General features: G+C 39.6%; 1 protein-coding gene across 5 annotated transcripts; it reads right to left on the reverse strand.

The window, feature by feature from the left end:
• Positions 1 to 8126: 8126 nt before the first annotated feature.
• Positions 8127 to 60119, reverse strand: LOC114352397 (transmembrane and coiled-coil domains protein 2-like). Of its 5 annotated transcripts, none has more exons than XM_028303989.1 (16): positions 59913 to 60119; positions 37778 to 38074; positions 31446 to 31564; positions 30825 to 30958; positions 30458 to 30484; positions 30203 to 30322; positions 29424 to 29584; positions 28051 to 28121; positions 25978 to 26111; positions 24187 to 24201; positions 21204 to 21354; positions 18990 to 19116; positions 18017 to 18127; positions 17377 to 17484; positions 15297 to 15496; positions 11125 to 12451 (listed from the first exon to the last, which is right to left on the reverse strand). In XM_028303989.1, exons 2-16 carry the CDS (start codon positions 37934 to 37936, stop codon positions 12313 to 12315), a joined length of 1776 nt encoding a protein of 591 aa, XP_028159790.1. In that variant the 5' UTR covers positions 37937 to 38074; positions 59913 to 60119; the 3' UTR covers positions 11125 to 12312. The 5 variants fall into 5 exon arrangements, with proteins under 5 accessions (XP_028159794.1, XP_028159790.1, XP_028159791.1 ...); XM_028303990.1 differs by having other exon boundaries at positions 59909 to 60119; XM_028303993.1 differs by lacking the exons at positions 11125 to 12451; positions 15297 to 15496; positions 17377 to 17484 and adding exons at positions 8127 to 8345; positions 9342 to 9449.
• Positions 60120 to 60948: the final 829 nt, after the last annotated feature.

A 60948-nucleotide genomic window follows, 5' to 3' on the forward strand; every position in this document is an offset into this window, starting at 1 on the left:
AAGGTGGTTTATGGACCATACGAATATCACTAAAATAAATATTGAGCATTATACAATTACACCTAATAATGAAGTTGTGATTTCGCTGGCTAATTGCCTACTTTTTATTGCGATTTTAGCCTCGATTGAAAATAATTTACAGAATTTGTAACTGAAATATTTTTAACATGTCATATGATTTAACTTCAACCTCAAGAGTAAATAGAGTTTCAAAATGTATTATTTTACGTCGGTACAGTCAGAAACAAAAGATGGTTACACTTACAGATTAACACTACAAATATTAAGACGTACAGAGTTATAAACACGCTTTTGTGTCTGCCGATACCGTGTATTAAAGCATATTTTATTGTATACTTTATAAAAATCTTAACTTATTCTTAGTTAAAATATAATAATCGATAGCTAACTACTCGTAAGTAAAAAATAATGGTCATGTGATCCACAAACCGCCTCTCTATCTAGCTTGGTTCATTAGCTAATAATAAAGTTTAGAATTTGTATACGACTCGTTTTAAAATTACAAATTGACAACATCGGTGATGCTGAACTCAACACGAGTCAAATTTAAAATTGAATAAATAAGTTTTTAATAATAACGATCCCGTTCCGAACCGACAACATCACCAGTTCAATAAAGCTATAGAATAATAAAAATACTCGATTATTAGAAGGTCTGTCTGTCACTTGACAGTTGCCTTGACCAACACTAAAAATATTTGACTGTTCGCTGGCATGCTTGCGAGTTGTGACATTGAGGGAAAAATTTTCAACTATCAGACAAATTCATTCGACATTGGGATACATTTTTCATCCACAATCTGGCATCTTACTAATTGGATTTATCTGGCAGTTGAAACTTCTGCCCTAGTAATTTTCCACCAACATGAACTGTAGGTAAAAAATCACTTCAATACAAAAAAAAAAAAAAATCGAATGAAAAATAGTCGAACGGCAACAACTCCCCAAAAGAAAATTCAATAGAAAGAAAATGACAACAAAACAAAAATATAAACCAACCACCGGCATCGCAAGCAGTACGCACGAACACAAATCAACAACGTGCTAGAAATACATACTCTCTGATAAACTATACTATATACATGTGCATATACCAACGCAACATCAACATTTCAAATTCAGGACTATTCACATAGCTACGTGGCGACTTTTGTAAAAGACATAACTGGACTGGTGCAAAAGAAGACTTGGTTAAACTGAACTCGCTAACAGTTTAAATATTTATCTGACAGATAAGTTCCTAATAGCCATAGGAAACAGGCCTTGTGTCTCTAACAAATGACGCTCGTTCGTAACAGTGTGAACATAGCCTTTACAACATAACTCCGTCACCAAATGAAATAATACAACAATAAAACGTTATCGACCTCCATCTGTCGGCGATTCGAGATATTTAGACATTTTTGTTGAATTTCAACTAACTCAGCCTTTTCTTTAAAGATATACAAAAATGAACTCTCGTATTAACTAAATCGCTAATAATAAATAGTTTTCCAAAACGATATCGTGTGAATTTTTCTAAGAGAAGCATTTAAAGATGCTTTCGATACATGTGATGTCGCTTATTCCATAGATAAAGTTACGAATCAATCTTTCTTATTGCTTTTATTTCTTGAATAAACCTAGATATTTCTGTAAAGAGCATACAACATACTTGAACATATAATTCAACGGCCATTTCATATAAATCATTTTGCAATTCAATACTATTATACAGTTAAAAGTTCAGGGTGCCAGCCCGATTATAATCACATTCATTGTTCATGTAAGTAATAAAAAATAATTAAAATAGGCAGTCCGAACTCTGATACACATATCAACGATCAATATTCTCTATCAATGAGTATGAAATTAAATCGATACTAGTCCATGTCTGCGAATAAACATGTCATTGTATATGTATACTACATTTATGACGTATAGTATATTATGTTGTTTGATACGTGTATCAGAGTGTTTACTCCAATTTATAATCAAGTCAGAAAAATGTCATTTGAACTGTCACTTTTTTTGATATCGATTGATGATTGATTAATGACATTGACAGGTTCAAATGTCACTTTACTGACACGAAATGTACAGAAGAGTTTACTTACAGCTTCTGCCTTAAATTAAATAGGAATATCACTGTAGCGCCGTTTCTGCGGCGTTTCGGAGAAGGACAAAATTGCAATATTAATTCCTCTAAAACGCCCGAAAATCAACCACATAACGACCTGCACTCATACCTGAAGGGAAAAAAATAAAAATTAAAACAAAATAAACAAAAAATAATAAAACAAAACAATAACCTATTGCAATTGCGTCCAGCGGCATTCGTATGACAATAGATATTCTATCAACTCTTAAGCATTTATATTTAAATATATAAAATTATTATTTGCTCCAACAGCTTATTTATAACATACATACAATATTTGTGATATGATTCACCCTCGCTATACATACATATACAATATTATACATAACGAAGCGCCAGTTTATACATAATTGGATACTATAACTTACATTGTGGCCATGAGTGAATGTAACAAAAATATGAGACGAACTAATAGATATGGCTGACATTCAAAACCCTTGGCCAGCATTTCAACAAATCAAGTTGTTTCAAAACACATATTTAAATTATAATATTTAAACCAAAGAAATACTTTATCCTCCAGGAAACTTTTTATTGCATTTTTTATATCCAAAATCTCAATACTCAATAAGTTTATTGCTTCCAAATCTGTATTAATAATGCAAGGACCCCAAAACATATTGATAGTTTCATTAATAAGACCAATCACATACATCTGAATCTTTTTAACCGACTTCATTTTGACAGTAAATTATAAGCATGTCCCAACGCGTGTATTGTGTTATAATTTTAGATCGTAACCGTCCAAGGCTCCTGAATGTCACCTATTACATTCCCAACACCGTTATTATTCATATATTTCTAGCTTATTCTGAAATCAACTGTTAGTTTTCTACCTGGACCTGTAACGCTACATCTGAGTGGGCGGGGCTTATGCTGTACGTCATAGAGTGCGAACGGACGGAAATGATTATAAAGGACAGATGTTACACTACGATCTAAGTTTCACGGAATAAACGTCATATTTTATTTTTGACAGCAATTTGACAAGACTGTATGTCGAAACGAAATTTTAGGAAAAGAGACATTCGGCTGTGTTAAAAAAAAGTTTAAAAGTAAAGCTTCAACCACATCAACGCGTGCAAATCGCCATCGCCGGAGCGATCATAGGCCAATGACAGGTCGCGTGAACTGTCATGGGGCGTCGTTGGCCTATGATTGCGCCAACGATGGCGCTTTGGTGTGGTTGAAGCTTAAATGTATAAGCTGTTGTCAGACATAGCCCGCCAAAGACGTTTTCCTTGACAGAGCGCGACCACTCTTGAAATCATTGACATTTTTTGACGTCCTCAAGTATTTTTTTATTTAAAAAAATATTATTGCTATAGACCATAGAAAATTACAGGATGTAACGATCGTTTCAACATATAATGATATACAACATAATCCCGCCACACCACCCCACTCTTGTCACATAAGGCAAACGTGAATAGTCGGACAGTAACCGCTGAGTAACGAGTTAATGCTGAGGAAATGGCAGGGACACTTGCGCGAGATTGCCTACTCCCTCATTCCTCCCTGTCACGTATCATTCACCCTGACACGTGACAATGCAGGTTACATTCATCCTGACACGTGGCAATGCACGTGTCATTCCTTCCTGTCGCGTGACAATGCACGTGTCATTCCTCCCTGTCACGTGACAGTGCATGTGTCATTCACCCTGTCACGTGACATGCACTTGTCATTCACCCTGTCGCGTGACAATGCACGTGTCATTCCTCCCTGTCGCGTGACAAGAGTACGTGTCATTCACCCCGTCACGTGACAATACACGTGTCATTCATCCTGTCTCGTGGCATGCACGTATCTTTCCTCTCTTGCCACGTGACAAGAGTACGTGTCATTCCCCCTGTCACGTGACAGTGCATGTGTCGTTCACCCTGTCACGTGACATGCACTTGTCATTCACCCTGTCGCGTGACAATGCACGTGTCATTCCTCCCTGTCGCGTGACAAGAGTACGTGTCATTCCCCCTGTCGCGTGTCAGCACGTGTCATTCCCCCTGTCACGTGACAGAGCACGTGTCATTCTCCCTGTCACGTGACAGCACGTGTCATTCATTCCCTGTCACGTGGAAATACTCTTGTCATTCCCCCTGTCACGTGACAGAGCACGTGCCATTCCCTCTCCCCTCAGCAGTTACAACCCTCCCCCCGTCCGCCCATTACCTGTCGTGGCGCGAGTCGAGGATGTACTCCTTGAGGCGGCGCACCAGCGCTTCCGACAGCTGCGTGACCTCCGGCCATTGCTTCAGCACCATAACACCCACCATTACTGCCAGGCTTGTGGTTAGCACGCGCACTCTGGGGAGTTAAGGCATTCGTTTAGTAACGGGGTATAGTAGAAAATGTAGGGGAAAATAGGGAGTCTCGATTACTAGACAGAGAAAGAGAGATCTCAGACTAGCTGTCAATCTGTAATAGAATGTAATTTTATTTAAAATCTATTTAAGATAGAATAAATCATTTTAATTTCAACATTTTCTTGATTCTAACACTGAGATTATCTGTAGAAGTGTTGAGATTGAAGTCCTTTAAGGGACAAAAGGCTCAATCAAGGTCAAGACATGATGAGTATCATCTGTTAGCTCCTATGAGCATCATATGGTCTTTATATCCTATAATTCCTTTAAACACGACCTCACGGCCGTATAAACACTAATAAATGGTCTCAAAAAACACTATCATAAATAAAGGTATTACAAAAAAAAGGAAACGAAAACCAATAACTGGCCTTAACGAGCATCATGAACCATGGCCTCTGGAGCGTTAGCCCACTTCATGGCCCCTATGAGCACTCTTTCACGTTGCATATTGGAGCGGTCCTTATAAAGCGCCATCTCACCTATGTATGCACTCACCTGGTGCGCAGGAAAGGTATGGCCAGCTCGACGACGGTGCCTACCAGCAGCAAGGCCAGAAGCAGCAATGTAAGCGCCATGTTAAGCAGCTTGACTCACCCTACACCCATAGCTATGCCACTTTCTTTTTAGTCCCTAGCTACCACTCACCTGATGCGTATGAAAGGCATGACAATAGCAAGGTCGTGGCAGCAGCGTGAGCGCTAATCGAGCAGATTTAGTGGCCTAACCCCACAGTCTATCTTCTATCAGCCTCTAGCCACTCACCTGGTGCGCAGGAAGGGCATGGCCACCCGGGCCACAGTGGCCACCAGCAGTAGGGCCAGCTGCAGCAGCGTGAGCGCCACGTTGAGCAGCTTGACGAGCAGCAGGCGCGGCGGCAGCGCGGCCGCCTGGACAGATGCCGACCGTTAGCCACTCACCTGGTGCGCAGGAAGGGCATGGCCACCCCAGCGACAGTGGCCACCAGCAGTAGGGCCAGCTGCAGCAGCGTCAGCGCCACGTTGAGCAGCTTAACGACTCACTCTAGTGGCTCTTTACAGCAATGTCACCTATTAGTATCAAGCTACTCAATTCCTCATCATCATGTCAGTCACAGGACGTCAACTGCTGAATGCATGCCTCTCCTAAGGATTTTAAGATTGGCTGGTCAGCCGTGGCCTTCATTGTTGCCCTATCGGACGTCAATCCTGCATGGTATTTTAGAAGAAAAGATGTTGTGTAGCCACTCACCTAGTGCACAGGACAGACATGGCTAATCCAGCCGCGGTGGCTACCAGCAACAAAGTCTCTGTGGCCCTCACTATGGCCACTATAAGCACCACCATACTTTACCATCCTCGAGTCACTCACCTGGTGCGCAGGAAGGGCATGGCCACCCCAGCCACAGTGGCCACCAGCAGTAGAGACAGCTGCAGCAATGTAAGCGCCATTTTGAGCAGCTTGATGACTCACTCTTGTGGGCCCATTCTACCATATAACCTGTCCAGCCTCTAGCCACTCACCTGGTGCGCAGGAAGGGCATAGCCAGCCCGACCACGGTGCCTACCAGTAGCAAGGCCAGAAGCAGTAATATAAGCGCCACGTTGAGCAGCTTGACTCACCCTACACCCATAGCTATGCCACCTTTTTAGTCCCTAGCTACCACTCACCTGGTGCGTATGAAAGGCATGACAATAGCAAGGTCAGTGGCAAGCAGCGTAAGCGCTAATCGAGCAGCTTATTCACTCTTGTGGCTTTACCCCATGGTCTATTTACCCTCTCAACGCTGGTTGGTGCACAGGAAACACTGCCACTTTCTTTTTAGTCCCTAGTTCGTCCCTAGTTAGTCGTGGCAGCAGCGTGAGCGCTAATGAGAAGCTTGACTCACTCTTGTGGCCTAAACCCATAGTGTGTCTTCTATCAGCTTCTAGCCACTCACCTGGTGCGCAGGAAGGGCATGGCCACCCCAGCCACAGTGGCCACCAGCAGTAGAGACAGCTGCAGCAATGTAAGCGCCATTTTGAGCAGCTTGATGACTCACTCTTGTGGGCCCATTCTACCATATAACCTGTCCATCCTCTAGCCACTCACCTGGTCCGCAGGAAGGGCATGGCCACCCCGGCCACGGTGGCTATCAGCAGTAGGGCTAGCTGCAGCAGCGTGAGCGCCACGTTGAGCAGCTTGACGAGCAGCAGGCGCGGCGGCAGCGCGGCCGCCTGGACAGACGCCGGCCGCATGGCCACGCCAGCCAAGGCTACCAATAGTAAGACTACTTGCAGCAGTATGAGCGCCACGTGGAGCAGCTTAACGACTCACTCTAGTGGCTCTTTACAGCAATGCCACCTAATAGTATCAAGCTACTCAATTCTTCTTAATCATGTCAGTCACAGGACGTCAACTGCTGAATGCATGCCTCTCCCAAGGATTTTATTTTTTTGATTGGCTGGTCAGCCGTGGCCTTCATTGTTGCCCTATCGGACGTCAATCTTGCATTGTATTTTAGAGGAAAAGATGTTGTGTAGTCACTCACCTAGTGCACAGGACAGGCATGGTTAATCCAGCCACGGTGGCTACCAGCAACAAAGCCACTGTGGCCTTTACTATGGCCACTATAAGCGCCACCATACTTTACTATCCTCTAGCCAGCTAAGGTTGAAACCTTTGTCACCTGTCATCCGCTTTGCAATGGAGGGAAGTCGAACCTTAATTTCCAACTCCTCCTATGTTCTTCTGATTAATTTCGTTGCGGGTCCAATGACAGTTTAACTTTTCCCCGGGACAAACTTGACCTTCATTGGTTGGGTTTTTGTGGCGGTCAAGCTGTAGATCCTGGCTACACAGGAGTTGCAGTGGTGGGAACGAGAGGTGGGAATAGTCCCGTATCCTCGAGCCACTCACCGGGTGCGCAGGAAGGGCATGGCCACCCCGGCCACAGTAGCCACCAGCAGTAGAGCCAGCTGGAGCAATGTAAGCGTCACGTTACGCAGCTTGACTCACCCTACACCCATAGCTATGCCACTTTTTTAGTCCCTAGCTACCACTCACCTGATGCGTATGAAAGGCATGACAATAGCAAGGTCGTGGCAGCAGCGTGAGCGCTAATGAGAAGCTTGACTCACTCTTGTGGCCTAACCCCATAGTGTGTCTTCTATCAGCTTCTAGCCACTCACCTGGTGCGCAGGAAGGGCATGGCCACCCCGGCCACGGTGGCCACCAGCAGTAGAGCCAGCTGCAGCAGCGTCAGCGCCACGTTGAGCAGGTTGACGCACCATACCTATGCCACTATCTTTTAACTTCCTAGCACCTGGTGCGTATGAAAGGCATCGGCACTATTATGAAAGGCATGACAATAGCAAGGCCAGTGGCAGCAGCGTGAGCGCTAATTGAGCAGCTTGACTCATTCTTGTGACCTTACCCCATGGTCTACTCTCTCAACCCTGGTGCCAGGAAAAACATGGCCTTGGCCTTGCTTCAAGCATTCGTCTGCGTTAAGTATCCAGACGCTAGCCAGTCACCTGGTGCGCAGGAAGGGCATAGCCACCAGCAGTAGAGCCAGCTGGAGCAATGTGAGCGCCACGATGAGCAGCTTGACTCACCATAGCTATGCCACTTTCTTTTTAGTCCCTAGCTACCACTCACCGGGTGCGCAGGAAGGGCATGGCCACCCCGGCCACGGTGGCCACCAGCAGTAGAGCCAGCTGCAGCAGCGTCAGCGCCACGTTGAGCAGCTTGACGAGCAGCAGGCGCGGCGGGAGTGCGGCGGCGCCGCCGGTGTCGCCGCCGCCGCCCGCCACGCCGCCGCCGCCGCCGCCCGCCATCCATTGCTCTAGTTTGCTAATCTGGAGTTGGGAAGATATTTTTGCAATCACTGAAGAACTGACGCACATTTGACGAGCTGTCTAAATTCTTCATCATCACTATCAGAGTAAATACAAATGAGTAGGTCATCTTCATAGAAACGCACGGGCGCGGTTTGTATGTGAGCGCGCCAACACGTATGCGGCGCGCACGCAACCACTGACAAAATTTAGCGGGGATTAGCGAGGAGCCAGTCGTGGTTGCGCTGAAGATGACCTACTCATTTGTATTTACTCTGCATTTAACGAGCTTTCTAAACTCTTCATTATCACTATCCAATGTTGAACTGTTGACCAATGTTGTATGCCCGCCCCAATGATTTCCACAATGGCCGGTTGGTAGCGGCCTGCGCCTTCCTGCTACCTTTATGAGGTCGTCGATCTTTCTGCTACGCAGCGCTATCCGGTACATGGCCTCAACTTCAGAGCCTTGCTGCCCCATCGGCCGTCAGTTCTGCGTACTATGTGCCCTCCCCATTGCCACTTCAGCCTGTCTAAACACTGTAGCTAAAGTACACACGGCCACAGTGTTAACTATCCATTTTCGTTTTTGGTCTCGCTGTCATCAAATGGTGATTCTTTGCGATAGAGCGAGACGACATGACCGGCAATGAGTAGTTAATACTGTTGCCGATATCATGATCTATGAAGTTACTTTTTCCCCGACTCAATTGATTTTTTATAGGTACGCTTAACCAAACCAGCTGCAGCGCTTGAGTGCCTGAGGGTGTTTTTATCCCGTGCTACTCCAATACTTCAAGTACTAACTGACTCAGTTATGCGCTAAATTTATAACAATACTGTTACATAAGTAAATAGGTAGTTATTAATTAGATTACATCTAAAACGAAAGAATGCCTACTGAAAAGGCAATGGGGCAACAAGATCATAATTTGGCGCTCAAGTATTTCACAACTACATTAGGTACCTACAAACGAAGAATGAGGATATTACATTTACAGTCAAGAAAACACTCACTTTAGTCTGGCAGAGGTCGAGCGCTTCGTGGATGTCTCGTATCCGCTCCTCGCTCTGGTATTGCACTTTCTCTTCTACGTCAGTCAACGCTTGCTTTAAATTTTCCACCTAAAAACAAAACGTGGCTACTATTATAATTTTTTGTACACATGACTAATTAAGGGTGGATTGGACCAAACGAGTAAATATTAATCTCAGAATAAATCGTCAGTTTTGACTGTTAAAATGGCAGTTTAACTTTCCTCCGGTACAAACTTCACCGCAGTGGCGGATTTACCAATAGGCCAAGTAGGCCAGTGCCTAGGGCGGCAGATTTAGAGGGGCGGCAAATTTGGCTAATTTTTTTTACAGGAAAAAAATATATAATTATACGTATACCTACACAATCCATATATAAATAAACGATTAATAAACGCACTGTAATATATACTTAGGTACTTATATGATCATGAATTTTAAAATATTCCAATAGCGTTTCAATAAAAATAAAATAAAAAACTCGTAACACAGGATCTTCGGAGCCTAGCACGAGCACCATCTCTCCACAACTTCGTGTATATTGTTTTACAGGGTGGCCCAGAAGAAAATTCACTTTTGAAAATTCAAGGAAACGAAAACTGTACACTTAAGCTATTGCAATTTAAAGGAAATTTAGTGCAATTTATATTAAAATTTACTATGTTTTATAAATTTTATCGTACATGTGATTCCCTTGACGTTTACAACATTCGGTCAACATACCTACATCAACATTTTGGAAAACTTTTGTAAGCGCTCCTGCACACGATGCCGCTACCGCGCCGCCGCCGCGCCGTCGCCGCGCCTTTGCACTGTTTATACGCGCCGCGTGAACACCGCTGCCGCGCAACCGCCGCGCTGCCACCGCGCCGCGCGCGACATTATGCTTTGATGGCGCGGTGGCGGCGCGGCGGCGGTTTTACTCGGTGCGTATGAACAGTGTAGCGGCGCGGCGACGGCGCGGTGGCGGCGTCGTGTGCAGGAGCCCTTAGGCCTCAGCCTCGAGTTTAGCGGGCAGCGGGGCGGGAGCGGCGGCGGGGCGGGCAACGCAGACCCGTTCTCGAAACAAGCGGGCAGCTCGCGCGGCGCTTTAGCGGCGAAGTGTTGTGTTCGGGGTTGTGTTGTCGAGATATTTGTTTTTATTCGCAAACGAAATGTCTGAACAACGGCGACCATTTTATTTCGATTCAAATTTATTCCTAACGCTCGATTTATTGTGGGCAAAAAAAGGAGTCCGCTGCCCGCTCCCTCGCCGCTGCCCGCTCGTTGCCCGCTCCGGCGCCGCTGNAGATACTGTAACTTACATTGTGGCCATGAGTGAATGTAACAAAAATATGAGACGAACTAATAGATGGCTGACATTCAAAACCCTTGGCCAGCATTTCAACAAATCAAGTTGTTTAAAAACACATATTATAATATTTAAACCAAAGAAATACTTTATCCTCCAGGAAACTTTTTATTGCATTTTTTATATCCAAAATCTCAATACTCAATAAGTTTATTGCTTCCAAATCTGTATTAATAATGCAAGGACCCCAAAACATATTGATAGTTTCATTAATAAGACCAATCACATACATCTGAATCTTTTTAACCGACTTCATTTTGACAGTAAATTATAAGCATGTCCCAACGCGTGTATTGTGTTATAATTTTAGATCGTAACCGTCCAAGGCTCCTGAATGTCACCCATTACATTCCCAACACCGTTATTATTCATATATTTCTAGCTTATTCTGAAATCAACTGTTAGTTTTCTACCTGGACCTGTAACGCTACATCTGAGTGGGCGGGGCTTATGCTGTACGTCATAGAGTGCGAACGGACGGAAATGATTATAAAGGACAGATGTTACACTACGATCTAAGTTTCACGGAATAAACGTCATATTTTATTTTTTGACAGCGATTTGACAGACTGTCGAAACAAAAATTTTAGGCAAAGAGACATTTGACTGTATTAAAAAAAGGTTTAAGGCAATTTGTTAAGTAAAGATTTGCAGATCGCCATCGCTGGCGCGATCATAGGCCAACGACGACCCATGACAGTTCACGCGATCTGTCATTGGCCTATGCTGCTGTCAGAAATAGCCCGCCAAAGGCGTTTGCCTTGACAGGGCGCGACCACTCTTGAAATCGATGACATTTTTTGACGTCCTCAAGTAATTTTTTATTTAAAAAAATATTATTGCTATAGACCATAGAAAATTACATAATGTAACGATCGTTTTGACATATGATATACAACATAATCCCGCCACACCACCCCTCTTGTCACATAAGGCAAACGTGAATAGTCGGGCAGTAACCGCTGAGTAACGAGTTAATGCTGAGGAAATGGCAGGGCACTTGCGCAATATTACCTACTCCCTCATTTCTCCCTGTCACTTATCATTCACCCTGACACGTGACAATGCAGGTGTCATTCACCCTGTCACGTGGCAATGCACGTGTCATGCCTCTTGCCACGTGACAACAGTACGTGTCATTCCTCCCTGTCACGTGTCATTCACCCTGTCGCGTGACATGCAGGTATCATTCCCCCTGTCACGTGACAATGCAGGTGTCATTCGTCCTGTCACGTGACAATGCACGTGTCATTCACCCGTCACGTGACAACACACGTGTCTATCCTCTGTCACGTAACAGAGCACGTGTCATTCTCCCTGTCACGTGACAATGCACGTGTCATTCACCCGTCACGTGACAACACACGTGTCACTCCCCTGTCTCGTAACAGAGCACGTGTCATTCTCCCTGTCACGTGATAATGCATGAATCATTCGTCCCCTGTCACGTGACGATGCACGTGTCATACACCCTGTCACGTGACAATGCGCTTGCTATTCCTCTCTGTCATGTGACAACACACGTGTCATCCCCTGTCACGTGACAGAGCACGTGTCATTCCCTCTCCCCTCAGCAGGTACCGCCCTCCCCCCGTCCGCCCATTACCTGTCGTGGCGCGAGTCGAGGATGTACTCCTTGAGGCGGCGCACCAGCGCTTCCGACAGCTGCGTGACCTCCGGCCATTGCTTCAGCACCATAACACCCACCATTACTGCCAGGCTTGTGGTTAGCACGCGCACTCTGGGAAGTTAAGGCATTCGTTTAGTAACGGGGTATAGTAGAAAATGTAGGGGAAAATAGGGAGTCTCGATTACTAGACAGAGAAAGAGAGATCTCAGACTAGCTGTCAATCTGTAATAGAATGTCATTTTATTTAGAATCTATTTAAGATAGAATAAATTATTTTAATTTCAACATTTTCTTGATTCTAACACTGAGATTATCTGTAGAAGTGTTGAGATTGAAGTTCTTTAAGGGACAAAAGGCTCAATCAAGGTCAAGACATGATGAGTATCATCTGTTAGCTCCTATGAGCATCATTACATGGTCTTTATATCCCATAATTCCTTTAAACACGATCTCACGGCCGTATAAGCTCTAATAAATGGTCTCAAAAAACACTTTCTGATGTTCCTAAGAACAACAATTTATGAAAGGCATCACGAAAAAACGAAAGCCAATAACTGGCCCTAACGAGTATCATGAACCATGGCCTCTGGAGCGTTAGCCCACCTCATGGCCCCTATGAGCACTCTTTCACGTTGCATATTGGAGCGGTTCTTATAAAGCGCCATCTCACCTATCTATGCACTCAGCCCGACGACGGTGCCTACCAGCAGCAAGGCCAGAAGCAGTAATATAAGCGCCACGTTGAGCAGCTTGACTCACCCTACATCCATAGCTATGCCACTTTCTTTTTAGTCCCTAGCTACCACTCACCTGATGCGTATGAAAGGCATGACAATAGCAAGGTCGTGGCAGCAGCGTGAGCGCTAATGAGAAGCTTGACTCACTCTTGTGGCCTAACCAGATAGTGTATCTTCTATCTTACCTCTAGCCCAGTGGTTCTTAACCTCTAAGTCATGAGGGACCATTTTACCAATTTCTGTTTTGTCAGGGACCAATTTGTTTTTTTTTTTTAAATCCTATTATAGGGAAGATTGATTTCTCGCCCACTGTGCGCCGTTTGCGTTATGTTTACTCGACTCATCACGTCACATCACTTGTTTATTACGATGTCTTCGTGGACCACTTGGAATGCCTCCAGGGACCACCAGTGGTCCGCGGACCACCGGTTAAGAACCACTGCTCGAGCCACTCACCTGGTGCGCAGGAAGGGCATGGCCACCCCAGCCACAGTGGCCACCAGCAGTAGGGCCAGCTGGAGCAATGTGAGCGCCACGTTGAGCAGCTTGACGAGCAGCAGGCGCGGCGGGAGCGCGGCCGCCTGGACAGATGCCGGACGCGAGCCACTCACCTGGTGCGCAGGAAGGGCATGGCCACCCCAGCCACGGTGGCCACCAGCAGTAGGGCCAGCTGGAGCAATGTGAGCGCCACGTTGAGCAGCTTGACGAGCAGCAGGCGCGGCGGGAGCGCGGCCGCCTGGACAGATGCCGGACGCCAGCCACTCACCTGGTGCGCGGGAAGGGCATGGCCACGCCAACCAAGACTATCAATAGCAAGTCCACTTGCAGCAGTGTGAGCGCCACGTTGAGCAGTTTGACAACTCACTCTAGTAGCCCTAAAGCACAATATCACCTATAGCTAGTCTCTAGCTATTCACTTGATCACTTCATCATCATCATCATGTCAGTCACAGGACGTCTACAGCTGAACATAGGCCTCTCCTAATAATTTTCCGTTAGCATCCAGCGACCGGAAACTTTTATGGGATTATCTGTATACTTTGCGGTACGTAGCCTTCATTGCTTTTTGCGTGGAATAGGACGAAAAGATGTTGTGTTAAGCAGGACAGGCATGGCCACTCCAGTCACGGTCGTTACCAGTAATAAAACCACTTGTGGCCCTTCCTATGGCCACTATAAGCGCCATCATACTTTACCATCCTCGAGCCACTCACCGGGTGCGCAGGAAGGGCATGGCCACCCCGGCGACAGTAGCCACCAGCAGTAGGGCCAGCTGCAGCAATGTAAGCGCCATTTTGAGCAGCTTGATGACTCACTCTTGTGGGCCCATTCTACCATATAACCTGTACATCCTCTAGCCCAGTGGTTTTTAACCGGTGGTCCGCGGACCACTGGTGGTCCCTGGAGGCATTTCAAGTGGTCCACGAAGTGCACTTGCACACCTTGGTCAAAACCACTTTCAACTGATTTTTGTAGTCAAACTGGTTTACTTTTAACTGATTATGATTATGAGGTGTTCCCTGACAAGACAGAAATTTAGTAAAATGGTCCCATTATGATTTAAAGGTTAAGAACAACTGCTGTAGTCACTCACCTGGTGCGCAGGAAGGGCATGGCCACCCCGGCCACAGTGGCCACCAGCAGTAGAGCCAGCTGCAGCAGCGTCAGCGCCACGTTGAGCAGCTTGACGCACCATACCTATGCCACTATCTTTTAACTTCCTAGCACCTGGTGCGTATGAAAGGCATCGGCACTATTATGAAAGGCATGACAATAGCAAGGCCAGTGGCAGCAGCGTGAGCGCTAATTGAGCAGCTTGACTCATTCTTGTGACCTTACCCCATGGTCTACTCTCTCAACCCTGGTGTACAGGAAAAACATGGCCTTGGCCTTGCTTCAAGCATTCGTCTGCGTTAAGTATCCAGACGCTAGCCACTCACCTGGTGCGCAGGAAGGGCATGGCCACCAGCAGTAGAGCCAGCTGGAGCAATGTGAGCGCCACGATGAGCAGCTTGACTCACCATAGCTATGCCACTTTCTTTTTAGTCCCTAGCTACCACTCACCGGGTGCGCAGGAAGGGCATGGCCACCCCGGCCACCGTGGCCACCAGCAGTAGGGCCAGCTGCAGCAATGTGAGCGCCACGTTGAGCAGCTTGACGAGCAGCAGGCGCGGCGGGAGCGCGGCCGCCTGGACAGATGCCGGACGCGAGCCACTCACCTGGTGCGCAGGAAGGGCATGGCCACCCCAGCCACGGTGGCCACCAGCAGTAGGGCCAGCTGGAGCAATGTGAGCGCCACGTTGAGCAGCTTGACGAGCAGCAGGCGCGGCGGGAGCGCGGCGGCGCCGCCGGTGTCGCCGCCGCCGCCCGCCACGCCGCCGCCGCCGCCGCCTGCCATCCATTGCTCTAGTTTGCTAATCTGGAGTTTGAAAGATATTTTATTTTATTTGTTTAACAATGTTTCAACAGCATTAAATCTATATATATAAAAATGAAACCCGTTTCGCGTTGTCACGGCATCACGTGTGAACGGCTGAACCGATTTCGATAATTCTTTTTTTTAAATGTTTGTGGAAGTCCAAGGATGGTTCTTACGGAAAAAAATATTAAGAAAATCTCTACGCTAGCTCTAAGGCGGTACGAAGTTCGCCGGGTCAGCTAGTTGTACATAAATGTGCAGGAAGATACAACTTGAACATAAGCCAATTAAAGAAACACATTCTATTACTAAAACCAGGCCTGTTCATCTCCGCGAGTTTACATCGAAAACAAAACACGCACAATGGCCCACCTACAGGATACTATTCGACAAGGCCTCACATACGAGCGAACATTGACTCACGCACGCGTATTCTTGTGTATGATGGAAGAAAATAAAGAAAATGGTGTACTAAATACTGTGCAGTATTTAACTGCCTAAATAATAATAAAAACACAGAATGTATTTTTATAAGTTGCCTCAAGATACTGAGAGGTAAATAAGTAGTTAATATTATTCATGATAATTTGTATTTCTTCCGCCATTTTCCGCAGTTTAGCACCTCACGTCACATCATTTTACCGAAGTCAGCCCTATAGCTTCGGCGCAGTGCCGATCACTGACGTTTGTCAACAAAATGGTGCTTGACTCTAGAGACAGGCTAAATTACACCATATTGTTAATGACATTGAGCATACATTTTTTTAAATACCTTCGCGAAGTAAAACTTCTGTACGTACTACTTATTATTATTCTGTGCTAAAACATTTATTTATTATTGAAATCACTGTAGAACGTACAAAAAATTGTTTTATGCCCATTTTTCACCATCAATCCCTAATTTTTAAGTGACCCCTATGACCACAAAACTCTTGTTAATTGTTACCATAGGGGTCACTGAAATATTAGGGATTGATGGTGAAAACGGGCATTAAACTTTCATGGTCACTAACGTAATTATTGTTACTGACGGGACGCAATTTTCCTGTTACACCGTGACCATGGTGCTTGCAACAGTGCCGGAATATCGGAAACTGAAAATTAAGGTACATGGTAGCAATCCCGTCAGTAATAATAATTGACGTGCATTTAACGAGCTGTCTAAGCTCTTCATCGTCACTATCCAATGTTGAACATATGCCCGCCCTAATGATTTTCATAGTGGCCGGTTGGTAGGGGCCTGCATCCAGCGCCTTCCTGCTACCTTTATGAGTTCGTCGATCTTCTTGCTACGCTGCGCCCTCCGGTACGTGGCCTCCACTCCAGAGCCTTGCTGCCCCATCGGCCGTCAGTTCTGCGTACTATGTGCCCTCCCCATTGCCACTTCAGCCTGTCTAAACACTGTAGCTAAAGTACACACGGCCACAGTGTTAACTATCCATTTTCGTTTTTGGTCTCGCTGTCATCAAATGGTGATTCTTTGCGATAGAGCGAGACGACATGACCGGCAATGAGTAGTTAATATTGTTGCCGATATCATGATCTATGAAGTTACTTTTTCCCCGACTCAATTGATTTTTTATAGGTACGCTTAACCAAACCAGCTGCAGCGCTTGAGTGCCTGAGGGTGTTTTTATCCCGTGCTACTCCAATACTTCAAGTACTATCTGACTCAGTTATGCGCTAAATTTATAACAATACGAGTATATAAGTAGTTAGGTAGTTATTAATTAAATAGATTACATATATCGAAAACGAAAGAATGCCTACTGAAAAGGCAATGGGGCAACAAGATCATAATTTGGCGCTCAAGTATTTCACAACTACATTAGGTACCTACAAACGAAGAATGAGGATATTACAGTCAAGAAAACACTCACTTTAGTCTGGCAGAGGTCGAGCGCTTCGTGGATATCTCGTATCCGCTCCTCGCTCTGGTATTGCACTTTCTCTTCTACGTCAGTCAACGCTTGTTTTAAATTTTCCACCTGAAGACAAAACAAGGCTAAGAATGTAGGGTATGGTGATCTATTCTCGAGAAGCAGGATTTTTGTACACATGGTTAATTTAGTCACTTTGCCTAACTGTAAGCTGCGCTTACGCATCGTACAAATACGGTCCACAGACTCCGAAGTCTGTAAGGATATGTAGTGGCGTATCATCCACCTTAGGCCCGGCCTCAACCAAGGCGGAGCGGAGCGGAGATGTGTTTTGAATAACCAATCAGATTTAATTATTTCCACCGCCACCGCTGACAAAATTTTGTTCGCCCGACACATCTCTCCGCTCCACCTTGGTGGAAAGCCGTTCTTGATTCGGACAGTCGCAATGTTCAGTAAGGGCTCGAACTAGGACGCGCATTTTGGTTCTACTCAGTCATTGAGATCTGCTATATTACCACCTTATTTTAACCGTGACTATAATAATAACCAGTGTTTTTATATGAAGTTTGACTTAGACTTTTGACCTTTGTTAAAGTAAAATAACCAGCCTAAAAATAGAAGATAATATTATACCTACCTCGTTTTGGTGTAGTTCAGTGAGATCATTGATTTGCTCCTCTAGCCGCTCCGTCTTGAAGCGTTCTTCCTGAAGCGCGGCCGATAGGAATGACACCTCTTGTGACAAGTTCTGTAAGGAGAGCAATAGGTAAATTGACATTTGAATCATAATAAAATCAACTGCTTCTATCGTAAACCGTATGAACCAATATGGACATTTGACACGACTCTGTAAAAACCATCGCAGCACTAGATTCATTTATGGTAGGGCATTTACCCCTAAGGGGTGTGGAGAAGGGATCGCAGATGTCGTTCTGAGCTTTTGGGTACTCAAGGTTATACACGACTTTTAGGTATACTTTGGATGGCTTTATTAATATTAGTAAGGCAAAAGAATTCCTACCGGAAGGTGAAAGAAGCATAAAGTGGCACATTAAATACAAGCGTCAAACCACATGTGCATGGAGTTACAGTGGTGGGAATAGTCCCGTCAAAAACCACATGTGCTGGTAGGGTCCCATTGCAATGGGCATCGCGATTTCGACAAGGTGGCGAACTGCTTCTATTTCTATATTCATGTTTTTTTGCGTTGCTGTTGTGTTTTTATGAGCCTATTTGTGTTTGTAGGACGGCCGAATGTGATATAGGTACGTTGTTTTCTTTCTTTCTTCCAATGGGGATGTTGCCTGGGTCAAAAAGCAAGAGTTTTAATTAGTCCGTCATTTAACTTATCAAAAAATACTCTACACGTATTTTTCACTTTTTCAAACTAATGAAAATTTAAAGAGATAAAGCGCCCCAAAGTTCATAAGAAGAGGCCCGTGACGTCAACGCTTGCTTAAAAATGCCGCACGTTGTGACGTCGTGCGCAACTTCAACGCACCATAACTATGTAATTATTTGTTAGATTGACAAATAAAAATATATGTGTCCAATATTTTTTGATATTAAACATTACGGACTAAAAAAATTTTTTTAGGCAACTAGCTTACCTTGAGCGCGTCAATCTTCTCGGCCAGTCGCTCGTAGTCCTCGCGGCGCTCGCGCAGTTCGTTGAGTATCGGCTTGATCGTGAACGTTGCTTCAGAGATGTTGTTGGAACCGCTTTGCGTCGGGTATCTGGTAAAGAAGGATTATTATCTTCATGTCATTTAGTCTACATTGAAGGATCTAACTAACCACAGGCGATGGGAGTGTGTGATTCCAACGGGTTGGGGACGCAAAGTAAAGATAAAATTATCATTTGAATATCAATGACAATTAGCGTTTTCGCTTTTCGCTAGATGAAAGTTCACTGGTAAGCGGAAGATTGGATTAAAATGAATCAGTGACCGTTTGATTGAGGCATATCAGACTATAATGTCATCTTTTATCTCTAATACCAGACCTGAAACGGGCGATACGTGTACCTCGTTTTGGTGACGTGCTGCTTGAAGGATCAGCCAGAGCTTTATGATATAGCGCTCTAGTCAGCAACAGATCATCTTCTTTTCGTGTCGACAGCAAACCTACACAGTGTCAGCCCAAAACTCCGCCACAAAAGTGGCGTTGTCAGCAGCACTCATCAAATCCTCCTGAGTGCAGTTGCTTGGGCACTCAGGACACAACATCAGGTGCTTCATCGACTGGGGAACAAAACCGCACCTGCACTCCATGTTTAAGCCATCCAAGAATCCCCACCTGACCAGACTGTCCTTACTACGGCCAACCTGCGTCCGAAGTCTATTTAAAGACTTCCAGGTGAGCCAGTGGAGCAACAGATGATGCCTCTGTTACTATTGATGTACTTACGGCGCTCTCTCGCTGGTACCGGACGAGCTGGGCGAGGCGTCGGGCGAGTACTTGGGTGCGCGGCATTCCACCACCACCCATGGCCATTCCAACCTTCCGGTTATAACTGGCCGAATCGCGGGAGATGCGTGCGTAACTGCGTCTGCCGTGGCAGGTTGCACTCTCCTGCGCGCAATGCTTGATTCCCTACAAGTTCTTTGATCTAGTCCTTGTCCCTATGGAGCGACTCTCCCCGTTATGTCAAAGTCAAAGTCAAAATTTCTTTATTTGTTTAGACTAATAAATAGTTCTTACAAATCGTCATTTTGCTCTTAAGGAGCCTCTACATGTCTCATAATCTTTTTACCCTACCAGCGCTTCGAGACCAACATTTGGCAAGTGCTGAGAAGAAGCGCCGCAACAATATAGGGACAAGGACTGCCTCTATGGGGCTGCTACTCCTCGTTTCGTGTTAGTATCAGCCCCAGAACTATGGCGCCGAACTGTTCGGGGCTGTTCGTCACTCATGCCACTTGTACGCAAACGCCTTGAGCCGGTCGATAGGGGTACGTTTCCAGCACGATTCCCTGCAGCAGCTCCCCACGAATATCCCTATAAAGGGGACAGTACCACAATATGTGGTGACGGTCCTCCTCGAGCTCCCCATATCCACACACACATCATCCCTTAACTCCATGTTGCACAGCCGCTTATTAAAGCAGCTATGCCCTCTAAGTACCTGGGAAGTTACATAATCTGGTGCGACCCAGCGCATGCTGAGTCTCCCAGACGTCGGGGAAGAACTGGCTGAGCTCACGACCCTTCATCTCTCCCTCCCACCTGGTCTGCCAAGTATGCACAGCCGACTCCAAAATTTCTGCGCGGTACCACAGAATAATAATAAGTACTACGTACAGAAGTTTTACTTCGCGAAGGTATTTAAAAAAATGTATGCTCAATGTCATTAACAATATGGTGTAATTTTGCCTGTCTCAAGAGTCAAGCACCATTTTGTTGACAAAAGTCAATGATCGGCATTGCGCCGAAGCTATAGGGCTGACTTCGGTAAAATTATGTGACGTGAGGTGCCAAACTGCGGAAAATGGCGGAGGAAATACATGATTTAGCATGAATTATCATGAATAATATTGACTACTTATTTCTCTCAGTATCTTGAGGTAACTTAAAAAAGTACATTCTGTGTTTTTATTATTATTTAGGCAGTTAAATGCTGCACAATATTTAGTACACCATTTTCTTTATTTTCTTCCATCATACACAAGAATACGCGTGCGTGAGTCAATGTTCGCTCGTATGTGAGGTCTTGTCGAATAGTATCCTGTAGGTGGGCCATCGTGGGTGTTTTGTTTTCGATGTAAACTCGCGGAGATGAACAGGCCTGGTAGTAGTTATTATTATTCTGTGGCGGTACTTACGGCGCTCCCTCGCTGGTGACGGAGGAGCTGGGCGAGGCGTCGGGCGAGTACTTGGGCGCGGGGGAGGTGGCCGCGCGGGGCAGGGTGGAGCCGCGCGGAGCGTTGGCCTCGCCGGCCTCGGACGCGCGCGAGCCTTCCGACGACGCGTTCGCTGCCGTTGTAGGAACACTCAATACGAGGATATGGTAGTGGGAGAGCAACAATAAACTGAGTAATTGACACCACCAATCGATTAACGTTTGCCCCTCCCCCTTGATTAATAAACAAAAGGAATCTATGACGTTAGGGCTACAAAGATGTGCTTTTTTTTAGAAAGTAGTGTCAACTACTCAATGTAGTCAGTAGAATTAATAAATGTCGTTGCTCTTGAATGAAAACAATTTATTTAGGTTCTTTATCAAACCAAGATGTTTTTTTTTAAGTTCGCTATATGATTCAATTCTGTAAGTGAAATTTTGTGAAAATTTAACATTTTACTTAAAATGCGTTTGCGCAGGTCAGAACTAAGATTGAAAAAGTATTTGATCAAATTTTGATAAATATCGATTTACTCGTTTTAAATAAATTTTAATATTTGACAAAGGCAATCCAAATCATGTAAAAAAAAGCTTAGCGTGTAACAAGCACACATAATAATTTATGTCAATCTCACAGAAGACATATAAAACTCTCATTGTGTATTACAATAGTGATGCAGCAACTATTTACCTCTCAGTTCCGCGTGTTGTGGGGCTAGCGTGCAAGAAGGAGACAGCATGATAAGCAACAATTCACATATTGCATTTACAAAGTATTGCATGTGACATTCACAAGGTTCAAGTTCGTAATGGTTTTAATAAAAGTAGGTATTTTAGATTTTTTCAAACAAGCATTTTTAACAGATAAATTGCAGCATAACTAACTCTTTTTAATGCATTTCTTCTGATAAACAATGCTTATTTTATACTATGTAAAGAGTATTTTAAAACAGTTGTAACTACTCGTATAAGCGAAGGTGATGTAAAGGTGTAAATATACATGTTTACTAACTAACTTTTACGTCACATTATGTACACGGGCACTGCAGAAGTAGTCTTTATTTTGTGAGTAATGAGCGGTCTGAAGTACAATGTGTTAGAGATGATGTGAATATTGTTTCTATCAAAAAAAAAATAGAAAAAGATAGAATACTATTATAAAGCTTATTCTCGCGAAATAACGAAGTCTATGAAATCTATACTAATAAGATAGGTAAATGCGAAAGTTTCTGTGAATGGATTGATGTTTGTTTTCACGAAAAACTACTGCACTGATTTTGATGAAACTTACAATGTAGCTATAAAAACAGGCTAAATTATCCATATCTACTTAGAGTAAGTCGTAAACACTAAACCGATACACCAAATGATCATATAACATTTAACAATAAATATTTACACTTTTTCCTGCATTTTCTGCACTTTCTAAACAACATTATCTATTATCCACACACATTATTGCACGACAAATCGCTCGCAACTAGAAATATGAAGTAAATATTCTGACACTTTGAAAGAATTACGTAAATATGTACTTGGGTTATTCTGAATAGATAAGATAGTGTCGATAGAAGTCGACATACGAAATAACCTTAGTTTGATATTAATTCGGTGTCTGTCAAACCTATTAATTTTAATATTAATATGAGTAATTAAATAGCATATTTATACGTGAGTATAACGAACACGCTAACTGACATCATTTTGATCAATTAATTTTGTGTTGTATCACACAATTTAATTCACTTTAAAAATATTTTTGTGCAATAATAATGATGAAATGTTTTTTCGTATAACGATACGAATAATGAAAAAATGTTGTCAATGAGCATACTTATTGTAGCTGTACTTTAAAAGTTATAAAACTTAAAAGTGAAGTAGGAATTCATTACTTTGCTATTATTATGTAACTCTGTATTTTTAAATTTGAAAACTACAAGTCAAAATAGAAGTTTAAACCTGATAAATTATTCTCTCATCAAAGACGAAAAACTTAGTAAAAAATCTCCTACATGTAAGCGGATGTAATTTTCTGACTTAGCATGAGAATGGCCCAAGCAAAACAAATGACTAACGCGACATTGAGTGACACTATCTCGCGTGTTGCGACGGTAATCTTCAAACTAATCGCCGTTTTTTACACTACAAGTTTATTGTGGAAACACAAACTCTGTATTTTTAGCGCACTTGCGTGATTAACGTGCATAAGTCAAATAATGTGATCGCAATTTTAATGTTCATCATTAATTAGCTAATAAATCGTCTTTGCATAATTTAAAACAGGTAAATACTTTTTGTGTGAACTTAAACATGAGCGACTTAATGCTTCTAAATAAATATCTAAGAATTTGTAAGGTGCTTTTCTGCTGGGTTAAAAGTTTAGATAATAGATATAAATAAATGTTATTGAGATATAATATTAATATTACATATTTGTACAAAAACTTCATGGGGCGTGTGTTAGAGGACAGTAGTGTTTATTTATTAGAAAAGTAGTGTATATTTAGTAATATCGTGTTTTGTTATTTTGCAAAATAAAACATATTTATCATAAGTACTAAGAGTGCTATTATAAGTTTAAATTGTGAGAAGAATAGTTATAAAAATTCCATCACCATTCAACAAATGTTCGTACTTAAAACAGTGAAATTGATCAATAGTGAGTATTTAAATAAATTTTAGTAGTGTTAAAAGTGCTTTAAAATTTAACTAACAGTGACAGTCGACCGGAAGATAACTATTATTTCTAAAAACAGTCCGACTAAAAACTAAAATATGGCTCTACGAAACCTCATACCCTATTTCTATGGAAGTATAATAATATGTACTTTCTTAGTAACTAATAATCACTAACTTTCAAACTCTAAACTAATGTAGGATTATTTAGCGTTAACTAATGTTTCCGGCCGATGAAAAGTAACTGTTATAAATATTAGTGATATAGCCACTCTAAAACGAATACTCACAAGGGCCCGTGTTCTCTGTGACAAAATAAATACATACATTTATAAAATAGAAAATATATCTATGGCTAATTAAAATATAAATAATATAATATGAGAGCTATAATATATTTTAATGTATATTATCGTAATTTATATCTTTTTTTAGCACATATTTTAAATTAATAGACATCTGAAAGATAATAATGCAAAAAGCCCTTAAGCTGCTTAGCACATAGACTAAAATAATATATTTGTTGGCAAAATTACACAAAAAAGCCGTCTGAATTGAGTATGTATTTTTTGCAGTACACAATACGAATACATAAATATAAAAGTAGGTATAAATAAATGTAGTTAAGCAATTACTGAAGTGTGTATTGTATTGGTTATGTAATAATTTTGGAGTAGTGGTGGTAGGGCAAGTTATATTTGAGACGTGTCCAAGTTCCTTAAAAAGAGCCTAATAAAATAATATTAGCAAAGAATTTGACTTTGAAATTATGAAACTGTATGATTTTAGCAGTCACTATCTGCACAAAATTGGTAGGTACTCAACTTTTTAGTTTTTGAACCTTAACCAAAATAATGTGTAGCCAATTTGAGTTTACTCTCAAAAAGTCAAACATGCATATGGGTTGACTTTGAGTTTGATCTAATTCATAACTAAAGCCCGGTCCGTGAGTACGTAGAATTTTGTCCAATGACCCCTAGCTACCCATCCTTATCGCTCGCGCGTAATTATATTGCTGTCGCGACTGTGCGACGGGCGCCCGCAGTGAGTGTGCGAGCGCGATAGCAACATAATTACGCGCGAGCAATAAGGATGGGTAGCTAGGGGTCATTGGACAAAATTCTACTAGGACCAGACTATAGACCGTTATGCTTGTTGGACTTTTTTAGAGATAGACCTTAATATTATGCTATTAAAGTGTTTTTAATATCGTGCGGTTTTCATCACGCACGCGGGATTCGCGTTCCCCCCTGTGTGCGTATTCTATGCATTACAATGCTTACTTGTATGAAAAGGACACTTGCGGTTGTCACGCATGCGTGGCAATCCCGCGTGCAAAGTGAATAGGGTATTTGCCACCACTAATCAACTGACGTACTTTTTAAAACTGTCAAAACGAGACACTCCCATAGATTTTGTATGGCCGCTAGCCACTATTTTGTCAATTCAATGAGGGTTTTCGCGTATGAAAAATCCGCCAGATGGCAATACGTAGACGCGAGGTCCAAATGCTACATGATTGGTTATTTTTGACATGACATTGACAGATATGTCGAAATCCACCAATCGGGATGGTGGATGTGAGGTCGCAGCAGTCAGACCCCACATCCACGTCCCGCCATCTAGCGGATCTTTCATATGCGAAAACCCTCATTAAACTACTTTTTTCAATTACAATGCAACCAAAAATCTTATTTTACAGATAGTTAAAATTAATTATGTTTTTAAGACCAGAGAATGAAGTGCCTTTTTAAAATAGTTGTGCTTTAGAATTATTAGGGAGTGGTGGCAAATACCCAATCCTGCATGATATTAAAAACATCTTTAGAGTAGGCGCACACCGTTGATTTTTCGTCGGCCGATAGTTTAGTCGGGCAGTTGATCAGTACGGGCATGTATGGGAGTGCGCACACTACGCCGATTCGATTTGGCCGATTCTTCATACAATTTAAAATCGGGCACAACTATCGGCCAACTAAAAATCAACGGTGTGCGCCTACTCTTAATCGTAGGGACCTATCCCGTGACCTATTAAGCTGTCAAAGTGAATGATAATTGTTAACAAACTGAAAGTCACCCACCGGCCAGCTGCGCGATGTTATCGGCCGATCCGAAGCGGTTGGACCGCGAGAAGAGATGTGCGAACTCCCGCGGCGCCGCCATTACGCTTCCTCCGAGACCCGTGATGCCGTCACGAATGTTGCCGCCCACGTTTCTGTGCAACAAGTGGTTTGGAGGTTATGGTCGTTAAGAGTTAGAGGCATAGACAGTTTTTTTTTTATAAAAAACTATATTTTTAGTATATTTCGGGTAAACCCACGTTCCTTTCTTTCACCATTCGGCTATCGTGGCTTCAAAACGTGCTTTGAACTTTATGGTCATCAACATTCAGTCAAAGCTGTGATACATAGACTAAAGTGCTTGGGACTTTATAGTCATTAACAGTAACAGATATACTAGAAAGAATTATTATTATTATTTTATTCCCCAGGTGTCTTTTTAACTAGGAGGGATCTATCGCATCATCATATCACCCACTCTAATTTATCGAGGCACATAGAGATTTTGGTCCACATTTGTATTTTTCAACAGAGCAAAAATAAATATAACTACGTTCAGAAAGCACGTTAAGGCTTGGTATTTCTGCTAAAGTAGGTATTTCACGCTGTCAAAATCTGCGCGCGCAATTCTTCGCCGAAGACAGCGCGCCAAAGAGCTCCCGCCACAATTTCCAGCTACATAGTATAGAAATACGCAGTTGATTAGGTTAGGTCGACTTCCTTCCCTTCAAGCATCACACTCACAACACTTTCTAATACAAATCATATCCAAGTGATACAAATTGAAACACCTTACAGACTTTTTGGGAATATATTCTAGAATCGAATAAATATGAAATATAACTGCAGAAGTAAACACGGTTCAAAGTGGCCGTGGCGTCGCCTGACCTTCTGGAAGTTCTGCGCCGGCTTAAAGAATTTCAAGATTACGTCACCCGACCTATCGGTAGGCCCTTGGAAGCTTGAGCGACTGGAAAATTTTATGATAAGTTACTCTTAGTAGCGATTATTTAGAGCTTGGATAATAAATTATAGTTGTTGATACAAAGAACACACCTTCCAACTTTCAGGTCTCTACGATATCCGTCAGTCATTTAGGACAAAGCATTTTCATTAGTTGTCCAATACTCTATCGTTCCAGGTATGTCATTGACAGGAGGGCGCTACTATCTTAATGGGTTATTCATTAGTCCCAACTTTATGCCACTTGACATTTCAGAATCGTTTGACTTTAGATACCTAAGTGATTTGATATTCGGAGTCTTTTAATGAAATCAAGTTCTGAAATAACTTGAGGTGTTGTACCCGATCAAGCTTTTCATTGCAGGACAGTTAAATGGTTTTATTATTAGTTTCTTCTCTAAGTCTTAATTTGTCAGAGTAGGTAAAGGCTCCATGAGAGCAAAATTTAGCATTATAATATAGTTTTTAATTTTTTTCTTGAAATATTTGACGCCTTGTAATCTCTCGTTAATATAGGTCCACACAAATAAATAATGTTTGACTTCGACTTTAATCATTATGCTCTTATAGCCTGACCAGGAACATAAAAACCCTGGCATAGAGGCGCGTCAATTGCATTTGATAGTGCAACACTGAGTACTGTCGTACCTGTGTTAAATTAATAGGCTAACTTTATGTATCAGGATTCAGGATTACGGGCTAATTTGATATTTTCAAAAATTAACGAAAATATATTATTATAGGTAACCTGGTTTAAATAAATTAAATGAAACCATCAATCGAGCTACAATATAAAAATTTCATCCGTTAAAAGCCCTCAAGTTATTTCTGAACTTTAGTTTAGTAAAAGATTCAGAATCTCAAATCGCTTATTTAAAAAATAAAACCATAAATAGAAAACGAATAGAGGTAACTTTGGGAATTTATTCTATCGAGTCAACTTCATCAAATCGTGTTTCCATCCGTTAATAGCCCTAGAAAATATCCTCAACTATGCCCAAATAAAATCTTAGCCTTTAATTTTACTGTTTAATACCTCAAAAATGAAAAATGAAAACCTCTTTTTCACCATTTTCACTGCTACCCGGCCTTAAGTCTACCATTCTTTATTAAGCTCATAGATATGCTTACTTCAGTCCTTGTCCCATGTCTCGTAGCACTTCCCTCGGTTGTCTGTGCGCCTGCCCACTTGTGCCATGTTGCTGCAACAAGAATCAATAAATTTGTAAGTAAATAAAATTTTGGTTGTACAGATATGTGAAAGTCGATGAATTTGGAAGAAATATCGCGTTTTCAAATGTGTCGGTTTTTATTTCATCTAACAGTTGTAATTCATTTAAAAATTGGGAGATTGGTCCGAATATTTAGTTGACGGGAGATTAGGTTATGTCGCATCTTTTGGGAGAGGCTGAAACATTTACTCAGTTTCTTATATTATATCCAATCATTTGCTATTTATACTACATAGATGTTAAATCAATAAGTGTCAGGACATTTTAAGACTTCTTTTTCAATGGTCTCGCTTTCTCATTGGTGTCTAAAGTCGGTCATGTTAATATGCATTGCCGATTGTTTAAGCTGCGCTTACGGCAAGTTGTTTTCGAGTGAGGCTTGTCATCAGTCGTCGGTCCAGTTTGAGCGGTCGTCCGCCGTCAGTCGTGACGACAGTGCTCGCTGTCAGCAGCTGGAAGTTAACGGGACCGAAGGCTAAGTACTAAATACTCGGTTACAGCGGTTAATGTTGACGCGTTGAGCAAAAAAGCCGCCGTATTTGGACACTTGAGTTAGTGTATTTATATGGAATTATTATATGAGTAGCTGTTGTATGTAGTATTAATTGTGAAAAATTTAAAACGTTAAAATAAAGGTATCGTTATAGCCAATGATCTGCTCTCATAGTGACAATGACGTAATGTCAATGTCACACTAAAAAAATGTGAGAATAGAGGAACGCGCGCCGGACGACTCCGCACGCTTTTGTGCTAAAACATTATAATGTGAAAGTTAAGTACCTATCCAGTGTTTTATTTATGAGAATAGAACTACCGGCCTCTAACATTAGTGTGCAGTATTGTTTTGGTTACATGGTTTTATAGGCGTATTCAGATTTGGCCAGGGGATGGGTCAGGGCAAATTAGATTTTTAAGGCAAGATCTCCGCTCTATAGACAAAACACAAAAAAAAAAATTAGGCAACAGCCCCCCTTTCCACCCTCCTCCCAATCGCCTGAATCCTATCACTAATATCAAGCTATCAGATTATAGTTTTCGTACATAACACAATGTATTATAATTATGGTTTACCATACCATTCTTACCGTTGAATTCTTTCTGCGTATTTGCTGTTCGAGAATTTCTTCATTTACTTTTTAGAAATGTAAGCGATGAAATGTGTGTGTGAAAGAGAAAGTGTTAGTAAAGTGACAGAGACGAAAAGTGGGCGTGGCCCCAAGCTAGACTGTGTAAGAGCGAGAGGGTGTGTGTGTGAGCGGGACGGCACCTCACCTCCCAGTTCTTGATGCGTTTGTTGTAGCCTTCTAACTTCTTCTGTAACTGAGCTATACAGAGCGCACTCTTCTGGTTTTTCTTTTCGAAAACCGCTTTGATGCGCTGTAACTGCTGCTTGTCAGCGTTCGCTGCCAGTTTCAAGTATTCATTTACGTTATCTGAAAGAATATATTTTCGATTTAAAATTTGAATGTCAATTTGTGTAGGGTAAACTGCCAGTCATTGGACACTTAGGAAAATTATTGGACAGTTATTTACTGAATTAAAAATAGCATTTCTATTTCAACAACTGAGAGATTCCGACTGATGGAGATAAAAGGGCATTTTTTTGAAGGAAAATTCATTTTAAGAAAATTTAAGGGTTGTTTTGTCCAATGACTGGCAGCGTCCAATGACTGTCGGTTTACCCTATTTAGTATTAAATTTTAACAAATTAGGTAGCTTCATTTGAAAGGATGCACTGAGTATTTATTATGATCAGATCAGCCAATCAGGTAGATTACAGCAATCTTGTAACCAAACTGGGAATCGAACCTGAACTATACTCTTTAGTCTCTTGACTCAGAGGGATACTTTGGATTTTGTTTTTCTGAATCAGTGAGGAGGTCCGAGGCTGATAGACATTCTACATAAGAGTATAATAATATTTTTAAATTTAGACTCACATCAAATCACACCCATAATAGTGGGAATTTTTTTATTTGAGGAGACAAACGAGTGTAAGCAGTGAATGTCAGTTTGCAGTTATCGCATTAAAAATGTAAATTGTTTCTCACCATCCCTAATAGTCTGTTCGAACCGTATCAAGTCCTTCGTGCGTTCAATCTTGGAGTTGAGGTGCGCAATGGCAGCTAACGCCTTTGATGACGTCACACTGGTGCCACCATCGTTCTCATCTGTCAAATTCGGAATACTCTTTTTAATAAACAAAAATACATAGAAGCTGTCAAGAAAAAAAAGCTAAATATACAGAATTTTAATGACTATTACATCTAATATTATAAATTTGTAAAACTAGATAAGACTGTTACCTTGATTAGTGTAATCGCCGTCTTGACCTGAAAAGTAAAGATTATTATTATAAGGTCAAAGTTATTTTAATAATTAATTCGTAATCTTTCGCTTTATATGTATAAATTTCAGTCATGTCAACTACTCAACGAGGGTTATCGTTTTTATACTTAACAGTTGGCACCGCTGGTGATTGACAAGGTTTACAGTGGAGCCAACCTGGTGAATTCAACAAATGTTGGCGCCATTATTTTAGCCACTAGCGAAAGACAGGGCCTTACTCTACAGTAGCGACAAGTGAATGCAAATACAGCCTTCAGTGCTGTGAGTCTAGCAATAAATCTTAGTTTGAGTTTTATTATACCCAAATAAAGCTAAAAATTATACCTCTATACGCCGGTGAGCCGTATTCGTCTGCCGAAGATAACGCGTACGAAACGTTAGGACTGAACACCGCGCTCGAGTAGTCGCCAGGAGCTATCACGCTGGAAAGTATCTTCTTCTGTGGGGAGTCTTCCAGACTGGAACAAAAAAGAAGTTAAAAAAATTAAAATGACATCCTTTGAAATTGCTACAGCTCTACAACCATGCCAGAGAACATAATGCAAAGTTATCCACCTAGATGGCGCTGTGTATACTGTTAGCTCGCGATGTTAAAGATTTTGTCTCATCTTAATAACGCTCTAAGAATACTCGCCTCAGCGCTTCTACGAAGACTTCAAGGAGGTTATCTAAAGTCTAAAGTGCGTGCACATTCGTGCAACTTCGCAAATAAAAATGTGTGGCAACATGTTATTCAAATGGCTTTTTTTCTCTCGATCATTGTAATAAAGGTCGAATTCATAAGGACGAATGATTAGGTTCGATGGGAACCGAAGTTAGCTCATAAGCCAAGTAGTAGCCAGACGATTCGGTGTTCACCTTCGGAGCACTTCGAACATTCGCGGAAATCTCGTTAACTTCGGCCAACTTCGCGAGTGTAGCGGAGGTTTAAATAAAGTTACTCACTCTCTGGTGCTATTGCCGGTGGTGTTAGCAGACAGGGGACTGTTGCCGAGGTCCCTCGAGTGCGACTTGACGTGATGTGGCCTCTCCCCATGCCTTGATGACGACGTCGAAGACGGCTCCTGAAAAAGAAACAAGATATTTGCTATTAAACTAATCTATATTCATATCCTACTATCTGTAATACGGTGGACTGATGATCTTGTGAAGTTTAGGGAAAGAGCTTCGACGCGGGCAGCGTGCTGGCAACAAGACCAGTGGTTTTGGAAATCCTTGTCCTGCAGTGGACGTCTTTTGAAAACTTCAAACTTCATTAGTACTTTGTGCCCACAATGTTTGGGATTGGAATTTAATCGACAGAACGTCCTATAATCCTATTGTGCCTTTTCTATGTATTCGTCTTTATTGTGTCTGTTTCTACGCCTAAATAAACGTTTTAAACTATTTTCGATATTTTAACTTATTCACGAATCGAATTTGCGTGGGTGAAGCCGCGGGCAGAAGCTAGCTAGAAAATAAAGTACTTTAATTTAAAAGCCTTCAAACTTGACGCCATTACAAAGAAATCAGTGTATTTCAACAAACATGTCACATTTCACACCATGTTCATTAGATGTTATCAAGTTCAGTCGGTAGCGTAGCGACTGGCAGTAGGGTTGCCGGTCGTTTGGTTTGTGAAAGAAATACATTAATTATTTGCCGGTCGTTTGGTATGTGAAAGAAATACATTAATTATTTGGTACATCATTTCTAGTATTGTTCCCTAATGAGTTGAGTCAGCAAAAAGGCGTGGACATGTCATACAATAATTAGACAATAATACACATAATCTGCTATACATACATTTATTTTGCCAATGAATCATACCATATTCGTTTTTCTAATTCGAACGTTTCTGTTAAAATGTTATTTTTAGGAACCTTTATCAATAATTACGATAGATGCTGAGTTGTACATAGAAGCTAAACAGATATTGAGTTAACAGAATAACTTTTCAAATGTATTTTTTTGCCAGTTTTAAAATGGTTAACCTGCTAAAGTGCCAACCCTACGCCAAAGATGTCAGATACCCGCATAGCTTGTGGCATAGCCCTGCGGGGGTAATGACCGAACCCCCTGTAATTGAGACACCCAGTGGTGAACTTTAATTGACAGATAAACTTTTAGACGAGTCGGTGGAGATAACTTTGAAACTGCCGTAAGTTGAATTTTGTATGTATGTGTCTCGAAGATATTAGTTATGACAGTTTAATGAAGTATTGCCAAATACTTGTCCTTTATTTTCAAATATTTCTATGTATTACTTAATCTTAAGTTAACGACTCGGGAAAATATCTGTATCGGTTTTGATTGGTGTTAAAAAAAGCCTGCTTTGAGTCATAAATAGTCACCTTTGAGTCATGAATAGTCATCTTTGTATTATGAACAATCGAGACTCGAACAGAGGCTAATTTGATCTGAACCCATAGGTAGTCCGATTACGAAGTGAATTTCATAACTTCCCTTAAACCTAAAACAACCAACATCCTAAACTTATCAATAGATTAAACCAACAAGCATCAATTAGACTTGGAAGTTGAAATCCTTTTACAATCACAGATTAGAACAGTTACAGAACCTCCAATTGATTTCAAAATGATACACAGATCCAAGGATTCAAAATTTCAAATCCACGATAAATCAAACATCAAACAACAGCCGCTAAACTAGCCGTTTATAAATAAATCTGTTTGCACAAACCGTTTGGCGATTACAATGTTTCTACACTTGTGCTAAATAAATAATAAATAATAAATAAAATAAAAAAACGTTTATTTGAACCAAAAGTTACATTATGCATGTATTACTATGCAAAAGTTACAAAAAGTGGCATGATAATCGGGGGTCCCATGACTACTAAACTAGGTTACAACCTGTATCTTAGTAGCCAGTGATTCCTCAACTAAGATTTAAATACAATGACTTGGTCCGATTGGTTAGTCTTTTAAAACAAAACCAAAACTTTTAAAACAAGAAAAAGAAGACTTAAATTTAGTTTAAAACAGTGTTACATAACAATTAGAGTACAAACGAATGAACGTGTTATTGTGTGAGAGTGAGTGTGTGAGAGTGAGTGAGTGAGTGAGAGTGAGTGAGTGAAATTATCAGTGTGTAAGTGAGTGAGGTGTGCAAGTCTGTGCTGAGTGGTAAGGTGGCATCTGCATAACCTGATCCTATGTAAGAAGCGATTCGGTTTCATTATAGTCTAACGAAAGAAGAAATAATTTAACTGCTCTCCTGAATTCATATCTGGTAAGTGGGTAAATACTTAAACGTTTATTCACTTTGTTATAAATTTTAGAACTTAAGGCCTTGAACTGANTAAATAATAACCGAGTATTACTCGTAGAATTAGAACAATATTGCTCATTATCAATTTTAGCCCGATTTTGTAATGTAAACTAGGGACCAGGAAGGAAATAAGTATAGAAAAAATATTCAAGTTAAGATTAAAAAAAACTAAAAAAACTGGCATTGTTTGTGGCAATTACATTATTTTGTCGTAGAAGTAATGGAAATTAATTTGGGAGAATCTTTAGCATCAACATTGGATATTAAACTACAACCCAGGTAACTTAATATCCAATGCAGGAGCACGACCCTCTCTACTCATAGTATAAAGACTTATTTGGCCAACTTCTGGCCAAGGCCTGAAATTCATGTTTCTCCCTTTTTAACCGACTTCAACAAAAGGTCCTCCTTTTGGTGAAGTCGGTGCTTCTTAATTCTTTAAACTCACTTAAATGCGCGCGAGCAAAGCCACAGACAAAAGCTAGTGGATTAAAAACAAAAACAAATTACGGCTTGCGTTTTAAAAGCAATACCGATTGGATAGTTTTGGCGCCAACAAAATACCGTCGCCTCAGGCGTTCTTCATGTAAATTATAACAACACCATTGACCGTGCCAAGACCATTATAAAAGGCGATATATTGTAACATACGTACTCAGCTGTCGATATATCGTGCTATGATAATTTTGTCAAGTGTCAAGATTTTCTGAAGGAAGGGTTTTGCATAAGTAAAGGCTTTGTATAAAACAAAAGATACTTAAGTATACAAAAAGAGACAGGATTTTTTGACCTTCAACAAAATATTTTATAGGTAGGTATTATTATTTTGCTGTTATGTAGGAGTAATGAGTATTATGATAATATGGATGGATTAATCAAATATTGTTCTCTCTGTGTCATTATTAATTGAATTTGAAGCAAAAATTTTAGCAGCCTTTATTCGTATTGTCTCGAACTGTATATTTGAGATGTTCTAGCTAATAGGTATAATATGTTAAAGTGCTTTGAACACGCCTAAGTTTTGACGGTAACATAACTTTTACGAATTTAAATAAGCTGAAAGTAAATTATTCAACATCTTACACATACATAATTACGTGAATAGACTTCGCGTTTTTTGCTATTTATAAAAAGACGTCAACTTATGACACGAAATAACTCATTTACTAAAATAATTAACGTTATATCATAATTATAGAACCTAAATGTAATTAAGAAAAGGTGATAAGTGTTTATTTATGAGTGAAATCTAAACACATTCGTGGTTAAACTTTCACTGTTGCCGTAACTCTGGCTACATAATAATGCACACTATGTGGTATGCAACCAATCATGAAATTAGAAGACCAAATTGAAAGGATCATTAATAATGTACACTATCTAATCATCATATTGTTAAATAGAAAATCAAATTAAAAGGATCATCAAGTATAAAATATACTTTGCTTGTTACCTACTTTGTTAACTCTAAGACAGCGTGAGCTTTGTGTCCTTTTAAGTCTATCCAGACGAAGAAGTTAGTGTCCCAGTATATTATACTATGTGGTATTAAGTTTTACTAAAATTATGTAGAATGAGGCGAATTTCAGAAATTCCAAAATAGATCTTGGATCACTTGGATAGATTACGATCTCTAGACTTTTCAGAGGGGTCATAAGTCATTCACGTACTATTTGAAGTATAGATAGACTGCTGAAAATAGCAATGGCAATCAGGCAATTTAAGTCCACCATTCATTTAAATAAAGCCTCATAATATTCGAAAAAAATCTCCCGGGAAGGAAGTTCAAAATCACATAGCAAAATTTTTGTAATACAGTGTACAGACGACGATGGCATATCAGATTTACATTTTTGTTAAAAATTCGACCTTATTTTAACTACATAAAAAGCCCTAGTGTTTAGCTTTAAGTCAACAACGTTAATTAATCACGATATGAATGAATGCGTCAGAAGATTATCTGCAGAGTAATTTTTATCATGTAGACAGAATGTTTGGCACCAATCCTAGCCGTTTAGCATTCGGAGACACCAATCTGCGTCAATCTCTCATTGGTTTCTATGCACAGTGTTATCTAGTAGATATAGAGAGAGACGATTAACTAAAATTAATTTTCCTAGGTGCTTTTGTGATGTTGTCAGTCCCTAATAAACACCGCAGTGTCTCAAGACAAGTCTTTGACCAGTGTGTGTTGCCAGTGATGGTATATGAATCTGAAACGTGTGGTCGCTCACTATGGGCCTCATAAGAAGGCTCAAGGTCACCCAAAGGGCGATGGAGCGGGCTATGCTCGGAGTTTCCCTGCGTGATCGAATCAGAAATGAGGAGATCCGCAGGAGAACCAATGTGACCGACATAGCTCGCAGAATTGCTAAAATCAAGTGGCAGTGAGCGGGGCACATAGCTCGTAGAGACAATGGCCGTTGGGGCAGAAAATTTCTCGAGTGGCGACCACGGGCTGGAAGACGTAGCGTGGGCAGGCCTCCCACTAGGTGGACCAACGATCTGGTAAAGGTCGCGGATAGAACCTGGATGAGAGCGAACGAACGGTCCCTATTTACTTAATCAAATGACAATAGTGACTGAGTTTGTTCTGTTTTTTCTCAGCACTGGCCCACATTATTGTCCTCAGGCAGTGGTAGGGTAAACGGGAAGTGTATAAGCGCCTTTTATAAGCCTCATCATCATCATCATTTCAGCCATAGGACGTCCTCTGCTGAACATAGGCCTCCCCCAATGATTACCATAATAACCGGCTGGTAGCTGCCTGCATCCAGCACCTTCCTGCTACCTTTATGAGGTTGTCCTTGTGGATGTTTTATGCCTTTAAAAGCCTAATTGCAAAAAAATAAACGATTTCTACGAGTTTTCTGACTGTCTAAGTCGATTCTGTAATTCAGAGGGCACTTGGGCTATATCAGACGCCATAACCATACGGTCTGTCACCAGATTTTTGCAGCCCACGCGATATAATAAGATGTCATAATAAATGACGTAAGCAATTACTAGAACGAAATCATTTTATTTCAGAGCTGTGGTAGTAAACTAATGGGTCGGCTATTAGTCTTCTACGCCCATATTATTTATCTTTAGGTAGGTTAATGACAATGTGTATTAGATTATGAAATAGGTTATTAGAAATAGGTTGTTATTGAAGGTTTTTTAATATTCCGAAACTTAATATTTAATTATTTATTTAATACAGATCATTACTGAAATATAGGTACACCCGCTAAAACTAAGGCAGAGTCCCTGAATGACCCTGATAAAATATTAGGGTGAATATACGACAAAAGAATATCATATGACATCAGACTATTGATTGCTATTCCGAAATAGCCCCTATTCAATTAACAAAGATGCTACAGTGTCAAGTTCTGTGTACCGTCTGTATCTGCTCTACGCCTACAGAATAAAATAATATTTCAATAAAAAATAATAACTTTTATACACAATACTGTCCCTAACCAGCACTAAAGGGAAAGTGCGTGACTTAATCCATGAATGGTCCCGAATGGTTTGCTAAGTGTGACGAATTAAGTCATATTAAAATGAATGAAGCGGTACTTACGACGGCTATTTTGGGTCTTTGTATTACCAGTGGTGAAATTTTTCCCACATTTTAGTGTAGTAACATAATTTGAGGGGTTAAGTGGCGTTAAAAAGTTAATTTCACTTAACTAATAGGTAGAATAATAAAATATGTTATTAAATTATACTTTTGTACATGCTTTCCGACTCACAATTTGGGATATCGAGTCACAACACACGACATAATGACCTGCTGGGTAATATCAGAGGGTAGACCAAATNGACCAAATCCTCGATTTGCCTCCGGAAAATTAGAAAGGGCTGTACTTCTTAAATGGACACCAAATAACATGATGGTGAAGGGAGCATGTAGAACATTTAACGTTAGGTTGTTTATTTAAAATGTAGTTTGAGAAGCGACTCTAACCGCTAAGAAATTTTAATAACGATTGAACATAAAACAGTCTACTCACACTGACGACATGGTGCACGCTCGAAGGCGACTGGACCCTGGACCTGATGACGGCATCGTCCGTCACCACCGCCGGGTCCCTCGCCAGGTCTGCTGTCGACGGCGACTGGCTCCGACTGGAGCCCTTGCTGTGGGCATGCACCACGTGCAGGGTATCCATATCTATCACAATACTATCACAAGCTAAGCCGGGATCACAGACATAACAAGGAACTGGCTTCGTAATGCTCTCGCGTCAATTCATAACGGTTTCGTTGACGAGGCATCGGGCGGCGTCGGTCTCGCCATTCCTTCTTTTCTGTAACAAAAAGAAACAGATGTTAAGGCACTTAGNACACCTCGTCATTGAACTAATACAAAAACTATTAGTAAACTGCCTTTATTTGTTTAATTTCTAAGCGCCAAATTTAGACGCGAAACGTCAAAACAAACCTGACGTCAATAGATTATTAAATTGCAAATGCAAACCTCTTTCCATAAAACATAACAAGAAGGAGGTTTTTCCACTTCGAAAAACAGCCGCGAAGTATCATACGAATTTCCCAAAGGATGTTGAAATGTAAGTAAAACAAACGGCATCCACGCATTTTTTTTTCTACAGAAAATAAACCTAAAACTGAAAGGGCTATGTTCACTTAGTCCGTTTAATTTGGTCAGCAAACGTTTGGGAATTGGGTGAGGTAGGGTCTAGCCTTTCTTGAGAAGGACTCGGGTAAAGAAAGGGTTTTAAGTCTTTTAAGTCTAAGGGGAAGGCCCTTAAACCTGTTGTTTGTTCAATCAATAGTTTCGGAATTAGAACTGGCAAAGTCACGTTATCTGATCATTTATCTTTCCAATCTAGCTACATATTTGGATAATAAAGTACAGTCAACAGTCTAGGAATTAGAATTTATCACGTTGTCTGACTATTTACATCAACATATGGAAAAATAAATCCAGAGTTATTGAAGAAAACATCCTGGAACTAACAGGACAGATATGTATTATGTACCATCCTAGACAGCATCAGGTGCGATTGCGGACAAATACCTGCCTTGTTCTGCATAAAGAGTGTGGTTCAATCACTTCAACAATGTGACCAAAGAGAGCGAAGTTCAACAGTTAGGTGAGTTAGGCTTCAGAGTGCCGCTATTTTAGTCTGTAATGATGTAATTCCCGGGTCACTGAATCGCGGCCGTGTCAAGGGCATATTTAGGACGTTTTGAATGGGTGTAAATAGCGAATTGAATGTACTATCGCCCCTCGGTGAGTGGACGGTTGGAGAGTAAACAACATACGGAAGAGAATTGTACGGTGCTTTAAAAAGATTCTTTCAAAGATCTTCTATTGTATTGTGAAGTTCTTGGATTCCCTCCTTAGGAGTTTCAGCAAAAGTAAAAAGAAAATGAGAAATGACAAGACAAGACTTGACTTGTAGGGCCTAGATTCGGAGAAGACTACACCTGATTGTCATTGAATTGATGTAGACGCAAATTTCAAAGGTCCCGTTTTTGTAATATAGATTTTGCTACCAAACCGAAGTAAATTAAAAGCGTGTTTACGACACCTAAAATAAGCGTCAAATATGATCAAGCGTGGGAAGGAAGACTTGGTCGGATATCAAGTAAATTAATCAAAAACCTTTTTAGGGCACAACATCGCTGAACTGGCAAATAACAACTCGACTGGGGAATTTCAGCCAGTAAATAGGTACGAAAGAGGTAGTTATAATAACAAACGGAGTTCAGACTTAATATTGTGCTATGTTGTTGTGTTAATTGTATTGTTATTGTTTGTTCTCTGTAGCTGTGCCTTAAATAAATAAATAAACTGAGAGAACAGGTATTCCTTTTTATTTGGCCATATTCTGCAAAAAAAAAAAAATATTTATGTAGGTATTTTTATATCCTGTTGGCTGTTGGTCTAACGTTTCGATCGTCAAATTAGTCTCTATAAGGCAAAAACTGGTGGACCGACGATCTGGTGAAGGTCGCAGGAAGAACCTGGATGCGGTCAGCCCAGGACCGGTCGTTATGGAAAGCCTTGGGGAAGGCAGTGGACGTCATTTGACTGAAACGAACGAAGGCAAAAACATTGTTTTAGTGCTAACAGGTCCTGGTCAAAGGGCGGCTACTGTCTTTTGCCATCATAGAAATCATATGCCACCTCGTTTATAAAAACCTTATGACTTTTAGCTTAGATCTTCATTTCCTCTGAAAGATTTGGTAGAGCATCCGACCCAAAACGTTATCTAATAAGACACAATCGAATCAGTTCGATGTTGTCTTAATTCGGTTTGTGAGTCACTCGTTATTCTCGAACACGGATTGAGGTCTGCTCAATTCTGAACTGGGGTCGAGCGGAGGGCGAAATATCGTTTCTTCATATTAATGGCGGTCGTCTGGTTCGCAGACTTTGACAAAGGTACAGACTGGACACCAAAAACTAACCGTGGCATCTTATGTATTGTAAAAGGTGATATTTTCTTCAACAATGTAAGTAGACTGATGTGCTGGCGATTGTACCAGACTTTATTTAATCTCGAAGGAAATTAATAAACATTACCAGACTGTAGTGTGCTCTGCTCCTGACCTATATTTAACCCCTACGGGATTCAAATCCTCAGCTGCAGTTAAGGGTGTTGTCTGATCANTAGTCTGATAAAACCATCAAGCATCTGTTAGAAGTTGTGGTCTTCTTATTCTTAATACTTTAGCTCAATAAATGCTAGATTTAGTTGCAGATCCAGTTCAGTTCTGATAGTCCAAAATTGGCACTCATTAGCTTATGTTTAGTAATTATTGGAAGAATGTATCTCACTGTAAATAGCACAAAGTATTTCCCATCAGATAACAATATAATGAACTATGATGACTCACCAAATAACGATTTCTTTCTGATAACGTTATATTCTCTACCAAACGGTATCAACGGCAGATCAAAATCTGTTACCCAGCAAGCCTTTTAGGTGAACATGTTTGGAATAAATCTAGCTTAAATTCGCCAGAGTATTAAGGGATCACGATACAAAGTAGGAAAACAATTTATTTTCAACGTTAGACAGAGAGGCTTTACTACCTAGACTGGATATTTGTTATTCTGTATGTGGCGTTACATGACCCTTGAAAAGCTGGAAAATACTGCCAATTTTTTCAAGAAAAAGAAGACAGCTGAAGTTATTTTGGTGACTTAACCCTTCTTAACCAGGCGATGGTAGCTATAGAGTCCACATCAATTTGAACTTTATGCTGTGAAGATACGGTTGAAAACCAATGCCTTTTTTAGTCTGGTTAAGGTATAAGTAGTTTCTGGGAAAAACATTGTTGCGTTAACTATTCAGTGATATAATTTTTTATCCATCAGCCAATGTATTTACAGGCAAATCACTCAATTTAAAGAGGTAATGATGGATATAGATAAACAGAACATTAGTGGCATTAATAATTTTAGGTCGACAAAATAAAGAAAGAAAAATAGAAAGAAAGAAAAATTATTTATTTGACAATTAAAAAGCACAAAAAACAACGAGGCGGAGAAAAAAAAAAAATGTTGCCAAAGAGGTCACCCACTCAGTATTATCTTGACAGTTGACATTTTACTGCCAAGTGCCAAGACACTGGTTTTCAGTGGGTGCCTTGTACGCAGGGGCAAAAAAAAAAAATATAATAAGATAAATTCAAATTAATTAAAATTCACATTGAAATAAAAATAAAAATAACAATAACAATTTCAATTTCTAATTCACCGCCAAAATTCAGACAGATATCATTGTCTATGGCCGGTTCGCGCGCTACTTGCCCACAATGCCCGCTTTCACCTTTGTTTTCTCTCTTCCGTAAAAATGCAATATTGTTATGATTAGTGTACTTTTTAAACGTTTATGGTGGAATTTAATGACTACGTGACCCGTGTCCTAAATGAAAAAAAATCTTTGGAAGAACTTTCGTAATCCCATCCCAACTAATATTATAAATGCGAAAGTAACTCTGTCTGTCTGTCTGTCTGTTACGCTTTCCCGCTTAAACCTCGCAACCGATTTTGATGAAATTTGGCATAGAGATAGTTTGAGTCCCGGGAAAGAACATAGGATAGTTTTTATCCCGGTTTTTGAAACAGGGACGCGCGCGATAAAGTTTTTCTGTGACAGACAAAATTCCACGCGGGCGAAGCCGCGGGCGGAAAGCTAGTAACTTGATAAAATCGAACTGCCTAAGGTGGGAATCGAACCCACGACCTTTCACTTGCCGGGCGACTGCTCTTCCATCTGAGCTACTTAGAAGAACTTTATTCATACTCAAAGTCTGGAGACAATACATACTTGAGTGTCTGTCCCGTCTTTAGTACGATCTTCTCTAGTTTTGGCACAGGATAACCCAGTTCTGTTAAGGTATTTGGAGACTACAATTTCAGTTACTAGGGTTGCCACTTTACCAAACTTAGGCTGGGTTGAACCATCTTACTTTAACTTTGACAAACGTCAAAAATCTGTCAAACTCCATACAAAAAACATTGGTTATCGTCATAGTTACTACGTCCATAGTTATTACGTCCATTTATTAAACGTAAAAAAATGAGCCACCTTTTAAAAAAGAATCCTCTAGGCTTTAGCAGAACCAAAAAACCCGCACAATATTCAAGTTCATCCATCGCTAACATTTGACCCCACTGGAATTTGAACCAGCAAACCGCTGACGTTATATTCCGGCAGGCAGCGGGCATAACTCAAACATCATACACTACTATAATACACTTATGTTTCTTTGTATTACGATTACGAGCAATGGAGACAATACTCTGACCCACATCGCTCGTTTAGGGTTGCCAAATGGTATCGTGACGTCATCATTTCCCTTAATTGGTCCTCCTTTAATTACAAGCTTTTGACGTGTAATATTGGGTCAAAGAGAGGTATTCAATAATGGTAGAGTCAGTTGATCTGACATTAACACTAAACCATGAGGTGGGACAGTAAGGAAATGACCCTAAAAACTGAATTGAAACTCAATATTAAGAAACTAACAAGCTAACAACAGGCTTGAAAGGCATATCATAATGTTAACAGCGATGTGGTCTTCCAGAACCGAACTTCGTTTCTACCTTCGGTCTGATCAACACTTTCTATCAGCTGAGAAGCAGGCCAAGAGTTTCCTTGTTGTGAATAAAAAGCCATGCCAGTTGAACAGGGACTCTCCAATTCCATATCACTATTCTTTATTTAATATTATATGGCAACCCTACTGGGGTTGACCCTTGCCGTCTGTCTGGTACATTTTTTATCCTTATCGTAGACCGTTGACCAGAGACAACGGAAACGTCATATTATCAACCATTGACTGTAATTATGTCCTCCAGTTAATTAGCATTGAATTAATTATGTCAAAGATTACGATTGTTTGCTATTTTTCTTTATTGCTGTTGCGTTTTACGGTTATCTAATAGCAGATATTACTCGTATGTATTTTATATTCACTTACTAGCTAGATTAGTAGGACCTTACAATATTTTTTAAGCAATTTATGAAATTAATTCCATTTAGAAAATAATAATAAATAAATAATAAATAAATATCCTTGGACATTTACACTGCGCTTCTAGTCCCAAACTAAGCAAAGCTTGTACTATGGGTACTAGACAACGGATATAAACATACTTAAATAGTTTTTTTTTTGTAAATACATACTTATTATACATAGAAAACACCCAGTAAAATACAAACAAATATGTTCATGCACACAAATGTTTGTACTTAAAATAAAAATTTGTACTTAAAATTAAAATAGTAAATTGAAGGAGTTGTGTGCAAAAACAAAGGCCTTATGCCTGTTTTCACCATCAATCCCTAATTTGTAAGTGACCCCTATGGTAACAAATAACAGGAATTTTGTTTACATAGGGGCCACTTAAAAAATAGGGATTGATGGTGAAAACGGGCATGAGTTTCGTATTTTATTAAATTAATTTTTCATGGTAATTAGTGAATTATATGGACACAAGAACTCCCTTGAGTTTTGGGCACGAAGTACGCATTTCAATTAATTAGGCTAAAGGTATAACTTATTTGTTACGCCCCGTATTGTTGTATTACGAACAGAATAAATTCAAGAAAGAGAAGAAAAAAATTAATAAGCTGAAAACAAAAAGTCGACCTACCAGGTTAGAGATTTTAGAACGACTCGAATTTTCGAAGGACCAACTTGGTCCTTCGAATAAAAAGATCCTTTAGCAGTTATTAAGCACCAAATATGCGGATCAATAACAATATCTATCGATTGAGATTCATTCGTTTCAAGGGAATTCAACCCGTCCTTACCATTTAAGGTAGAGAGCACTTATGAATTTGCATACTTAACCGCTATTACAGAGGCCCTACTGTGCAAAACTGGTCGTTTCTTTCACTCTCACTGGGATGCTGGCAAGAGTGAAAGAGAAAGAGATAATCTTTAACAGTGATTGGGTGAGTCAGTCCACAGGCACAGTACAGCACAATTTCCTCAGCAAACGGTACTGTTATATTATTTAAAGTGTTGGGTGATTAATTGTCGTACGGTATAGTTTATAACTTCACTCCCACTTAATGTTGTTATTGAGGACGTGAATCATTGTTTTATTAAACCTAATAACCCATGGATAACATAACAGGAAATGTATGAGTGTTCACATATTGATACCGTATACCTATCAGATCTTTTCACCAGCTATTGTCCGTGATGGGCCATTAGTCTATCCAAAACGAATATTTTCCTGATTCTAAAACGGTCTTCTCATATTGATACTTGATTAGCACTGCTAATAATGAAAGAAATGCTCACTAATAATGTAATTGATCAAGCTATAAGAGATATGGACTACAGATCCCAAATGGGCCCAGATAAAAATCACTTTGTGTATATTTTCGTGGTCAACAGGCTCACAAAGTCGGACGTTGATTCTCATTTATTTTCTGAACTCAAGTAGGCACCAATGCGTAATATTGTTGTGGAAATTTTGAAGCGAAGTATGGAACACAACTTTGTATTAAGCTTGACACGCATTGGCACTCGCCACGAGTAACTACGAGAATATAGTACGGTAAATATCTAAAACATTGTAAATATTAATCACTCCATGACTTGTCCATCGTGATCATAACTATGGCGACCTATCATTCGCATACCTCTGTCAATAAGTATGGCTCGTAATAGCAGCGAAAGTACCTCTATGGCGGCCCCATTACGTGACCGGGTTATTATACTAATCAAACACAAATGACTATGTATAATGACCATACATATCACGGCCTTCATGCTCACCTCTGTAATCCGAGCACTTCAATTGAAATGGAAATCCACAACAAAAAATAAGTGAAATGTTACCTACGAATTCTTTCAAGGCTTAGTTTTTGTCCGTATTTATTTCGCACAATAAAACCAATGACGCTTTAAAAATACTTAATTGAAAAAAAATACAAGTCAACACACTTTTTCTTTCGTTTTCATCGTAATTCACGTTATTAAATTCCTACAATGTTAGATTGTGTATAAAACTTTCTTCGGCGCAATGAATCGTCTTCTAGCACAATTACAGCGACAGATTTACTGGTGACTTACTTTTAGAAGCACTCTAAGAATGTATGTCATTCACTAGTTAAAGTATACATATTATAATAGTAGTTAATACTGAGAGCTATCATCATTTCATTCAACCTTCTATGCAACTATAACTTCTATTTGATAAAAACCGTACCTAATAATGGATTAATATGCGAAAAAAGGAAAGTTGAAAAAAGCTTCAGCATACTTCATCGATGAAAAAGGTCACACAGTCACTGTCACACACACAAATGTATTTTGATGTGACCCCAAAATGTACTCTGTACTCCAGTGCGACAACAGTGCTCACTTTAACGTTAACAAAATGTGACAATGTCGGGGCATATGACTCGACCTACCAGGCTAATATGTGTCTCCTTTACAGAAAACATTACATTACGTCTGCTTCGCTAAACAACGTAAATGGTCGACATACTCACATACCATCGCATCTTAGCTAAAGGGTGAAAGCCAGGAATTCCCTGCCTGCATGTATAAATACAACCCCTATACAACCCTAATGTTTTAATGCTACGACTGCTACTTGTTCTATTTATAAATGAGCCATTCGGTTAAGACTGTAATTAAATTAGTATACATTTTGAACAGAATACTCGATCGCCCATCGACAATCGATTTCACTAATCAGTTTTAGATCAAGTAAAATTCTGTATAACACACTAATTAGCCACCGTACGTCATTCCATTGCTTCAAACATCACGCCCCCCACTCAGGACTATGTAAATGGAAATTTCACCCCCCATTTTCCAAGAAGCGGGGATCATTTTTCATTAGGGTGAGTTCTGGCAAGGAACGCAAGCCGCAACAGTTTGACTTTGAGTTTAGATTTATTATCAAACTAAATAATTAGAAGAATTGCCATTTAAGATATTCTAATTGGTTTCTTAAGGTTTTTGACGATGAAAAATGAAGTTGAACCACATAATAGCAGTTGATGTGAAGTACAAAGTGGAAGATACGAAAGGAAGATTCGCTGTTGAAATCACGACCACAATCCCTTTGAGCACAAATGCGAAAGATGTTGAATAAATGGACAATAAAATGTACAATAAATCCTGTCTAAGGTTCCATAAAGAAGCACGCTTTCTTGGCCATGTGAACCGACATCAAACTTCACATTTTCGTTGCAAAACAGCATCTATTACAAACTGCATAAGATTCAACAATGTTTAGCTTGATGCTAGGTCTATGAAATTGCCCTAACTCTGTAGGCTGCCTAATTACCCTCCAAACTTTAGGCATTAGGGGCACAGCGCCTAGTAATGCTTTTAGTATATACGTCGTGTGCTGCGGAGCCCAAATGGGTTCTGTAACTTGACGTAAATTGGGGAATTTGGCTTTGGTCATGCCAGCATTTGGTCGTGTCTTAATACAAGCCTTAGTTATCGACTGGGTTCGTGTTTTTTAGACCTGGTTTCCACTAAAGCGGAGAGGAAAGGAGATGTTTTGGAATAACAGTGGAGGGCAGAATAGACTCTATTCTAATGGTTTAATGGACTTCTTATCCATGGGTGATCAAATGACACCAAATTGTCGCTTGGAGTCCACTTTGGGTGATCAAATTCCAGGTGATCAAAGTGGATAGACTTATTCATTTCAAACACCCACCATCTTCTCTAGAGGGAATGGTAGTGTGGAAATAACGCTTGATCTGATTGGTTATTTAAAGACCTCCTCTCTACTTTGGTGGAAACTGGACCTTAGAGCACAGTGAGACTGCTGCTTTAATAAAACTATAGTTTTTCTATTCACGGCTTTATGACCGTCATATTCGGCGGAGTGTGCATTAGCGAACGTGACGCGAGCGTACACTGTGTAGACAAGCAATTCGGGCCCACTTTACGGCCTTGCTGCAATGTTCGGCACGTGGCTAACGAAAGTTATAGTTCGGCACGTCCAAGATGAACACAGTGGCCTTGTGAACTTTGTAATAGAGGCGATTTTGCGACAAACATGTATAGGCTGATGTGCTGTTGACTACATTTGGTAGGTTTCCTTCCATTAAATTACTTGAAATAACTAACGAGTTCCGGAGGTAGTTAGGTGTGTTTTTGAACTGGGAATGCAGAAAAGTTGTAAGAGAGTTAGCACGTTTTGTTGAATGTTGTAGGCACTGTTTTGTAGTTTGTACAACAGAAATAGCATTTTTACAAAACCGCCAATATCTCTCTGCGACTCGCTCATAATGTCACGTCGTACTTTTTTCAGGCAGTTATCCCTTCTTTATTTATAGTAAAAATACCGTGTTCAGCTTTTGTTGTTTCCTTCAAAACTATAAGAACGTAGTACCTATTAAAGTAATTGACTTAAACCTTGAATACGACAGTCTACAAATCGATCCCACCCCTCTTTTATTCCAAGAATCAAGTATTTTCACTCATGAAGCGAAAGTTCGATCATGTAGGGTTACCACCCTCTGGATCTATTGGGTTGGGATAGTCCCAAATATCTAGCCTTTCAACGAGTCAGATTTTGTCAATGTTTCGGGTCCGGGGAAATAATATCTTCTCAAACTATAACCAGTCAACAAACCAATCGATATTATTGAAGAATTCTGAATAGGTCAATCTATTCTTGGAGTAGTAAATAAAGTTGTGTATGAGTGTAAAGCAGGTACTTATTAACAAAAGTAATTATTTAATTTCTTTGGTCTAAGATAGGTACTGTATGAAATGTCCGGAATTTTGCTCCCTTTACAAATTTCAATATGCTTACCCTAATCACGGGTGGAGTAGACACTTATGTATTACCAGCCGTCATTTCGGCCATAACAGCGTCTGGATCATTATAGGTCGTGAACTTGTCTAGCTATCGGGCTGCATGTTCCGCCCTGTTCTTAAGAACCCTTCGTACATAAAGATAACGTTAGTCTGTCTTCAATAAGTTTCCTTGCCAGATTTTCAGTACCAAATATTTGCTTCGACATTTCCAAATTATTCTCTTGATATCAAATCCGTTAGAATCGAAGTTTCTATCCTTATGTCATTCATTATCATCATCATGTCACCCAAAGTAGGCATTTCCCTGGATTTTCGTGAACATACCTAATTCCTGTGATTTGTATCTTGTTATGTGATTATCATCATAATTTCAGCTATAGGCCACTGTTGAACATAGGGGTCCCTCAATGATTTCCATATTTAACAGTTGGTAGTGGCTTGCATCCAGCGCCTTCCTGGTCCCTTTATGACGTCGTCGTCTTGTTTCTTCTTTGCGAATTAAAGCCAACGTAGTTATAAATCGTTTTGACTCAAAACTTGAATCAAACTCAAGCATATTAAGCTTTGTGATTGGCTGAATCATTGGCTGGTAAGGCGGTTCCTTATCTTCTTCACAAAGGATTCGTTTAATCCTGAACAATGTAACGGTGAACAATGTTTCAGGATTTTTCCTGACTGGGTTATCCATAAAACACCCAAAAATAATATTAAATGTAGGTAACTGTACTGCTTGCTCATTAGTCATTCTGTTACATAAATAGCAATATTTATATCAACTTCAACGTAGTAACAAGTTTTTAGTTTATTATCGCTTTTTAATAAATTATTATAGTTTTAATGAACTGATAAACAAATGACTGTTACAATAACCTTCTGGATATGGATAAATTGAATAGATAGAGGTGTTTAAGTTAATACATAATATACCTTTTCATTAAGTATTCTAGGTAAATAATAATCACAAGCACTTTACAATTAAATATAATATGCCTTATTATCTACCATGGAAAGTATCCTTCAAAACAAAATCGATAATATATGAACTAACTCGTATAAATAGCCTGTGTTGTCCAACTAGAGCAGTCACACGCTCCCTCAAAGACACTAAGGGTGCTTATTACCAAGGGCGTAGAGGTCAGAACAGTCTGAAAACGTAATGAGGTGGGCCAGTCAACTTTTAGGGCTGCCAAACGTACAAAACTCTGCCGAAACGTACCTACTTTAAAAGAGAACAAGTACAGTAATTAAATAATAATAGTTTCGCCGCTGCTCGCTGGGTAGGTACCCAGCGGGCGATGTGGAAATCATTGGGGGAGGCCTATGTTCAGCAGTACACGTCCTGTGGCTAAAATGATGATCATGAGCTAAGGTAAGATTTTTTTATTTTCGTCGCCAATTATCTACCAAGCTAAATCCTATTTTTGTCAGCCCTAGCCTACCCGCAGATCAAATATTCACGGCTTGTTAGGCACAACAATCTGTTTAGCCCTTTGAGGCGGCCCTCCCTAAAGCGTATTACTTGGTCTGAATACCTCGCCTTTTATTGTAGGGAATTGTTAGAGTTTACCTAGAAAGTTTTGCGTATCATTTGATAAGGTCTAGAAAAAGGGGTTTATTTTGTAAGTCGACTTTAAGGGTGACTGGAGTTATTTGACTGGTGCTTTTTCGGGACGAAAGGATCTACTTTTATCTGGTTTTAATTGATGCTTTACACCAGTAATCAATATTCATTTAAATGTGTTTCGCATTTGACATACATTAGGTACGGCAGTTACAGAAAGGGAGGTATGATAGAATTCCGGGTGAAGTTCGCTTCGAGCTTCCTGGTTATGAATAAAAAAAATCATCGAATTGCTTAAAATGTTAACGAAAAATCACCAAAATACCTAGTAAACCTCTCTAATCTAGATACAAAACAATTTGACCAATTTACTAGACTAGAAAAACTATTAATTGGGCACACAATTAGCTTGATTCAGTGACCTAAAACCAAAATGAAAGTCCAAAATGAGTGTCATTCTGCGCGCACGCAACAATGATCGTGATCCCGGAACCAGATGCGCAGGAAAAGTATAATTAGTGTCAGACTATGGCGGACGTAAGCACTAACTATGCTATGGTTATCTAGATTGTTGTGGCACTATTTTATTTTATAATGCTTTTATACACTACCGTAGGAAAATTTTGTGTTTATAAAAGGCAAAAAAGATATTATTATAATATGTGGTTGTCTGCTTAAGGCAAAGAATTATGCGATGCCTCATAATCAAGCCGTAAGCGTTGGCGCGTTGCTGTGTGCTTTACGTATTGAATAAATATCCAAGTTCTTACAATAACTAGATGTATGGCTGCATTATTTATTATTAGTATTGCAAGGGACTAAATCCCGGTGTTAGTTAAGTCTTTCACAAACCATGTGCCTACCATGAGTTTACGTTAGGTGAGCTCGCTAGCGAATACGTCAAAAAATTCTATAAAGATTTTATTTATTGAAAGTAGCCGCTAGGGGCGCTGCACAATATGTCATACATTTAAATGTCATTTTTTTACGCAGTCGCTAGCGAGCACACCTAACGTAAACTCATGGTAGGCACACCAGTCGTAAATACTCGATAATACTCAATCGTTAAAATAGCATTTAGCAGTCGTGATTNTAAGATTCCACAGTGTTTAGCTTGATGCTAGGTCTATGAAATTACCCTAACTCTGTAGGCTGCCTAATTACCCTCCAAACTTTAGGCATTAGAGGCACAGCGCCTAGTAATGCTTTTAGTATATACGTCGTGTGCTGCGGAGCCCAAATGGGTTCTGTAACTTGGCTTAAATTGGGGAATTTGGGATTGGTCATGGCAGCTGAGAGTCAAAACGATTTATAACTACGTTGGCTTCAATTCGCAAAGATTACATAACAAACAACCGACGACGACGTCATAAAGGTATCAGGAAGGCGCTGGATGCAAGCCACTACCAACTGCTCATTATGAAAATCATTGGGGGAGCCCTATGTTCAGCAGTGGCCTATGGCTGAAATTATGATGATAATGACATAACAAGATACAAACAAACCACAGGAATTAGGTATGCTCACGAAAATCCAGGGAAATGCCTACTTTGGGTGACATGATGATGATAAATGAATGACATAATAATGGATAGAAACTCTTCGTTTCTAACGGATCAAGAGAATAATTTGGAAATGTCGAAGCAAAATAAGTGATATTTGGTGCTGAAAATCTGGCAAGGAAACTTATTGAAGGCAGACTAACTAACGCTATCTTTATAGAAGGGTTCTTAAGAACAGGGCGGAACATGCAGCCGGATAGCTAGACAAGTTCACGACCTTTAATGATCCAGACGCTGTTATGGCCGAAATGACGGCTGGTAATACATAAGTGTCTACTCCACCCGTGATTAGAGTAACCATCTTGAAAGTAAAGGGAGCAAAATTCCGGACATTTCACACAGTATCGTAGAGCCAAAGAAATTAAATAATGACTTTTGTGAAGAAGTACCTAATTTCTAATTAAACACTATTTACACTCATACAAACTTTATTTATTACTCCAATCCAAGAATAGATTGACCTACCCCTACCTACCATTATTCGGAATTCTTCAATATATCGACTGGTTATTCGTTTGAGAAGATATTATTTCCCCGGTACCGAAACATGGACAAAATCTGACTGGTTGAAAGGCTAGATATTTGGGACTATCCCAATAAATCCAGAGGGTGGTAACCCTACACGATCAAACTTTCGCTTCATGAGTGAAAATACTTGATTCTTGGAATAAAAGAGGGGTGGGATCGATTTGTAGACTGTCGTATTCAAGGTTTAAGTCAATTACTTTGGAAGGCACTACGTTCTTATAGTTTGGAAGGAAACAACAAAAGCTGAACACGGAAATGTTTACTACAAATAAAGAAGGGATAACTGACTGAAAAAAGTACGACGTGACATTAATGCCACTCTCACTCACTCTTAAGAGTGAGTCACAGAGAGTGGAGAGATATTAACAGTTTTGTTAAAAATGCAAACCATTTCTGTTGTACAACAGTACATAACAATTCAACAAAACGTGCAACAAAACAGTCTTACAACTTTTCTGCATTCCCAGTTCAAAAACACACCTAACTACCTCCGGAACTCGTTAGTTATTTCAACGAATTTAATGGAAGGAAACCTACCAAATGTAGTCAAAAGCACATCAGCCTATACATGTTTGTCGCAAAATCGCCTCTATTACTAAGTCCACAAGGCCACTGTGTTCAGCTTGGACGTGCCGAACTATAACTTTCGTTAGCCACGTGCCGAACATTGCAGCAAGGCCGTAAAGTGGGCCCGAATGGCATTTCTACACAGTGTACGCTCGCGTCACGTTCGCTAATGCACACTCCGCCGAATATGACGGTCATAAAGCCGTGAATAGAAAAATATAGTTTTATCAAAGCAGCTGTCTCACTGTGCTCTAAGGCCCGGTATTGACCAAAGCGGAGACACGGAGAGGAGAGGATATAATGTCTTTAAATAACCAATCAGATTTCTTTATTTCCACACTACCACTTCCTGCAGAGAAGATGGTGTTTGAATAGGTCTATTCCACTTTGATTACCTGGAATTGATCACCCAAAGTGGACTCCATACGACACTTTGGTGTCCATAGATCACCCATGAATAAGATCACCTAGGTGATCAAAGTGAATTTCTTATCCATGGGTGATCAAAGGACACCAAATTGAAAATCAAATCCAGGTGATCAAAGTGGAGGGCCTCCACTGTTATTCAAACACATCTCCTCTCCGCTTTAGTGGAAACCAGGTCTAAAAAACACGAATTCAGTCAATAACTAAGGCTTGTATTAAGACACGAAGCTCAAAACTTGATTTAAATTTTAAATTCAAGCATTAGCTTGTGATTGGCTTAATTATTTTGGCTGGCACCGTGGTGGTATGGCGGTTCCTTACATTTTATCTTCATCACAAAGGATTAAACGGTGAACAAACAATGTTTAAGGATTTTCCCTGACTGGGTTATCCTTAAAACATTCAAAAATAATATCATTCGTAACTATACTGCATGCTCATTAGTCATTCTGTTACATAAATAGCAATATTTATATCTGCATTAACGTAGTAACAAGTTTTTAGTTTGCTTATCGCTTTTTAATAAATTATTATAGTTTTAATGAACTGATAAACAAATGACTGTTACAATAACCTTCTGGATATGGATAAATTGAATAGATAGAGGTGTTTAAGTTAATACATAATATATCTTTTCATTAAGTATTCTAGGTAAATATAGTCACAATAAAATATAATATTCCTTATTATCTACCATGGAAAGTATCCTTCAAAACAAAATCGATAATATATGAACTAACTCGTATAAATAGCCTGTGTTGTCCAACTAGAGCAGTCACACGCTCCCTCAGAGACACTAAGGGTGCTTATTACCAAGGGCGTAGAGGTCAGAACAGTCTGAAAACGTAATGAGGTTGGCCAGTCAACTTTTAGGGCTGCCAAACGTACAAAACTGCTGAAACGTACTTTAAAAGAGAACAAGTACAGTAATTAAATAATAATAGCTAGGCCGCTGCTCGCTGGGTGGATGCCCAGCAGGCGATGTGGAAATCATTGGGGGAGGCCTATGTTCAGCAGTGCACGTCCTGTGGCTAAAATGATGATCATGAGCTAAGGTAAGTATATCATATTAACATTTTTTATTTTTTTATTTTCGTCGCCAATAATCTACCAAACTAAATCCTATTTTTGTCAGCCCTAGCCTACCCGCAGATCAAATATTCACGGCTTGTTAGGCACAACAATCTGTTTAGCCCTTTGAGGCGGCCCTCCCTAAAGCGTATTACTTGGTCTGAATACCTCGCCTTTTATTGTAGGGAATTGTTAGTGTTTACCTAGAAAATTTTGCGTATCATTTGAACTGTAAATGAAACCTGTTTTGAGACAAATAAATACTTTCTATTCTATTCTATTCTATTCGATAAGGTCTAGAAAAAGGGGTTTATTTTGTAAGTCGACTTCAAGGGTGACTGGAGTTATTTGACTGGTGATTTTTTGGGACGAAAGGATCTAGTTTTATCTGGTTTTAATTGATGCCTAATACTAGCAATCAATATTCATTTAAATGTATTTCGCATTAACATACATTAGGTACGGCAGTTACAGAAAGGGAGGTAAGAAAGCGAGTTCCTCTATAGTTGAGAATTCCGGGTGAAGTTCGCTTCGAGCTTCCTGGTTATGAATAAAACAAATCATCGAATTGCTTAAAATGTTAACGAAAAAGCACCAAAATACCTAGTAAACCTCTCTAATCTAGATACAAAACAATTCGACCAATTTACTAGACTAGAAAAACGATTAATTGGGCGCACAATTAGCTTGATTCAGTGACCTAAAACCAAAATGAAAGTCCAAAATGAGTGTCATTCTGCGCGCGCGCAACAATGATCGTGATCCCGGAACCAGATGCGCAGGAAAAGTATAATTAGTGTCAGGCTATGGCGGACGTATGCACTAACTATGCTTTGGTTATCTAGATTGTTGTGGCAATCTATACTAATATTATAAATGCGAAAGTAACTCTGTCTGTCTCGCTTTCACGCCTAAACCACTGAACCGATTTTGATGAAATTTGGCATAGAGATAGTTTGAGTCCCGGGAAAGGACAGGATAGTTTTTATCCCGGTTTTTAAAACAGGGACGCGCGCGAGAAAGATTTTCTGTGACAAATAAAATTACACGCGGGCAAAGCCCCGGGCGGAAAGCTAAAGATACATTTATTTGTTCAAACATGTGTACATAAGGTGTTAAGTCAGCATTTAGTAGTATTTAGCTAGTATTTTATAATGCTTTTATACACTACAGTAGGATTTATGTTTATAAAAGGCAAAAAAGATATTATTATAATAGGTGGTTGTCTGAATAAGGTAAAGAATTTATGCGATGCCCCTTATTCAAGCGTTGCTGCTGTGTGCTTTACGTTTTAATAAATAAATACCCAAGTTCTAGATGTATGGCTACATTATTATTAGTATTGCAAGGGACTAAATCCTGGTGTTAGTTAGGCCTTTCACAAACCAGTCGTAAATACTCGAGTAATCGTAAATACTACAGTTAGCAGTCGTGATCTTGTATTTAATTAATTACTTAATCTTTTGTTACAGACATTTACAATATCTACTGTTACGGTTGCCATTTGATGTCTCATAAAGTCTCTTAATCCTGTGGCTCGTCCTAGACAAAATAAATCGTACTAATAATAGCAAGGAACATAATTAAGGTTATCTTATTATTGGAATCTGAAGCCTTGCCGGAAAATTTTACGGTAATAATAGATTATAACAAATCGAAAAACAGCTTTCAAGTATTGGTCTACTTGATTACATGCAAGTTTTTTCACCGTCTGGGAAAGTTAAAAAGCCGTACAAAGTCAATAGGAAAAGTCCGTACAAAATACAAATCCAGACGATTCGTGACCCTACAAATGGCTGCCACAGCGGTTATCTAGCACGTGAAACCCCAGGTGTTCGCTTGAGCAATCCTCTGATACGATTAATTGTGTCGCAGTACAATTGCGTTAACGGATTTGCTGGCTAACTCTTTTAGCCAGACTAATCTGCAAAACAAAAATAAATCTGTTCACGCGTTGAGTTCATTTAGTAACATTTTAGTACAAAAAATCCAGCTGGAAGCGTTTTGCGCGATACATCCGATTTCCATATTGCTTAATAAAGATTTGTTCGTTTCAGATGCCGAAATCTGCTGGACAAAAACCACCCACGAATTTCCTCAACGACCAGTCCCACATTCAGGTACTTTACGCTACCTATCCTATCCTATACCTCGCTTTAATATTCAACATACTCAAATAAAATATTTCATTAAACCACAAAAACGTTTGGATCAAAGTCCAAAAGTCCATAAATCATTTTACGTAGGTGTAAGTTAGGTACGGAATAATTTAGGATGATTTCTCTAATTCAGAAATTCAGAATGTTAATCACCAGGTCACCCTCTAAATTAATTTAATTTCTGTCGTCACACCTAAAATTAGTTGTTTAGAGTTTGACAATATTTACGTTAAAAACGATATGATGCGGATTGATTTCAAAGTACTCGTATTAAATTGGTTAGATAAACAGGACACAGGAAGGTTAATAAAAAGATTATCCGTCAAATAGCAGTCGAGTATTAACTTATCGGTAATGCCAGTTACTTGCAAGCATCTAATAATACGTCTTCTTTTTATTTTGTTTCTGGCCAGGGTCTGATATATTACGGCCCACAGAGTAAAAAATTCAAATAATGTCGATGACGTTGATGACACGCGTTTGAACTTCGAACGATCGTGATCTCGCTATAGTTGAGTCAGCCCGCCAAAGTTCTCATCTTAAATGTATTGTCTATGATTAGGTATAAGAAATCCTGAATGTAGGACACAAAACTAAGCCAGACTAGTCGTTTGCCCGCCCTTTTGACTCCGACTTTCACTTTTGTAAGACCGTGGGCGTTTTCTGATTCTGCCGCTGATACTTCAATGAATATTGAATGATAGCTATCTATTTATGGTAACAATGTAGTAAGGAGGACGCGCGTCGTGGGAGACGGAATCACATATAGTGCAGATTTTATGGCAGTAAATAAACCACAGTTGACACTTTTAAACACTACATAGATTAAACAAACTGCAGTGCAGAAGTATCAGTAGTACCTAGGTATGTAAATATTATCTGACTTTTGAACCTAACATAAAAACTTAACAGGAAAATGTAAATGTAAAATGCAACGAAAAAAATCTCATTCATTTAAGATCTCTATCAAGCGCTGTAGTTAGTCACAGTGAGCATAGCAACAGTGTACAACACCAAATATTAAGACAAATTAAGTACACAAGAGAACGTCTAACCATAATAGTGTAACCATGATGACTGGACGATATATCCATAGAAGGATATACAATACAGAAGTTATAACAAATTATTATTATAATACTTATTATTATACCTAATTATCGTACGCACGATATAATTTAAGCTAACTTCCTTCTACAAAGCGATTCTATGAGTCAAATAACTTACTATGGTTCTTCAACCATAAGAAGATTCTTACGCCCATATTGACAAACATTACTCAGAGGTCTCACAGTGCGCGTCGACGCACAGGATTACACACGAACCAATCACAGAGCTCTATTCAACGCTGTGCGTTCGATTTCCCGTTCACTTAAGCAAGGATCGTTTGTTTTGTGAATACGGGTGTTTTTGTACACCTAACATTGAAATCCATGAGATATCGTCGATATTGGCCATTTTCTAGCTTTAACGAAGTTTCTAGACGCCTATCAGGTGGGAATAGGAGTAATAGGTCCCATAACTTAGTAGCCTTCCCCATTGACCTTAATGAGCCCGTCTGGCCATTGATTAGCATATTCTACGTCACAGTTTTGATGAACTAATCGTGTCGACGGCTATATAAAACAACGCTAAGTATGTTTAAGCAATTGTACGTGATAATATTATCAAAATGCTAAATTGAACGCAACACACGTTATGACTAAGAAATAATGTATGTGGCCGTGGGTATGATGCATTTGAAGGGAGAGAAACGTAGCTTTGTCACTTGCAGCAATTTAGAAACGCACTTTAGATGAGCAATTCGAACTTGATAGTTATAAAACTAAAAACATATTTTAGTGTAAATTAGATTTAAATACACTACAATGCCAACTGCTAAACGATTTTTTCCTTTTAGCCCAAAGGTTATCTGGCAGCGAATGCCCAATAGCATTAAGTTCGCCTTATGTACCAATTACGTAATTAAGTACCCTTATATGCATTAAAAAATAAATAAAATATTGGGAAACATGACAACTGACACCATTAAGTTAAGTTACAAGAAAAATGTAATGACACCGGTGTAAAATTATCTAATCGAGTGTTTCCAATGATATTTAACCAACTGACCGTATCGGCGATTCCGTGAAAGGCACGAGATATCAAAGATAATGATGATAAATATTATGATTTTTTTATGCATGTGTACATGATCCAGGTAGTTTCTATTCTAAACTATTTTCTTTGGAAGATATTATAACTATTTAAGAGATTCTAAGAGCTTATATTTGAAATAGACAGCTTAATTTTATACAGATGACATAGTAAATGCCGTGTTTTACATTGGCCTGTTATAAATAGGTATTTTAATAGGTTTAATATGTTATTGTCCTGTATGTATAGGNACAGTAACATAGGAATGGATTACATTGTAGCTACCTTCTGAATTATTTAATCTGTGATGCCATTTTATTAATGGCAATGTGAAATGTACAACTTTTTTTAAATTATTTGATTTGCAATGATAGAATATGAAAATCAGGAGCTAAACTAGAAAAATAACAAGAGATTGATATAGTAAATTATTATATCACCTGTTTACTAATAAAAATAATATCTTGATGTTTCTTGTTAGTTAATACTAATTATCTAAAGTGAACATTTAATTTAGTTTTCTCTATAAATTGAAAAATTACTCATTAAATTTAATGATGCAAACATCCACACAAACGGACTTCTATGACAGGTAATAATATGAAAATAACTAATAATAACTATTCAAAAAGGTTCAAAGTATCATATGGTAATGAGATTTAAATGCTTAGGAAAATTATGGAGGACAATACTAAAATTTCCTTTTGAAAAATTCTAATTTTATTATTAGTCAAACTAATCGCAAAAACCACAAGTTGTTAGAAGCTTTAGAATAAACATATTATTATTTAATAGGAACATTACAATTAATTTACCAATAACAAAATAAATAGCATTGACTCAGCTGATTATTTTGTTTGTCGTATTATTTAAATTTGGAACAATAATAATTATTAGTAATTTAAGGAAAATAAATAATGACAAAACCATGCCAATTTAAATCCAACACAAGTTTTTTTTAAATATAGTAGATAACAATAATCTAAAATTTTTAACAGTTTGTGTTGTGTATAAAGAGACAGTTTTAAATCTAAGCCAATTTGGATTGATAACAGTTTAGATTTATAATAAGATAAAAAGGATTTCACCTCTGTTTTTACAGTGAAACCAGGTACTAAGTATATGAAAGTGTCAACAGGATTATTTAGTAAAACTTTGGTCTGCTTAGCGAATTCATAGCCATTGGTAAATAAATAAAAAGTTCATTTTCAAAATAAATACAGATGTGTATTTACTATTATTTACTACACAAAGGTTAAAGATTATCCTTAAGAGGTGACTCAGAGCAGTGTTAAAGCTCCAGTGTTTGATACCCCGGTGACTCACACAAGAAAAAAAATAAACAAAGGATGAAAAGTCACTTATTCCCTTTGCCAGTCGAAGTGCAATTGCACTGGCAAACCGCCAAGATCACGCAAATCTCACACAAGCAGGCCTTGGTAAGCCAATGAACAAGGAAGTAGGTGTTCAAACATTACAATAACCAGTCCATAAGTGCCCTCAACACCGCCTTGGCGGCTCATGTATTGCTACATCGTGACGTACATGCCATTGTACTACATATAATCACGTATTCATGATAATGAAATTAATAACAACGTACATTTAAACAGAAACAATAGAATGTACTTCGCGACTGAATATTCATTCCGATTCCAATCTCGAACTCTTCAATTGACAGGCCGCACTCGAGGAATGGAATCAATGTGAAGCTATATTTACGCCAAGATACTGGCCACTTACACCACAGTAACACTAAAATTAAATGCACATATAAAAATAAATTGATGGAAAAAAAGAAATCGCAACAAACGAAATAAAAAAAGAACTTACTTACATTCACTTATCAGCACGGTATTCTTAGTTTAGTAAGGACGTTTACTTATTACACAACAGTCTTTTCATGCATGTTTTACGAAACTTTTACACCACAGAATTATTTAATCCCAAGATTACGAATGTAATAAAATGACAGAAAACAACGGAATAGAAAAAGACGTGTGGGATGGACGATGAACGCAAAACTTGTAAAGTTTTTCGACAGATGGCGCGACTGTCTGCAAATCTGTAGCCATAGACAACAGAAGTATTTTGTGAGACCCAAACTAAAATTGCTTTTGGGAACCAGTCAAGTGCGTGTCGAAAACAAACGAAATATACGAAAAAAAATATTTTNCAGTGGCGGATTTACAAATTTGCCGCTAGTAGGCCATTCAATTTTTGCCGCCCCTACCTACTGACTTTTGAAATTCAATACGTTAGTTTAATCCCGTAATTAGTATGATTTGTGAACTTAATGATATTTCTGTCAGTTACTAGATTATTATTGCAACCCGCTATGCAGGGCCGGATCTACCTATGGGCTGATTGGGCTGCAGCCCAGGGCCCCGGGGTTACAAGGGGCCCCCAGATCCCGCTAAAAAGTAGGCCATAATTTGAAAAAATAAACAAAAAATAATAGTTGTCTGTAAAGTCGGTTTACGGACGATATTTTTACGTGACAACGTCATAAGAAGTTTCAGCCCAGGGCCCCACAAATTCACGATCCGGCCCTGCCGCTATGTAATGAAGAGTTTAATGTTGACCTAAAAACAGCAGCATGTAGGTACTTACTAATCATAAGGTGGGGAAAGACATGACTTAAAAATACCTACACTATATGAACACAGACAAAATAATGTGTGGTCAGTAAACATTATTTTTGTTAAATATTTTTTATTGCACATAGCAGTTTAAAACAAATACAGACAATTTCTATTGAAATACCTATAACATGTTAACAATCCAGTTATTGGTGTCAGACAATGAGATCAAATAATGTTTTCATTTTCTTGCGAGATTTTTTTGCAAAATCATTAATTATATCGTTGTAT

Source organism: Ostrinia furnacalis, unplaced genomic scaffold (genome assembly GCF_004193835.3).
Source record: "Ostrinia furnacalis isolate ACB-3 unplaced genomic scaffold, ASM419383v2 OfSCF1351, whole genome shotgun sequence".
In the NCBI taxonomy this organism is placed as follows: domain Eukaryota; kingdom Metazoa; phylum Arthropoda; class Insecta; order Lepidoptera; family Crambidae; genus Ostrinia; species Ostrinia furnacalis.

Excerpts from the sequence above, each read along its gene's own strand:
- LOC114352397 (XM_028303989.1), bottom strand. The coding sequence starts at position 37,936 with ATGGATACCCTGCACGTGGTGCATGCCCACAGCAAGGGCTCCAGTCGG. Across the intron at positions 30,485-30,824 it reads CGGCTCACCGGCGTATAGAG|GTCAAGACGGCGATTACACT; the intron begins GTATAATTTTTA and ends TTTACTTTTCAG. Across the intron at positions 30,323-30,457 it reads CGGCGATTACACTAATCAAG|ATGAGAACGATGGTGGCACC; the intron begins GTAACAGTCTTA and ends CGAATTTGACAG.